The following is a 72089-nucleotide window of genomic DNA, read 5'->3' as shown; positions in this document are numbered from 1 at the left end:
TCCCAGACCTGCTGACTCAGAACCCTGAGGATGGTTCAGTTGATGGTGTGGCCTTAGATGGCAGCCTCACTGAACATCAGCAAAATGACTGTAGACAAGTTTTGCAGGCATATCGACATATGTTCTCCCTGACACCCAGTCAGACTAACTGGTGTACCCATGTGGTGGACACTGGTGATAGTCTCCCTGTAAAGAACAAAATTTACAGGCAACCTGACCATGTCAGAGATTTTATCAAGACTGAGGTGCAAAAGATGCTGGAATTAGGTGTCATTGAGCCTTCAGAGAGCCCCTGGGCTTGCCCAGTGGTTCTGGTCCCCAAACCTCACACCAAAGATGGGAAGAGAGAGATGAGGTTCTGTGTGGATTACAGAGGACTCAATGCTGTCACCAGGACAGATGCACACCCTATTCCAAGGGCAGATGAGCTCATAGACAAATTGGCTTCTGTCAAGTATTTGAGCACATTTGACTTGACAGCTGGCTACTGGCAAATCAGGTTAGCTGAGGAGTCTAAAGCCAAGACAGCATTTTCTACCCCAGGTGGGCATTATCAATTTGTGGTAATGCCCTTTGGTTTGAAAAATGCACCGGCCACCTTCCAAAGGTTGGTGAATCAAGTCCTTACTGGGTTGGATGACTTTTGCGCAGCATATCTGGATGATATTGCTGTCTTCAGCTCCACCTGGGAGGATCACCTGGTCCACCTGAAGGAAGTGCTAGAGGCTCTGCAAAAGGCAGGCCTCACTATCAAGGCAACCAAGTGCCAGATAGGGCAGAGTAAGGTTGTGTACTTGGGCCACCTTGTAGGTGGAGGCCAAGTTCAACCACTGGAGAGTAAGATCCAGACCATAAAGGACTGGTCCACTCCAACTACCCAGACTCAGGTCAGAGCTTTCTTGGGCCTGACTGGGTACTACAGGAAGTTTGTTAAGAACTATGGGTTCATTGTGACTCCTCTTAATGATCTGACATCCAAGAAGATGCCCAAAAAGGTTCAGTGGACAGAATACTGTCAAAAGGCATTTGATGACCTGAAGAAGGCCATGTGCTCTGCACCTATCCTGAAGAGTCCTGACTACTCAAGAGAGTTCATTGTCCAAACAGATGCTTCTGAGTTGGGAGTGGGAGCTGTGCTTTCACAACTTAATGTAGATGGTCAAGACCAGCCCATTGCTTTTATTAGCAGAAGGCTGACCCCCAGAGAGAAACGTTGGTCAGCCATTGAGAGGGAGGCCTTTGCTGTGGTGTGGGCCCTGAAGAAGTTGAGACCATACTTGTTTGGCACTCACTTCAAGATTCAGACCGACCATAAGCCCCTCTTATGGCTTAATAAGATGAAGGGTGAAAACCCCAAACTGCTCTGGTGGTCCATTTCCCTACAGGGGATGGACTTTACAGTGGAGCACCGCTCAGGGACTGACCATGGTAATTCAGATGGTCTCTCCAGGTACTTCCACTTAGAACATGAAGACACAACTGGTCAAGGTTAGTCTAATGTCCCTGCGTTTGGGGGGGTTGTGTAGGAGAGTAGGGTCTGCTATCCTATGGTCACCCCAAATTTTTGCTTTTTGCTTCACTGGTTTATGACTTAATGTGGCTGTGGGCCTGCTAATCAGACCCACAGCCTGCTGTTCTCTCTAAATTATTGCCAATGCACTTTAGGTGCATTACAAAATTGGAACTAGTTCACCTTATTGGCCCCTGTAACAGTGTACCCCAGGTACCCAGGGCATAGGTGCTTCCAAGGCCTACCAGGGGCTGCAGCACGTATTGTGCCACCCCTGGCCTGGCCTCCATATTTGACACAACTGGCTGATCACTCAGCTGGGGTAAGTCGGTGTAACCACCCCTTACTTAGGTGTAGTATGCCTATACCTAACCCAAAATGGACACATAAGTTCCTATCAGCCACTCCTATGGAAGGCCTCATCAATCCTGGAGGCAGAGTGCTTGGAAATATGTGAGATGGTGCTCTGGCATGAGCTGAGCCTGTCTGCAGCTTTCTGAACCATGTCCTTTAGCTGTTTCATGATACTGCCATACCATATACTCTTAAGTGCATTATGAACCTCGCGGTTAAATGCTATCTTTGGTTTGGCTTTATCAAAACATGTCGAGTAAGGTGTCATACGAATTGGAATACTACCCCCTCGCCAGTTCTGGTGACGGGGGTAGCATTCCACCCTTCTAGAGGGATACGACATATACCTAACCTGAACCCCGGTTAAAGTTAAACAGAGCCTCAGCATCACAAAATGGATGCTGACACCACAGACACAAGTCTGACCTCCTGCTGCTGGGAGTCCTTCCAGCGAGGGCAGCTTGGACAAAGGGTTTCCTGCCTTGGGAGGTGCTAGCACCACCCCAGACTGGATTTTGTGTATTGGGTAGGACAGGGCTGAATAGAATCAGACAAGCCTGGGGCACACAAGGTGTCCCTGTGCATATGCCAGTTCAAACCGGTGCTGGGGCTCTCCAGCCCCAGTCTTGGCGCGAAGCTTCACAAAGGAAAGGGGGTGTAACCGCCCCCCTTCCTGGTCCCACCCAGAGGAGGGACCTAGTAGGTGATTCGGCCCCCAGATTTGGAATAAGAGTAGGAGCTGTGTCCTAAGACTTCAGATCATCCTGAACTCGACTTGAAACTAAGAAGAAGAAGACTGGACTTCGACATTCTGCTGCACAGAAGACTGAAGAGAATCTCCCTTGTGGCCAAGGAGTGACCACCCTGTGAATACAGGCACCAACCAGCAACTCGACGTCTGCTTTGCTGCCGCCTCCCGCCGGACCCCGAGCCCAGAGCCTGACAAGACCCAGACTCCCAGACATCTCAGAGCCCGATCCACAGTCCCTGAAAAGAAGAGACCCGTGGAGGCACCGAGAGACGTGGGACCGGACATCTTGGAAGACCCCCAAAGAGCTGACTGCGCAGCACCCGAGGCACCCTCGATGCTGTGCTTTGGGGTTTGAGAAGCCCCGACACCGAGCAGCATTTGCACAGAAGATCAGCCCCCCAGCATCTCCATGATGTGCGTGGAGCCCTTTTGCACTTTGCCACTCGACGCACCATCCCAGTCACTTGCCACGCGGCTAGTGGCTATCTTGGCGACAAAAACTACAATTTGCAATGCTGGTCTGGTTGCTCCAGAATGGCCCTTGCTCCCCTGAAAAGGAGCATCCGCTCTGACCTTGCTGGTCCGAGTGTTAAGCTTTTTCCACTTCCTGCGTGGCTTGCATTAGCCAAGGCCTGTTTGCTCCAATCAAGTTGCTGTCACCGCCATCAGCTAGAGCCTTTGTGGGACAGCTCATGATTGACCCCGGGACGTCCTTGACCTCTTCGTGTCCACGTGGCTGCGGAGACAAGCTGCACCTCTTCACCTGTTTGCACCCGACATTGCCTGGTTCCATCCTTGTTCCACGGTAGTCACTGGCTAGTGAATTTGAACATTGTCCCCTCTGCTTTCAAGTCTTCACCTCTTCAGATCCACCCTTGGATCCACCGGAACTCTCCTCGTCGACCTGCCTGCAGCATCTTCAGCTCCAAGCACCATCGACCTGCGTGACGAAACCCGACACAACTTCGCACCTGTGCACCCGCTTCCTGTGGGTGAGGTAACTCAGCAACGCCGGTGTTCCCACACTGGTACACACCTCTAGTGCCTGTGTCTAAAGTTTTATCCTTGTAGGTCCATCGGAAGGTTCCTAAAACACTAACTTTGTAACTTTTACGCACTATTGACTTAACATTGGTGCATGCGTGCACTTTGAGCACTGCACACGAGTCCCGCGGGCCTTTCCCGACTTCATCACTGCTAGTCTCGAACAGCTCCAGCGATTCCCCAGGCCCTAGGCCTCTTTCCTTTCCCCATAGTGGTTCTTATACCACTATTTTAGTATATGGTTTAGGTGGCCCCTAGGGCTCATCCATATTGTGCAACTTTTGTATATTTAAACTGTGTTTTGTTTTAACGCATTTGCTTCTGTGCTCATAAAGAGTATATGGGATATTTGTAGAAGTAAATCTATATATATTTTCAATATATATCTGTGTGGTGTCCTTTCATTTGGTATTCAAGGGGATTGTGTATGGTAAAACAGCTTGCTTCACATGCCTTTACAGAGTTTAGCCTAAGACTGCTTTGTCCACGCTACTAGGATAGCTGGTCTATTAAGGTTGACTTACAACCAATCATCATAAGGGTTGCTTGGCATGGTACAAGGTGATCACTAGAACTAGTGAGCATCATATACCAGGCCAACTTCTCACAGTTGGCAGGTAAGAGAGTAAGGGCGACATATAGAATAGAAAGTGAAAAAGAGCTACTGTAGGGGAGGTCGAGGACATGTAGGAGGGGACAGGGGGTGGAGACCAAAATGAACATGAAATCCAAGAGTTGTGATCCAAGACAATATCTAAGAGAGTTAGAGTGGCGGGTGGGGGACGGGGAGTGGACAAAGGCGTAGAGCATTCAGCTTGTTCCACAGAGAATGCTGTGGCGAGCGAGAGATGGGGCCAGACTGACTATGTAGGGACTCTGTCAGAGTCAGGTGGGTACACAGCATCTTCAGAGAGGCATAAAGCCTGGAGCTTCGGGGGCAAAAGAGGTGCATGTTCCATTTTACAAAGGTAGGTGACCAGTGGCTGCCATATTTTGGTGAAGTGAGTGTCGCAAGATTGCAAGCGCGCGGTAAGTAATTCCATATGTGCCACAAACGAGTGAACCAAATGTTAATGGGAGGGGGCTCAGTTTTTTCCTAGTACAAGGCTATGAGCTGTTTAGCGGCACTGAGCATGTGGAGGGCGATATGCCAATCGCTACGGGTGAGTGCAGACAGATTGACAGGTTTGAGGCTGAGGAGAATTGTAACTGGAGTGTCAGGCAGGGGGAAGACAGGCACTACCTTGATATGACTAAGAACCTCTTTGCAGAATAGGGTCCAGAGCAGGCAGGCCTACCATATATGGATAAAATCTCCCGCGGAGCTCACGTACTTCTAACACAGAGGAGAGGAAGCAGGAAACATCTTGTGCAGTCGGAGGGGAGTGTAGTACCAGAACGTCATAATCTTATACGCAGTTTCCCGTTGAGGACGCTGCGGTACACCTTCAGGATGTCCCACCATAGGCAGTTCAATTGGGCGGGGGTGATGTCAGAGGGAGCTGTCTATTGCCATTGACGTCGGTTTGGATGGAGATTCACAAGTGGGGAATGTCGAAGAACCTGCTAATTCCGAGCCCCTTAGAATCATCAAAGGAGCGCACTAGGCATTCAAAAGGCGTGAATGCACAGGTGGCAGCCTGTGTTAGAGAAGACGTGAATACCCAGGGACGAAGTTGCACGTATTGGAGCCTTGCTCCTTCCGAGAGTCGGAACTCTTCCTTGCATTGCACAAAAGTTTTGAAGAAGTCGCCTAGAAACAGATCCTGGATCGTTCTGCATCCATCCTCCGACCAGGCAGAAAACACCTGGCGGTTAACAGCCGGTGGGAAACGCAAATTTCCAGCAATGGGATTGTGGGGGGATGGAAAGGTAGTGAGTCCCTTAGACACAGCCACTTTGTCCCAGATGTCCAGTACTGTCCAGGTGGGAAGGGCAATATAGGCACTATGGGAGCGTGAGGTCCGGGGGAGCCAGGGGAGGTTCCAGATGGTCTGTCCAGTTACCGCCCTGTCTATATGGAACCAAACCTTGTGCTCTCTCTCGCCGTCCACTCAGAGATGAAGTAAAGGTGGGAGGCCCAGTAGTATTCTAATAAGTTGGGACACGCAAGCCCGCCCCTATCCCTTGGGAGCATAAAAAGTTTGTTGGAGAAACGCGGCCTGCGTCCACCCCATTTGAAGTTAGTGATTTCTTGCAGAACAGTTTGAATCTGGTGCTCCGGGATGAGGGTGGGGAGACATTGACATAGGTATAACATTTTTGGGAGTGCTGACATTTTGATGGCGTTCAGGTGACCCAGCCAAGAAAGGGTGAGAGGCTTCCAAGAGCGTATGGCCTCTGCCCACCTGTATTCCCCACAGTTGACTTGGGACCACGAGGCAATTGATGGAGTCAGTTGGAGTCCCAGGTAGCGAATGGAGCTAGTAGCCCACTTGTAAGGAACGAGGAATTGAAGTGTGGGGATCTCCTCCCTTGGGATCATAAGGTTCAAGGCCCAGGACTTCTCGTGGTTAATTTTAAGGCCAGACGCCAGTTCAAAGGACCGCAACAAAGAGAGTAATGCCGGCAGAGAGGTGTGTGGGGGGTCATCAGCAAAAATAGCCACTTTGTGATGTTGTCCCCTGAGGGGGATGCCATGAACGTCAGGGGCTTGCAGAATCATCACAGCCAGAGGTTCCACCACGAGGGCAAACAACAGGGGGAAGAGGGAGCATCCCTGACGCGTGCCTCTATGAATAGATAAGGGGTTTGTGAGTTGACCATTAACCCACACTCGAGCATGTAGGGAAAGATAGGGAGCCATGATCCGGGTTATCATGAGTGGACCCAGCCTGATTTTGTGCAGCATTGCTTGAAGGAAGGTCCAGTCCACTCGGTTGAACGCTTTTTCCGCGTCGAGCGATAGTAAAATTGCAGGTATGTGCCAGTGGTGGGCCTTCCCTACAAGATGCGCAACAGGCCACACATTTCTCCCTGGCGTTGTCGGAAGAAGCCTACCTGATCAGGTTCGATGAGGCCGGGTAAAAGAGGGTTAAGTTGTTTAGCCAATATTTTAGTGTATATTTTAAGGTCCGAATTCAGAAGGGATATGGTGCGAAATGAAGAACAGAGTGTGGGGTCCTTGCCCGGTTTTGGGGCAGCTCCAGATGCACTTATTGCGTCTTTTTAATTCATTTACTGATACTGTGGGACCGTCCCTCTCCATGGGGCTAGCGGAGATTGCCCTCATCCCCACAGGGTAAAAGAGCGATGCCCGATCTTGACCCCTACCTTGATAAAGCAACCATCATGACCTCCAAATACCTTGGATTCCCCCTGTCTGATCCCAGGTCTGCAGAGAATAGCCACTCCAGGCATTTTTGTGGGGGCTGTAGCCCAAAATTGGATAGGGTAACACAGGTGAGCTATTCAGGGGACATCAGCCTTCAACAGGTGAGTCTCCTGTAGGAGGATTATGTCCGGGTTTTGCTGCAGGAGGTAGCGCCAAATCTGGTGTCATTTGTTAGGGGAGTTAAGTCTCTCAACATTAAGGGACAGGATCTTCAGGCAAGGGACAGTAGCCATGTGTGTGTCAGGGTCAGAAGCAATCCAGTACGCCAGTGTAGGGAGCGGTGTGGTGCAGTAGGTGAGAAGGGCAGAGGAGTGTCGCTCCCGTTAAAAGGGGGGACCATCGTGAGGGGTACCCCACCCACCATAGAGAGAGATAGAGAAGAAAGAGGGGGAAAGACAGAAAGAAGAGAATAAGAGGTCCAAAAAATAAAAACACAGCATTGGCCAACAGAGCCACAGTATCCTGTTCCAGTCCAGGGATAAGCACGACCAAAAGGCACAGGTCATCCCGGAGAAGTCACTCTCCCAGGAGCAGGGGGGGTTCTCCAAATGCAGAGCATATCCGCAGGGAAGGCAGTTCCACGACGTCAAACCCGAATGCGTGGAGCTGGGGAGTAGCAAGACACAAATTTGGGCACCAACCCATTAGTTCAGAATACCAGGTGTGGGCGGTGTGTCCGAGTGAGACAAGCATGAATGCATTTAAGTTTTGTCAGGGCATGGAGGGGTGAGAGCTAGTTGGTGAACGACTCTCTTCCATGGATCGGATGTTTTGGATGATATCCTGTTTAGCTTGTGAGGCAGACTGTTCCCCCGGATGTGAGGCTCTCCTGGAGCTGCATATTCTGGACCAGGATGGCTTTGCAGGCTCCAAGGGCATGGGAGGTCAGGCGCGTTGGGCTAGATCGCGGTGTGATAGAGAGGTGTAAAAGTTGTGGCGCTTCCTGGAATGACCGCACCCTCCGGCGTTTAGATTCCCAATGAAAGATAAGTGCGAAGGGGTGGCCCAATTGATACTGAGTGTTCAGGCTTCGCAGTTTGTCTGTGATCAGCATGCACTCAGGTGCCAGCATATAACCATTTAATGAGATGGCATCCCTCTCCCATGTGGTATAGTGTTTCAACTAATTCATGTAGCATTCTGTACATGTTGGAGTTCTTTTAAGCATGTTTGGTACACACCAAGGTACAGAACATTACAATAGTCCATCCTGGACATAATTACGGCTTGGACTACCATTTGTTTGGCAGACACTGGCAAAAAGCGGAAGATTTGTTTGAGAGTTGTTAGCGGTCCAAAACATTTTGCTGCAAGTGCGATGATTTGGCTTATCAAACTAAATGCCCAGATTCTAAGCATGCGCTTGGGGAGAGGTAGTGGACCAAGGTTAATGGGGTACCAGGCAGTAGACTAGATGTTGGGCTGTTTAACTAGGATTAGTACCTCAGTTTCTCATGCATTTAATTTGAGTCCATCCACGAAGCACAGGCAGAGAGAGGAGCTCATATGATTGGTAGTCTGTGAGGGAGGAATAATTAGCTCAGTGTCATCTGTATATGAGCTGATGGTAAACCCATAGTGTTCGATGACCTCAGTCAAAGAATAAACATATATATTAAAGAGAGTTGGACTCAGGAAGGAGCCCCATAGGCACTTCTTGCTACATGTTGAGCACCTTTGACTTGAAAGTTTTTTGGGATACGGTACGCTCTTGCAGGAAGGATACAAACCACATCAAGACCTTGTGACCAATACTGCAGTAAGACAACACACAAGAAAGGGCCTGAGGAGATTTAAAGTCCTGCGGCAGATGACTCCCTCCTCCTCCATCAAAATACAAAAACACTAGATAGGTCCCTTTGGTTGAAATGAGAAAGAGTGTTGGGATATCTCTTTTACAGGACGGTTTCCCTCACCGCCCCCTCACCCCCGAAAGTGGCATGCTTCATCAAAGGGCAACCTCCTGGCATTATGAACCTGGTCATAATGTGGGCTACAAGCCCCTCTCTGGGAGGGAGGAGCTGAGGGATGTTTTTCTGTGTCAGAAAAGAGGTATCCTAAAACCTATAGGAGAGCAAGGTGTGGTGAAGGGAATAAATAAAAAGTGTATGTGAACTAAAACTAATGCTACGAAATGGCAATTCAAAATTTAATGGGGCGTCTGGAGGTTAGAATTAAAAACAAAGGACTATGACTGGGGTTTATTCAACCAGTCATACAGTGGTGGTCAATCAATCAATCAATCATATCATTTGTAAAGCGCACTACTCACCCGTGAGGGTCTCAAGGCGCTGGCGTGGGGAATGCTGCTACTGCTCGAAAAGCCAGGTCTTGAGGAGTTTTATGAAGTTCAGAAGGTCAGCAGGTCTTGGTTCTGCCGTAGGGGGATGGGGAGGGTGTTCCAGGTCTTGGCGGCGAGGTGGGAGAACGATCTGCCGCCTGAGGTCGCTCTTTGGAAGCGGGGGATTGTAGCGAGGTCGGCAGAGCGGAGCTGGCGGGTGGGGGTGTAGAAGCTGGGTCGTCTGTTGAGGTACGTTGGTCCGGTGTTGTGGAGTGCCTTGTGTGCATGTGTGAGAAGCTTGAAGGTTATCCTCTTGTTGACCGGGAGCCAGTGCAGGTCTCTCAGGTGGGGTGTGATGTGGCTGCAGCGAGGGATGTCGAGGATCAGCCGTGCAGAGGCGTTTTGGATGCGTTGGAGCCGTCTCAGGAGGTTGGCTGAGGCTCCTGCGTAGAGTGCATTTCCATAGTCCAACCTGCTGCTGACAAGGGCCTGGGTGACTGTTCTTCTCGTTTCAGTGGGGATTCACTTGTAGATCCTACGGAGCATACGGAGGGTGTTGAAGCAGGAGGAGGAGACGGCGTCGACCTGTTTAGTCATGGAGAGGGTGGAGTCGAGGATGACCCCTAGGTTGCGTGCGTGGTCGGTGGGTGCTGGGGCGGTTCCCAGTGCGGTCGGCCACCAGGAGTCGTCCCAGGCCGAAGGGCTGGATCCGAGGATGAGGACCTCCGTCTTGTCCGACTTCAGCTTCAGTCGGCTGTTCCTTATCCATTCAGCAACGGCCTTCATTCCTTCATGAAGGTTGGTTTTGGTGGTGTGGGGGTCCTTGGTGAGGGAGAGTATCAGCTGGGTGTCATCGGCGTAGGAGAGGATGTTGAGGTCGTGCCGATGGGCGACATGGGCGAGTGGTGCCATGTAGATGTTAAACAGAGTTGGGCTGAGGGATGAGCCCTGGGGTACGCTGCAGATGATCTCGGTGGCTTCGGAGCGGAAGGGGGGAAGGTGGACGCTCTGTGCTCTGCCGGAGAGGAAAGAGGTGGTCCAGTCCAGGGCCTTCTCTTGGATCCCAGCGTTGTGGTGGCGTGTTCGTAGTGTGTGGTGACAGACCGTGTCGAAGGCGGCTGACAGGTCCAGGAGGATGAGGGCCACCGTTTCTCCGTTGTCCAGCAGGGAATTGATGTCATCGGTGGCAGCAATGAGGGCAGTCTCGGTGCTGTGGTTGCTGCGGAACCCGGACTGGGAAGGGTCCAGGATGTTGTTCTCCTCGAGGTAGCAGGTCAGTTGTTCATTGGCGGTCTTCTCGATGACCTTTGCCGGGAATGGGAGCAGGGAGATGGGCTGGAAGTTCTTGAGGTCCTTGGGGTCCGCCTTGGGTTTCTTCAGTAAGGCGTTGCTCTCGGCGTGCTTCCAGCTCTCCGGGAAGGTTGCTGTCTCAAAGGAGGAGTTGATGACTTTCCGGAGATGAGGTGCGATGGATGTGCTGGCTTTGTTGAAGATGTGGTGTGGGCATGGATCTGACGGAGATCCGGAGTGGATGGTGTTCATGATCTTGATGGTGTCATCGTCGTTGATGTTGGTCCAGTAGAGCAGGCGGTTGGTGCGGATGGTGGTCGTGGGGGTGGAGGTCTCAATGGTTGTCGGGGCGGTCGTGGCGTTGAAACTGTCGTGGATGTCTGTGATCTTGCAGTGGAAGAAGGTGGACAGCGAGTCGCACAGGTCTTGTGAGGGTGGGACGTCGTTGGTTTTGGAGCTGGGGTTGGAGAGTTCCTTCACGATGTTGAAGAGCTCTTTGCTGTTGTGCGCGTTGTTGTCTAGGCGGTCTTTGAAGGAGGCCCTTTTGGCAGATCTGATGAGGTGATGGTGTCTGCGGTTGGCATTCTTGTGGGTGGCGTGGCTGTCCGATGTTCGTTCACGGAGCCAGATCTTCTCCAACTTTCGGCAGGTTTGCTTGGAGGCCCGGAGGTCTTCAGTGAACCAGCTGGCTTTCTTGTTGGTATGATTGTTGAAGGGTTTCTTGATCGCGGCGAGTGTGTTTGCGCAGTCGTTGATCCACTGTCTGAGGTTGCGGGCGGCGGTGTTGGGGTCCGTATGGTTGGCGGGTGGGCTCTGGGCGAGGGTGGTGGTTAGCTGGTCTTAGGTGACTTTGCTCCAGCAGCGGTGAGGCATCTGTTGGGTGCGGTGGTGCGTGGTGGGTTTCTTGAAGGTGAAGTGGATGCAGCAGTGGTCGGTCCAGTGGAGTTCGGTGGTATGGTTGAAGGAGACGTGGGGGCTTGCGGAGAAGATGGGGTCAAGCGTGTGACCGGCAGAGTGGGTGGGTATTGAGACGAGTTGTCTGAGTCCGAGGTTGGCTAGGTTGTCGATCAGGGTGGTGGAGTTGGTGTCGTCATTGTTCTCGAGGTGGAAGTTCAGGTCCCCGAGGAGGATGTAGTCCGTGGAGGCGAGGGCGTGTGTGCGGACGAAGTCGGCGATGGAGTCGCTGAACTGTGGTCAGGGTCCGGGCGGTCTGTAGATGAGGGTTCCTCTGAGGATGGTGTTGGGGTCGGTGTGGATCTGGAAGTGCAGGTGTACGGCGGTACCGAGGGTGTCGTCGGTGTTGGTCGAGACTCTGAGAGTGTTCCTATGGACGATGGCGATTCCTCCTCCTGCTCTGTAGGTGCGGTCCTTGCGGGTGATTTTGTAGCCTTCCGGGACAGCTATGGCTATGTCGGGTGCCGAGGCGGGGTTCAGCCAGGTGTCCGTCAGGAAGGCAACGTCTGGGGAGGTTGAGTCGAGTAGGTCCCAGAGTTCAACGGCATGTTTTCGGGCAGAGCGGGTGTTGAGAAGGATGCATCTGAGGTGATTGGGTTCTTTCCTGGTGGCAGCATGGTGGGGCGGATGCTTGTGAAGCTGCAGTTCCGGCAGGTGAAAGCTCCATGGGTGCGCATTGGGGCGGCCAGGAAGCAGGTGTGTGATCGTCCAGTGTTAAGTGCATGGAGGTTTCTGGCATAGTAGCGGTGTCGGGTGTCGTGGCGTTCGTGGTGTCTAGGGGTCCTGGCGCTGGGTGCGGTCCAGGCACGGACGGGCACAGATGGGCCTGCCGTAGGTGCGCCAGCGGCACGCCCGCTGCGCGGCCGCGTAGCGGCTTCCATATGAGGGGATGTGGGAGGGAGGTGCAGCTGGGAGGCGGGAGCGGGGCGGGCGGGGCCTCAGGGGCACAGCGGTGGGGAAAATGGGCGGGGCCGCGGGAGACCTGGGCACAGGAAGGAAAAACAAGTTTAGGCAAGAAAACAAGTACAGGCACAGAGGAATAAAAACAAGTCTGGGCAAGAAAGCAAGTTAGGCACAGGGGAATAAGAACAAGTCTGGGCAAGAAAGCAAGTACAGGCACAGAGGAATAAAAACAAGTCTGGGCAAGAAAGCAAGTACAGGCACAGGGGAATAAAAACAAGTCTGGGCAAGAAAGCAAGTACAGGCACAGGGGAATAAAAACAAGTCTGGACAAGAAAGCAAGTTAGGCACAGGAGAAAAATACAAGATTAGGCAAATACAATGCAGGCAGAGCTGTGCAGCAGTGTGGGGAGCGACCTGCCTGCGAGCAGGGTCATAGGTCGCTGGGTCGACATGTTTCAGCCTTTTATGCCCTGTAGAGGTGTAGCAGCTTTCTTCAGGACTGACAAATAGAATAACAAGGTGGAGTAAATTCTCCCCACATACAAAGTAAGTAGTGATTATACAACACCAGTGGATGGAGTGATTTGTCACTTCGAAATTTAGGATCCACTAGTCAATATGTTACCCATAATTACAGGTAACCGAGTGGCACCTTGACGTCTGCGCAAAACTCGAGGTAGCAACCAGGTCCTATTGGATCCGGTGCAGCTGGTGCTCATTCGCGCCTCGGAATGCTGCAGTACCAAAGTCTTTCAATCAGAATGTTGTGAGGCACAGTGTCGAGTGTGACACAGAGGTCCAACATTAGTAGCGCTGTATTATCACCACCGTCCAAGATCCGGCAAATTGATTCAGCAACTATCCGCAAGGCTGACTCTGTATTATAGGAGGAGGTGGAAGCCTGACTGGGTCCTAAGAAGCAGGTCATTTGCCTCAATGAAATTGGAAAGCTGCTTATTGACCTACTTCTTGGCGATCTTAGAAAACAATGGAAGCAGCGAACTGGGACAATATATCTTAGGCTTGGTGGGGTACAGCAACGTTTTCTTTTTAGGAATGGGACCAACATGTCACGATTCCATCGCAGAGGGACCTGGTCAGAAACCATGGAGGTATTTAATAGCTCATATAAAAAAAGGATGAACAACCTCCAGGGCCCGATCCTGGATGGAGGGGGATTCTGGCTCAAGCAAGGAGCCAGACTTGACCGAAAAGTAGAGTAGGATCTGATCCTCAGATTTGATGGGCTTAAAATTCAATAGCTTAGGGCAGTCATCTGATGGATCAAACCACACACTCAGACAAGGAAAGACAATGGCTTTAGCAGGAAAGAAGGCATAAATGTTTGTCACATTTTCGGGAAAAAATTGAGCTAGGAATTAAAGACATCCTCTGATAGTGAGAGTGATTTGTCTATCTAAAACATTTCGTAAGAAGAGTTATGGACAGTTTAAAATGTATTGGTGTAATAACCACGCCAAGACTAATGAATACAGCAATGATAACATTTAAGAGCTGTCAAACAATGCACTCTGCAAGTTGGATCGTGGGCTCTACGACAGAGGTGCTTACGGCACTTGCAATTCTTTCTTTACAACATAATTCATTGTTAAACCAATTGACCGAAGGCTTTTGGCTATTAAAAACCTGATTCACCAGGGGAATGAGTTGGTCTAATGCTCCACTGATTGAGTTATCCAGCTGTGCATTTGCCTAATCGACTCATCTATCCAGAGTGGGTCAGTTGGTATCCTATGCATGGCTGAATCTTGCAGGGGTCACTTAAGCCCACTGATGTGCTCATGCAGTATGGGCAGGAACATGGCTGATGGGCAGCCTATCATAAGGTAGAAGAAAAGGAATGGCGAGATGATCAGACCAGGTCAGCAGAATGGCAGGGCAAAACACTAGGAGAGAATAATTAGAAAAAACGGGGCCAGGACATGCACTGTTCATGGTAAAATAGCCTGCCTCCCAAAAGGGAGTGTGGTATGGGCATGATGAACACCAAAACTGGGAGGACAGAGAATATCAACCTGGAGAATCTAATAATTTTCTCCTAAAAACCTAATTTTGTGCTGCTGGTGTATTGCTACTGCTGCCACCTTTTTCTATGTTGGACAAATGTTATGTATACAATTCCACAGGGAGTTGATTTCTCCACAAATTATGAAATATACTTCACAGGTCAAACAAACTATGTCAGCCAGTAAAGGGCACAAACGCTCCACCTATTAAACAATCTCTTTACAGCTGAAACTAAAGGCCCAAACCCTGATCCCAGTACTGCCAGAATGACACTTTAGAGACGTGTGCTGCCAAAGGGTAATAACAAATCAAAATCTCCATGTAACATCATCTTAAAACTTACTTGGAAATGCCTTTTCAAGCCGATGAATCTTTGCCACCATTTTAGAATGGAGTATCACACAAATTAGTCAGCATTATTTGCTTTTGATAATCAGCCAATAAAGAGAGAATTGGCGAAATTTCAAAAGTTTATTTTCTCTTTAAGAGATTAGTCAGTATTCTTGTTCTTTTTATTCAGAGGAGTCAAATGGATCCAATTACAGAAATTGTCAAAAAGAAGTTTGGTTAGAATACGCAAAGAAAATAACACCGTGTTCCATTCAGAATGTGGGGGCATATTAGCAAGAACCTCGTTAAAATTATCGCCGTTTTAGCGTCAGGAAACTGCCGCTAAAACGGCGATAATGGGCTTGCTAATATGCGTTATAGAATTCCAAAAGAAGCCCAGGTTAGATGTGCAGGACATCTAACCTGGGCTTCTATTGGAATTCTATAACGCATATTAGCAAGCCCATTATTGCTATTTTAGCAGCAGTTTCCTGCCTCTAAAACGGTGATAATTTTAACGAGGTTCTTGCTAATATGTCCCGTGGTCCCAATTCTAAACTAAATAACCTATCATATTAGGTGAGAACTCATGAAGAGTTCCCTCTTGAAAAGAGCAAGTCAATTCTGGAGCAAAGTCAGATAACTAAGAAGGGTATAATTCCCCAATAGGGTAGTTCTGGATACTCAGCCTGACAGCTACAGTTGCAACTGTTAAGACGGGTAGAAGGAAAGAACCACAGTAATAACTATGATTGTCATAGGGATAGAAAGTCTCCTCACTTAGAGCAAGGATAATTGAAGATAATCACCATAAGCAATCGCTTATTGTAATTCCAGCTAGCACCAGAAAGTGCTAAGGGGCATGGCAGGGCATAGGATGCTTTGACTCCCTAGCTAGGAACACATACTATATAGAAAAGCCACTAAACAGGTTGCAAAAACAGGCAAATATGTCCTCAACATCCAATGGAGGAAGATCTTCCAATGGTCCATCGTCTTCATCCTCGATTCCCACGGTAAATGTCCACGTCGATATAAAATCACTCAGATGTGGCTACAACGTGCTGTTCTATGAAATTTAAATCTGGTATGTCATAGTTAGATCATGAAATTAAAGGTGCGGCAAGAATATTCTTACATTAAATATGCTTGTTCATTATGAATAGGTGGCAGACGAAACAATCTAAATGCTTTGAAATCATGTGGTATGAGGGTAAGAGAAATACAATTTTCAGGAAATAGCACATTTAGCTCAGGTTCTACAATTAAGTTATAACATTAATTCATCTTTTGTGAAGGCATTTATATACTTAAAGGGACTGAGAAGAATAAAAGAATAGTGAGGCTTAGTAGTGCGAGAATTATAGAAATTATAGCGTTCTGCAAAAATAAGCAGCATTTTCTCTTTTTCACATTTTAAAAAGGCAAATTTTCCTATTTCATGATGCATTTTTATGTTAACGTTAAGGTACATTTCTATATTAATAAGTGGTAAATTTTTCGTAAATGCTTTCAACTTCCTCACCAGCGCTCCTCTCCTCTTAATTGTATAAGCAAATAAATCAAGTATCTGTGGTGAAATGTTTAGCAGCAGTCGTATTTTAACAGCCAAACATATACAAAGTATCCATTTTAAACCAAAGACACAAATTTACTGTAATTTAAGCACAAAATGTCAGAATCAAAATGCAAAACCACACAGATTCAACATAAACTTAACTCACAAGCTACAATGAAAGATAAAGTTTGTTGGGAACCACGTCTATTTGTAGTGTTGAGTGTCTCTCTTTTATGTTAATTCTTCCTGCTTGAGAATGCAAGAGTGTGGCAATTGTACTGTTTTTTTCTTTTTGAATGTGCTATATAAATAAAGAAGGAAAATAGATTTTGTAATAGAGCCTTATGTCTTGTAATAACATTTGCATTCATAATCTATGTTCTTAATAGAGCGAGAGACTTCGCAATAGATCTCTAGTTGTTCCATAAAAACTGTCACTGATTCATATCTCTTGGCTATTGCAGTTTTGTTTCCCTAGTGAAAGAATTCAAGTGCCAGAATGCAAAGGGGTAGAAATCGAAATGATTTAATGCAAGTGACCTAACATAACAACTTTAGGAATCTCAACTGTCATCAATTGAAACAATTCTGGAATGTTTTCATTTGAGGTGGCATTGCTCTACCATTTATTAACTAAACACACATGAACATTCCTCAGCAAAGGGAGTATATGTGAGATTGCCAGTGCCCAATAAAAAACATTAACATGAAATGCTCTAAATATTCTGTTAAAGACACCCAAGTGTAGATGATATGATGCAGATCCAAATCCAAAACCGCCGTGCAGCTTGTCTGTCTTTATGTGAGGTTTCTGGGAAGAGTCTCCCAGAGCTTGAGCTCAGTCGTTGACCACCTTATTACTATCTCAACCTATGTTTAAAACTAGGGTGGTCCAGCTGCACTGGGAAACTTCTGGAAGGATTTACTTTGTACATCACTGCAGTGTTCTTTCTCCCAGTCTCCTCTTCTCATAGTGACCAAACTTTATCTTCTCTCATTCTCACCCCGTTTTTACGCTGAACTAGACAGCCCTTGCACTAACAGGATGATCTGTTGACAGTACTTTGTGGGTTTGAACTCCTCCCTCTGCTTTTCATTTGTCTAATTGGTTGTCTTTTAGAATTCCTTGCATGCCAGTGGTTAATTTGCCTTCCTGTTTTCTCCTTTTTGCAAGTCATTCACTCCCCTTGAGTATCATCACAGTACTTGGAGGCTTCCTTTTTTCTATTTTAGTTTCTGTTCAGGAACTTTTTTTTTTTATTTGAACGTGTGGTTCTCTGGCTTAGCGCCACACCTGTGAGGTCGGATTACATGCCTCTTTGAATGTACACTCATTAGATCAGCAATACGGCAACTTGTAAACAGCTTTACATTTCGTGTGTTTTTCTTTGTTGTGTATTTTGTTTTTATCGGCAATATTGCAACTTGTAATCAACTTTAAATTTCATGTGTTTTTCTTTGTATGTTTTTTATCAGCAGTCTAGCAATTGGCAATTAAGATTTACGGTCCAAGTGTCAACAAGCACTTCCTACAAGTATGCATGTTTTGTTTCCCGTTCTCAGTGTGGCATGCGCTTCACAGCCACCACGCTTCCTCTGCTCTTTCCCTCTTGCTAATTGTGGCGCTTGCAACACAGTCTTGTTTTAGAAAAGTGAGTGTTCTTTAGTTTTATTCTCCTCGTATTTTCAAATTGTACTCTTACTAGGTTGCAAAAGAATCAAAACTCACTTTAATATACTGTCGGCTATAAAGCATTTTGGGTGGGGCTGAAACAGGACTGCTCCCATCCAATTTGAGTACAAATAGTACAATGGGCAGCCGTTTCTGCAGTCCACACCCGGCCAGGTACGGGTTAAGCGCAGGGCGGCAGGGCATGTGGTGTAACCCGACGTGCCTTCATTACCAGGCAGCAGGGTGAGAGTTCAGGTGACACACATCCTCGCGGTCTCTGACTCACTGCGTGCTTGGGTTGGGACCGCCTGCTTTGTGCTGTTATCAGGGCAGCCTCGATCAGTGTCCGGGGACAGACTCGTAAAGTGCCTGTGTCGCGGCTGCCAGCGACTTCATCACACAAACCTGCAGTTTGTTAATCTATCATGCAGTGTCAATGCACTTTGTACCTTATTTTAAGACATCAGTGTTATGCTGAAATTACATTGAAAAGAAGGTTTTGAAAATAAAAATCCTGAAGAATAAGTGCACAAATGCGCTCGCATTAAACACATGTTCCCCAAATATTGTAATGCCATCTTACACATAGGCTTCTGGTGTCAAGGGATTCCTTGAAGAAAGAAGTTCTTTCAGTGAGTCTCCAAGGTAGTCACACTCCATTAAGGTAACTCATCTGTCCACGAGTTGTATGTACTTACTCAATATTGATGGTTTATATTTGCACGATTGTTTTAAGTTTTTGAATAATTCAAAATTTGTACATTTGAACTCCTGCTGCCTGTTCTCCTTTTCCTCCTGAATCTTAAAAAGGCAATCGTCTTCTTCTGCATTTAGAAGTATTAGTTGTATTTGCACAAAATGAAGATTTTGCTTTTTCATCATGCCCTCACTCTATATATAATATCATTTAACAATTAAACTGAGTAGAGCTGCCTTTTTAGGTCGAGTCTAGTGGCAGGAAGCATGAGCTGCTCGCTCTGCGAGACTGCTATAGTAGAGCATGGGCAAGAAGCTGCTTCCACTCTCCGCCCATATTTTTCATTGGCTTGTGTCATTGTCTTTCGTAAATGCTGCCTTAGGAATGGTTACTAGGCTTGTAAGTCCCTCCTTAGTACGGCCTTGTCTTCATTTATAACCTCCCATGGCTACTAGCCCCTTTACTTCTGTTGTTGCATGGGACCTGTTATTTAGTTTGTAAGCATTATTTACTTTATTGAGTTTCTCTTACTGCAGGCCGAACATGCGCTGTTTCAGCTAAAACCGCTTGTGTTTTTTTAAGTAGCACAGCCGCCCCCCTAACACAGCGCTCGCTTTCAATCACTTTAACCCGGCATTATATTGTGTCTGTTCCAACCCCTAAGTAAAATGGATTTAGAAATTATTAGCAAATTAAGCCATGTGAATTGCAGGTAGCACATAATCCTGTACTAATGGGCTTAAGCTGACAACAGCACATCTGTGTTACATGTCATCTGCACTAAAGCCTGTTTTATTAACAACAGTACCACCCCCACTACCAATACCACCACCACCCCCAATACCACCACCCCCAATACCACCACCACCACCAATACCACCACCAATACCAACAATACTACCACCACCAATACCACCACCAATACTACTACCAACACCACCACCAATACCACAACCACTAATACCACTACTAAATACCACCTCTAATACCACCACCAACAAAACCATCACAGCCAATATCACCACCACCACCAATACCACCACCACCAATCCAATACCACCACCAATATCACCACCAATACCAATACCACCACCACCACCAATACCAATACCACCAATACTACCACCAATAACACCACCACCAATACCACCATCAATACCACCACCAATACCACCACCACCACAAATACCACCACCAACACCATCACCACCAATACCACCAACACCAATACTACCAATACCACCACACCTACCAATACCAATGCCACCACCACCAATACCACCACCACTAATACCAATACCACCAATACCAAAACCAATACCACCACCAATTCCACCAATGCCACCTCTACCAATACCAATACTGCTACCACCACCACCACCACCAATACCACCACCACCAGTACCAATACCATAACCAATACCAATACCACCACCAATACCACCACCACTACAAATACCACTACCAATACCATCACCAATACCACCACCACCATTACCAACACCACCACCAATACCACCACCAATACCCCCACCACCAATATCACCAATACCACCACCACTAAAACCAGCACCACCAATACCACCATCAATACCACCACCACTAATACCAATACCTCCACCAATACCAGTACCACCACCACCAATACCAGTACTGCCACCACCAATACCACCACCACCAATACTGCCACCAATACCACCAATACCATCATCCCCAATACCTCTATCACTACCGATACCACCAATACCACCACCACCAATACCACCGCCTCAGAGCCTCTCACTCACTAGTAATAGCAGTGGCACTGTACGAGGCCAGAGCTGCAGCCGAGACCAACCCTCCCTCCCTACCACCACCAATATCGCCACCACAAATACCACTACCAACACCACCTCCAATACCACCACCAATACCACCACCCCAATAACACCACCAATGCCACCACCACCAATACCACCACCATTACCAATACCAATACCACCAACGCTAATACCACCACCAATGCTACCACCACCATTACCACCACCACCACCAAACCAATACCACCACCACAATACCACCACCACCAATACCACCACCACTAATACCAATACTACCACAATACCAATACCACCATCACCAATACCAATACCACAACCAAAACCACAACCAACACTACCACCAGTACCACCACCAATACCATCACCACCAATACCACCACCACAAATACTACCAATACCACCACCAATACCAGCACCACCAATATAAATGTCAATACCACTACCAATACCATCACTAATACAACTACCACTACCGCCACCAATACTACCACCAATACCACCACCAACACTACCAATACCAAAACCAATACCGCCACCAATTCTACCAATACCACCCCCATCAATACCACTACCACTACCACCACCAATACCACCATCACCAATGCCATCACCAATAACAATACCACCACCACCAGTACCCCCACCAATACCAAAACCACCACCACCAATACCCCACCACCAAAACCACCACCACCAAAACCACCACCACCAATAGCACAACCACCAACAATAGCACAACCACCACCAATACCACCACCAACAAAACCACCACAACCAATATCACCACCACCACCAATACCACCGTCATCAAAACTAGCACCACCAATACCACCACCACCAATACCACCACAAATACCAGTACCACCACCCCAATACCAGTACTGCCACCACCAATACCAGCACCGCCACCACCACCACCACCAATACCACCACCACTAATACCAATACTACCACTAATACCACCAATATCACCACTGCCAATACCCCCACTGATACCACCAATACCACCACCACCACCAACACCAACACATCAGTGCCTCTCGCTCACTAGTAATAGCAGGGGCACTGTATGAGGCCTGAGCTGCAGCCGAGACCATCCCTCCCTCCCTCCATGACTGCCATAAAGCACAGCTTGCCCAGCACCAGGAGATGAAGCCAGGACCCTACTACAGAAGGAGTGATTTTTAATAGGCCAAAGATAGCAATGACAATTCACAATGCCACACGGAAAACTCAAATCACGCAGAGGGCAGGAAATAGCCCCCCACACTCTTCCTCCTGAGCCGCGACAGTGTAATCACAGAGCAAAAGGTGTTGGAGCGCTTTGTTAGTGTTTAAAGCTCGGATCATATGTAACTCTCTCTTCACACTTTGTGTCTGTGTAATTTACAACACCCACACATCTTCTTCACTGCTCTATTTATTACTAATTTGAAGATGTCACAGGCCGATCTCTTCCTCTGTAATTGACAATGCCTTTGATTTATGTTTTAAAACCCAAAACATAAATAAAAGCATTGTCTTTTCAATGCCAATAGCTCAAACTTGGGTGAATGCAAGACCTATTGCATTGCAAATACTTGTTTTGTGACTGTCAGCGATACTTACTAATCCCCGTTCATGGAGTAGTAAGTGTAGGTTGTCTCTTCTGTATGGACCTCTTGCATCCAGATGCTCTTTTCAGTGGGTGGGTCAATGTCATTGCGCAGGTCAAAGATTTGTATTTTGCGTAGGTAGCAAGTAAGTTACTGCTTGTGTTATAATCCTTGTGATATACATTTATGAATTTTGAACTGGAATCCAAGAGTTTTGTGCAAATTAAAATTTGTGAGTTTAGATCCTTCATGTTTTTCTCAATTTTTCACTATTAAGAAATGTTGCTACAAGTTATTAAACAGTTATTAGTGAGTGCCATGTAAATAGTTATTTATCATCTAGACAGTTACATCTGATGTTCTTACAGTGCAAACATAGCTTTTACACACAGAACAGAGAAATGTCAAAATGATGGCTCCAAATTCTAGTTTTCTCTAAACACAAGCAAAGTATCTTTGTTTTCTCAGTGTCATTGGAAGGAAGGTTCTATACTCCATAAGTTCCTTGGCTAGATGATACTTAAACAAGGTAGAGCTAATGGCCTTTTAATTGAGTAATTTGTGTTGGGTCAACTTAGGAAATGAAAATAAGAAGTCCTTCACCTACTATAGGTTTGTTGCTCTGAATGCAAAGCACACAACATGGAGGTGATGATGAATGTGTCCATACATTGCACTGAGGCACAGTCCTCATATTTCACTGGTGCTCCAGATCTGATTCAGAATTAGCTACCAGATCCTGAATATGGCTAGATCCCTCTACAATTGCACTGTTTCTCTTTCTTAAACACATTCTCCCTTTCTTGTCACCCTTTAATGTTCTCTCTAATCTCTGACTTACACCCACCTTCTGTCTCCTAATTTCAATCTTACTTCTCCACTCATATTGCTCTTGTTTATCCCAGCCTATCATTCCCTCTGCTCTGTCCTTCTTGCTTAACCTCCATATTCATCACTGCATTTTCTCTCCAGCTGTGGTTTTGAGGGAAGGAAGCACTGCAGAATGTTGCCGGTTTGGTGCTTACCAGAAGTATCCTCTGCAAGCTGGCGATTGGTGGCACAGGGAAAGAGTCATAGTACCCACCAATGCCGTCACTTTTTTTTCAAGGGGCCTCTTGCAGTTAAGAAAGTGTGACCCACAATTTTAGGCTGCTATCAATGTCCACAGGGGAAGCACCAAAGCCATAATGTGGAGCATCCATCTTAGGAGCAATGGTGTAGTAATGTTACCATGGGTCTATAAGCACTTGTGTGTAATGAGTCTGAGCATCCATGTTTGATAGTAAAAACCCATATGGGTACAAGTGGGCCTCTTCACACAGATGCGTCCTGTTACCACTGCTACTGTAGCATACTTATATTGTAATCGCCATCAGGGAAGGCTGTACCTAAGAGGCAAGGGCCAGGCTACAAATGTAGTTCATTGACTTTTGTCAGAGTTATAGGAAAATACCTAATTTTGAATTGTTACCCATATCTTTTGTTAGTTTCAGTACTGTGCACTTGCGTCCAGTGCCCACTGAATATGCTGTGACCCTTAAAACATGTGGAATTGGTACACATCTAAATGGATAATTGAACTGACCTATAAGGCCAAAGGCCATGGTACAAAATATACCCAGAATCTGTAAGATAAATGTCACTACTAAACTGCAACACCTTGTATTCCTCCCAATACAGTGACTGTAGCCTGTCAGTGCAGTTTTAAAACTTTGACCTGTCAAAATAACCCCTTTTAAGTGGCCTAAACTCTCCTTTTTAAAGATTAAATCATCCCTAACTAGGCTGTAATGCACCAAAGGCAAGGTGCTTGATATTTAGAAGCAGGACATGTAAAGGTTTGGCATTAAACATGCCCTTACAGTGACAGTGCCCCAAAAGCCATTTTCACTGTAGCAATGTTGCTGTTCCATGGGAAAGCAATGGAATATGATATTAAACCTAATAAAGTCCTCTCCGACTATGAACCCACAACAAAGTTAATTGTTGTACTTTTTAAAACATTTATGACAAACCCAATTCACTGGTATAGTCAGGTTTGCAACAAATATTTTTGGAAAACAAACATTTAGAAAGGTACTTTTCCCCTGCCTAATGCTCTATAAGACCCCTTAATGAGGCATGCATTTGCTCAATTAGCCGGGAAAAAGGCTAGGTGTGGATAGGTGTTCTATTCCTCTGGCAGAATGGTCCTATGGGCTGCACCAAGGACTTTGATTAACGTCAAAGAGGCATACCTTGTCAAAGGTAAATGTCAGCTGACACCTGGGCATGGGTCCCTTTTGTCCACCGAGACAGGCAGGCACCAGTCCCACTGGGAAAGGGGCAGCCCCCAGAACTGGTTTGAAGTGAACACCGGAGAGAGATTGCTCATTTCTTTGACCACACCTCTGGGGTGGGCAAAAGAGGGGAAGAAAGGTTCTGCAATTTTAGGTTTAAGTAAGATGAGCACTATGGGATTCTTTGCAGTGGGGTCCATTAGAACATTTGGAAAATGGGTTGGGGAATATCTAGGAACTTTTTCAATATTGGTTAGGGAGGAGCATTGAGTCATCCCCGACCCACAGGCCATTGCCAAGCATAAATGTGGCACCCCTGGGAGCTGTCTTCAGAAAATCTACTGGACCTGTGGAAGACAGATGAAGGACTGCATCTGCTATTGAGACCTGTGAGGAGACTTCAAAGGCTGGACGTGCTCCCACTTGTACCAAGGGCAAAGTAGAAGACTCCAAGGGTCAATTGGCTGATCTCCTTATAAGCTCAAGGGACACAACAAGCTGCTAGAAGTCTTTTTCCTGAAGATCCCTGCTGACCAGGGGGAAAGAATGTCATGTCTTTACCATACATCCATTACCACACAATGCCTTTACCATGAATTGCTTTTACCACAAGTTTTCACCACGCCTATGCCTTTACCATGCATGCTTCTACACCAAAATGGTAAGTGTCTATAAAGTAAGAAGGTAAGTATACATATATATATCGTGAACAAGAGGGAGTATCCTCGAAACGCATCGAGTGGAGCCTTAATAAAAGCTCGTATTTCTGCATAAGTTGGCCCGGACAATCCTTTCTTCAAACTGATCTTGGATAAAGTTTGGTATATATCTATATATATATATGCAAGCTCCCAAAGTCCTTTCGAAACAGGGTAATGAAATCTGCCAAGAAAGAAGAAAGCACTCTCACGAGGGGGAGGTTTCCATTATTTTATTGAAACCTTCGGGCACCATCAAGACGCGTTTCGCCACTTAGCCTTTATCCATTGCACCACGTCGCGCACTGCGGCCATTTTTAAATCTTACTTCTGCTGTCAACGTCATAAGTGTCATGAACATAGAAAAGGGACATATTCATAAGCACAGTCCCGCCATCTTTAAACATGTAAATATAATCAACATTGAGAACAGAAATCGAACGAATGTGTTATATAATGTTCATTCAATTACATCACTCTCTTTAACCACATCGATGCTCAGCATATTCCCCTCCTGTGCTGAGATTTGTTGATTCCCATTGTTTCATGACGAGCTGGGCTCGTCATGAGCGTGCGAGGAGGCTACCTCATGACGAGCCCAGCTCGTCATGAGTGTGGAAGGGGTTAAAGGATGAAAATAAATGATAATAGTTCATTAGTAATATAGCCCTGAATGGGCTTGTATTCTCATTTTGCAAATATACCACAATCTCGCCCATAGATGGGCACATCAAAACTTCAAATGACGATAAATGACAGCTCGTAAATCATTAAAAAAGATTAATTACATATATACATTTGATCAGAAACAACACATCAAAATCGTTTGAGCAATTCATTCTAACAGATATCAGATATTGTAGTGCAAGGAGACAGTATATATTAGCCCAAGTGTGCTGCTAATTCTTCATGTGTATTCAATGTTGATTATATTTACATGTTTAAAGATGGCGGGACTGTGCTGATGAATATGTCCCTTTTCTATGTTCATGACACTTATGACGTTGACAGCAGAAGTAAGAATTAAAAATGGCGCAGTGCGCGACGTGGTGCAATGGATAAAGGCTAAGTGCCAAAACGCGTCTTGCTGGTGCCCGAAGGTTTCAATAAAATACTGGAAACCTCCCCCTCGTGAGAGTACTTTCTTCTTTATTGGCGGATTTCATTACCGCGTTTCGAAAGGACTTTGGGAGCTTGCATTGTGTAGCGGGTACACCCCCGCATTGATAGCACCCACTCGTGAGTGCAACTGGCTGGTGGTTCTGGAGCGTCTGATGTATGTATATATATATATATATATATATATATATATATATATATATATATATATTACCTACTGGCGGTCGCCAGTAGGTATATATAGTTAGGATTTTTTCTCTATGGGTTTTTTGAAAATTCTATGTCTAATAACTTTGGCGTTTGTGGACGGAATTGGCTGAAATTTTCAGGAAAATGGCACATTTTGTTTCTGAGCAGCCCTTGAAAATTTGGGGGGGGTTCGTCCAGTGGGGGCCGAGAAAAAAGGGGGGTCCCAAAACGTGTTTTTAACATTGAGTTTTCCATAGGGCGGTTGGCCTCACTTTTAGCCCGAACGGCTGAATGGATTTGCACGAAACTTGGCAAAATTGTAGGGACTGGTAGCCCGATGTGCCTTTTGTAGGTCTCAATATATGTGCTCCAGTGGATTTTGAGAAATTAACGTTTAAAAAAAGATATATATCTGTAACAGCGGACCGGTTAGCGCTCTGGTTCGCGGACTTTTCGCGCAACGGAGCTTTGTGAAGCGAAGCTGATTGGTTCTCCGGCGTCTGTCAACATTCCAAACAGTCCGTAGCGGCCGCCATCTTGTCTCTCGGTAGGATCGAGAGACAAGAGGAGGTCAAAACAAAGGGGGAAATAACTATAAGGGGGCATAGTAGATCCTCGCTGACCCCCTAGGTTTGATGTGGAGGTTTTAAAAGGGCCCCGCGGGGCAAAAAAAAATAATAAAAATAATAATTGAACGGCTGAATGGATTTGCACGAAACTTGGCAAAATATTAGGGACTGGTAGCCCGATGTGCCTTTGCTAGGTCTCAATATATGTGCTCCAGTGGATTTTGAGAAATTAACGTTCAAAAAAAGATATATATCTGTAACAGCGCTCCGCTTCGCGTAACGGAGGTTTGCGAAGCTGATTGGTCATTCTGTCACTGGGCTATAGTTGGGCTACATCTGGCTGATATTTGGGCTACATTTGTTTTTTTGTGTGTCTGGCGGCCATCTTTGGGCTACATTGGGCTACATTGGGCTTCATTGGGCTACATTCGGCTAATTAGCAAATAGCTCATCGCAAACTAGGAATGGTAAAGAATCGCTATTTATTCCTTAAAGTTCGCTATTTAGGAAATGCAAATAACTTTGATGATACATATGGCGGTTCATCTCTAACAAGATAAGAAGCATAGGGATAGATTTATGATGACTGGCGCATCACCAGGGATGTGTTAGTCATTCTGTGCCGCTGTTCCGTCACCTATGGTGTGCTGCATTTACAATGCGGCGCATCATGGGGCAAAAACAGCACAGATGCGTGATGTATCTGTGCCGTAAAGGTGGCGCATTGCTGGAGTTGTATCGCAAGTGTGATGAAGCTCCAGCAAGGGTCGGGGGTGCCCCTGTCGCAGGGTTTCTGTTCTCACACAGAACTGTGGACAGAGGATTGGAACCTCGGCGAATTAGGGTGTCCCAAAACTCACGTTAGTAATCAAAAACTATTTAGCAAGCTAGGTACAGTGTCACATTGGATATAACAAACTCTCAATGTTTAGACAATCCAGAATATGAACTTATAGTACCTCAGGATACGTGGAACTCATGAACAGTCGGTCGTTATATATTTCTTAGAAACCAGAACATGGAGTTAAGAAGAACACATGTGTATTTGAAATGTTTATTTACTAATGCCGTCTTCTCAGGCGTAGTACCTTAGATAATAAAAGTACACATATTATCAGTAGCAAAATTACCAGCATAGTTACTAGTACATAAAAAGTGAATGGTGATAGTATGTTAACATGCTGTAAATGAATAAGAGTTAGCAACACTTATAAGCAGCCGCGGGCCGTGGAGGGAGTTACGGTGAGGCAGGGAGGCGGGGAGGGGGAGAAGCAGGGTGGAGAATACAAGTACACATATTATCAGTAGCAAAATTACCAGCATAGTTACTAGTACATAAAAAGCGAATGGTGACAGTATGTTAACATGCTGTAAATGAATAAGAGTTAGCAACACTTATAAGCAGCCGCGGGCCGTGGAGGGAGTTACGGTGGGGCAGGGAGGCGGGGAGGGGGAGGGGCAAGGTAGAGAGGGCTCCACCCTGCTTCTCCCCCTCCCCGCCTCCCTGCCCCATCGTAACTCCCTCCACGGCCCGCGGCTGCTTATATCTCACCCTCCCTAATACACATATTATATTATTTGCTAAGAAGGTCTCTTTGTGTTGGTTTAGGGCGTGTCCATACTTTAGTGTCTTAGATTTGAAGGAATCACATCAGCATACACCAGCTCTCTCTTCATGTGAACCGCATCAACTGTTGTGTATGTGTGTTCGGCAAAGCAATATAAAACCCGCCTCATGCCCAGAATTGGCAGAAGTTGCACTTATGTTATGAGTATGAAGTCGTGGAGATCAGACCTCATAACAATTCTGTATCGTGTTGTTCTTGAAACTTTAGCACTCGCTGTACAGATATAGTTTAACAAGTAAAGCAGATAGTAGACCAATAACATATTATTCTCATGTAAACCACGATGAACTACTAGGTGGAAAGCTAAAGCAACAACTAAGTGTCGTGTGCAGAAGTTGCAAAAAAGGAAAAATGGCGTTTAAACCGGTAATGAGCCCATGCTAACTTAACACGGTGTAAAGATATCCAGGACCTAGATGACACCTCCTCATGATCCGGAAACGAACTGAATAAGATAATAGAAGTGCCATCTCATGAGAGCAGATTGCAAGTTTATATGTGGACGGTCCGCAAGGTAAAGCATTAAAAACTAGGAAAATTCAATGCTAAAGAAAAATAAAACAGCCAAGTACTTTATCGAGTCTTAAGCCAATAGGCAAGGTAAATAATAAAAACTTGACAAATAAGTCAATGAATTGTCAATGAAATGCTAGTACTCAGCATATCAAACATGAAAAAGGTCTATGACATAACTGTGTATGCAAAATAAGCTGCAACAGCCTCCAATAGGAAGTCACCGTCTTCATCCGAAAACAGTTCAGCCATCCAATTTAAAAGCGGAAAAGAACATACGTGCTCTCCCAGCACCGGATCCTCTATCACCATCAGAGGACAGCTCGGTGGGTTTTCAAGAAAGCTGTGTTCCAAGAAAGACTGTGCTGCCGCCAGTAAATTCCAGGGACCAAGTAGTCCATGCATCAATGCCACAGCCATAATCCTTTCGCCAGGACAAATCAACTCGTGAGTAATGATAGGAGTCATCAGCTGATTAAAGTCGACGTCAGGAGAAACCGGTCCGCAGAGACACAAATCAATGGCCCAATCGAAATCACAGGTCAGGCAGTGAAATACAGGCTGGACACAGGTGAAGTAGGAGAACCGAAAAGATAATCCATATGCCGTGCTTAATATCGCCAACGGCATTGTGCCATAATATTCTAGCATGCGATTGCGGAACAGTGTCAGCAGCTGCAGGGTCGGAGGTTGCATAGGAGGGACATCCATATTTAAAAATGTAAAAAAGCACAAGAGCGTCCGCTGGTAATGCAAGTAAAAATGCAATCCACGAACCAGAGTGGAGAAAATGGAATGAAAGGGAGCAGGGATGACTCCAAAGATTTTCTCAAATGAAGTCACGAGACCACTGGTAACAACTTTAAAAAAGTGTGCCAGGGATTTTGTGGAGGATGCGTTAAAGATAGTCGGAAACATGTTGCTGAAATTGAAAGGCAAACCTGTGTACGGGTGTTCGCTATGTGAAGTACGAAAGTTTCACGGGCCGAACTCAAGGCCACCTCTCTCTGAGACAAAAGAGCTCTTATTCTTGTCATGCCGTTGAAACGTGTCCCAAGGTTGGTATTTGTGGCCAGATTGAAAACTCCCTATGTTCATGTGTGGGAGGAAATAGAACATTTCTGCAGGAAATAACCCGTTCACTTACTGTTACGATAAAAGGAATACTTTTAATTAACTCAGAACAATCTTCATTATTGAGCATCAAATAACTACCATTTTCCAACAACTTGAACGTGGGGATGATAGCAGGAACTGGCGTGCCTTGCAACACGCAAGCCATATTTGGTCGGTGTTTGTTGCATGAATCGTGTAACTGTATGTGCCTACACATTAGTGAATGATCTGGCGTCTCAGTGCATTCCTCTCCATTCAGATAAACTTCTTGATCATCTTTGAAACATCTGTATGTGTATGGAAGCGACCAGACCTCATGAACAAAAGCACTACCTAAAGGTTCATAAAGACCTATTGGTATATATTTCATACAATTTGAAAACTTATATAAAGCAAAAGGCAGCGTTATTAAACCGTGGATAAGGCATGTTGCCAAAAAACCCGCAATCCTCTGCTGATGATGTCACTGAGCATGTCATGATGATGTAATATGTGACATCATCAGTAGTGGATTATGGGTAATAGTATCTCTAGTTTACTCCCCTATAGCTGTCTTTCTTTTAACATAAGTGTGTGTTTCCTTCCCTTATACTTACTGTTTTTGGTTCGCTTCCAGTTCGCGTACCAGCGAGCGAACTAGGAAGCGAACTAAGAGAAATAGAGGTTGGCACAGTTCCAAATATTGTACCAATTTTTTAATAACGGGGAGGTAGTTCTGAAAAGAACTTTTTTTTTTATTTTTCTGAACATTTTTTTACTGTTTTTGAATTTTTCGGAACAGTTTTATATTTTTTTGGGTTTTTCTTGGAGGGGGCAATGAAAACGATTCATTGTAAAGGGCTCAACAGGAGCAACAAAACAAAAAAAAGAAGTATTTATTATTTTGGGCGTTTCGGACAAACTTGCATATGATAGTCAATAGCTCTGTTGATCAGAGTGATGCTTCTTTCTCCGTAGGAAATGAATCCATCGCAAAATACGCAGGTGTGTTTTACTTCACCAAATCTCATTTGTATATTTGGCACCATCTCCCTGCCCTCTGGTCCCGTTACTTCCGGTACAACAGATCTTCTGGCCATAATAGGGAGATTATCTAGGTCGTTCCGAAACTGTGCAGCACTGTAGTTGTTAGGATGCCACCTAGTCATATGGCGATGCATTGTGTAGTTTCCGAAACTGTATTTTTTGTCGGTCCCTCTGGACAGTCTATCTTGACATATAAGGCAAGTTACGTATCTTGCATTTACTTTTTTCTGACCTTTGGGAATTTAAAAAAATTGCCAAATGAAGTTTTCTTTCCGGTGAGACGTCTTGGGCTGCTCAGGCAAAAACTGCCTCTCTTTGTGCTCGTCCTCCTGTTCCTCTTCTTCTTCTTCTTGTTGAATTACAACTTGAGCAGGTGGTCCACTCTTCCTTGGATGTGGTGGAGGTGGTGGGGAAGCACCAGCTGAAGCTACTAAAGAAGCCATTGCTCAGTGATCACAAAGGGTCTTTCTCTCACAATGATGAAAGTCAGAGTGAGGAAAGAAGGAGGGATTTTCATCATTTGGGAAAAACAAGAGTTCTCAACCAATCAAAAGTGTTCATTTTAGATTATATGACCTAGTCTTACATCATTAGGAAACCAAAAGTGAAATGAACCAATGAAAAGTGTTATTACCAAGTCACATGACTTGCTGTGTTTACGTTAAGCGCTTTGCAGGGCCTCCCGGTTTGCTTCCAGAAACCTGCGCTTTGGCACTTGCTTCGCGTACCAGTTCGCTAACGTAGCACGTCATATGACGTATCAAGCGACAACGTGGAACGTCATGCGGACGGGAGGCGTCACGATGTTGTTTTCTAACGCGGCACTTGCGGTAAAGAAACGTTTACCGGCTCGCGGTCTATTTCGCGGCATCAAGGTCAGCTAACGGGAAGCTTCCCGATTCGCGAAGCGGGAACGAAGAAAAAAAAATATTTTAAAAAAAAATTATTCATAAACATATAAAATATATTTTTGGATTTAAAGAAGAATACATTTTACAGCTACAGATATTAGCTGTTAAAAAACCAATGAAATTCACAGAAAAAACCATAGGTTATAGACCATATATAGTTAGGAATTAGCATTTACAAAACCTTGAAAATTCACTGAAAAAACCATAGGTTATAGACCATATATAGTTAGGAAATAGCATTTAGAAAACCTTATTTTACTCACACAAAACCATTGAAATTCCATATATAGTTAGTTGCACTAACTATATATCGCGCACCTGCAATCCACTGCTGATGATGTCACATATTACATCATTCATGACATGGTCAGTGACATCACTGATGACATCACTGATGACATCTCAAATGACATCACTGATGACATCACTGATGACAACATCCAGTGACTGTATGCTTCTGTAAAGTTAAAATATGTCTTACATATTGAAGAATGAGTGGATGTATAAGTGTCTGGATGAAGGATTTAGTAGGTGCATGACTGACTGTATAAGTGAGTGATTAAATGTGTCTCACTGAGTGCATGGGTTAGTGACTAAACTGTTTTAAATTGTGCATCATTGTGTCTGTTGTTTTGTAATCTGATGCATGTGTTGATCATTAGCTATATGACTAACTATATGGGTTATTGATTAGTTGCCCAAGTATTTGTATGGGAGACTGAGTGTGTGTGTGGGTGTCTGGGAGGTGTATGACTCTGTGCATAGATGTGTGAGCAGTTGATTCACTAGATGTATGGGTTCAAAAGTGCATGTGGAAACATCTGTATGGGCGGTTGACTGTGTGCATGAGTGTATTGGTGAGTGAATGGATATCTCAGTGCTACATGTCAAAGTAAGTACATATGTAAAACACAGTACATGTGATAGTTGACATATATAAATAACTGTGCATAAGAGCCAGTGAATGTGTGAGTGGCTGTATGGATTATTGTGAACTTGTATCAGGGATTGTATAACAGAGTAAATATGTGTTATTATATGTTCCAATAAGTAAGGTGTGTATAACTATATAGTTGAGGAAATCGAGGTGTGATTGATTCTTTGCAAGACTGACTAGGTGTGTGAGTAACTCCATGGATGAGTGACAGTCTGTGAGTGTCTGTTTACACTGAGTGTATCTAAGGTTATATTAGAGTCTGAAGAGGTTCATTGTATCATCACATGAATGATGTCATCAGTGATGTGATCAGTAATGTCAAATGAGATGTCATCAGTGATGTCATCAGTGATGTCATTTGAGATGTCATCAGTGATGTCATCAGTGATGTCACTGACCATGTCATGAATGATGTAATATGTGACATCATCAGCAGTGGATTGCAGGTGCGCGATATATAGTTAGTGCAACTAACTATATATGGAATTTCAATGGTTTTGTGTGAGTAAAATAAGGTTTTCTAAATGCTATTTCCTAACTATATATGGTCTATAACCTATGGTTTTTTCAGTGAATTTTCAAGGTTTTGTAAATGCTAATTCCTAACTATATATGGTCTATAACCTATGGTTTTTTCTGTGAATATATATATATATATATATATATATATTTCTGCTCCCAAAGCACCAGATGCCGAGTCACTCTCAAGTCGGGTGCCGTCACGCGTTGGTGCATACGCGTAATATCTCTGCTCAAGATTTCCCCATTACAGGGAGAAAAATGACAGCACTCACGGGATGCTTGCAGTGCGCAGTGTTCTTTATTCCACTAACAACAAAAACAGACGCGTTTCGGTGATTCCCTTCCTCTGTGTCAACCCGTGCACATGCAACGGAGCGTCATTTGTAACTCCTAATCATGGAAACAAAAACAGGACTATTCGCGACCCTTGAAATCGTGGGCGCCATCTTGGAACGTTACTTTGTTCGTTATAAACACTTTAAACATAATATGTATATTATATTCCACAGAAATCATTGTGCTTAAGACCATTTCTACCAGCCATATTGGCCCATCAAATCTTGCCGTGGATCGGCAATGGCAACCTTATGCGGTTGCCGTGCAGTCCTTTACAAATAGCCTCCTATTTAGTATTAGAGTTCCATGATTCAAAAAATTATTATCCCATACATCAACGCCAACTAGATTGCTCCTATAACATTAATTTACATAAATAGTTCTTTCAAAGCAGCAGGGATAGAGCTAAACACACCTGGAAGATCAACCCCTCCACTGAAAAATCATACAAACGCTGCAAGAGTACAATTACCACAGTTCAGTTATCATCTTTACATTCAACTTCATCCGTATTACATGCCCAGATGTACTGACAGTTCCTCCCCCCCCCATTTAGGCCTTCCGGGCTCTTGGTCTGGAGATCTACTATGTACCTGGACTCTAACCTGCGCAGCTTTAGGAGTCTGTCCCCTCCTCTGGCATTCTCTGGTATATAATCCAGACAAAAATATTGTAGCAGATTCCTATCGCTCTTGTGCTTTATGTAGAAGTGGCGAGCCACTGGGTAGGTGAAATCCCTGTTTGCGATAGCACGCATGTGCTCCAAGATCCTCAGCTTTACACAATTAATGGTGCTACCCACATATCTCATCCCGCAGGGACACTTTAAGCAATAGACTGCGTAGGTAGTTTGGCAGGACATGAATTTATTAATCTTCTTGCCATTCTTAAGTCCCTTTACCTCATAGGACAGAGTGCGTTTGCTTGCTGAGCAAGCTTTGCACCTTCCACATGGAAAGAACCCTTTTGCATCACGAAGTGTGCCTTGTTTCTTCTTTATCACTGGATCTAAGTGACTATGGACTAGGTTATCCCTCAACGATCGTGCTCTTCTGAAAGTGATCAGAGGATTGGGTGGAACATCCTTTCCAATGATATGATCAGCTCTTAAGATGTTCCAATGCTTTTTTACCATGCCTCTGAACCAGTCTGCATCTTGTGAAAAGGTGGTTATTATGCGAAATCTACCATCATCGATCTTTCTGTCCTTCTTCTTAAAAAGATCAACTCTCGGGATGATAGATACTTTCCGAAGAGTGGTGGTGAGTAGTTTCTCATTGTAACCCCTTATTAGAAATCGATTGAAGCTCTCTTTTGCAGCCTCATCAAAATCTGATTTCATCGAGCAATTTCTTTTTAGTCGGAGGAATTCTCCATAGGGAATGCTATTTATCAATTTGGGAGAGTGGCTACTGGATGCGTGCAATGTACTGTTGCCCGCTGTGGGTTTTCTGTATAGGCAACACGTTATTTTTTCATCCTGGATCTTAACTTGGAGATCTAAATAGTTGGCTGACACCTTGCTAACCTGGCCCGTGAACCTCAGATTATTCTCATTGAGATTCAGATGTCGGATATAATCCTCTCCCTCCTGTACTGTACCGTTCCACACTAAGAACAAATCGTCGATATACCTGTACCACGAGATTACTTTCTCAGTCCATGATCTATTCTCTGTCGCCCAGGCTACCTGCTCCTCCCACCAGCCCACGAATAAATTCGCGTAGCTGGGGGCGAAGCAGGAGCCCATGGCCGTACCAGAGATTTGCCTGTACAGTTCTCCCTGAAAGGTAAAAATGTTATTATACAGACAGTATTGTGTTAGCTCCAACAGCATTAAGTTGTGGGCAGCAAATTTCAATTGTCTTTTCTTCAGGAAATGTTCTACTGCGAACAAGCCTTGAGTGTGGTCGATACAAGTATATAGGCTTGTTATGTCTAAGGTGATCAGACAGTAATCAGGTTGCCATTCCAATTGTTCCAAGTGTTCAATGAAATCTGTAGAATCTCTTATATAAGATTTCAAATTCAGAACTGCTTCAAATAAGAAATGATCCAGGTAGCGGGAAAGATTTTCAGTGAGACTGCCTATCGATGAGACAATGGGTCTCCCAGGGGGCTGCTTGAGGTCCTTATGTACCTTAGGAAGGTAATAAAACGTTGGTAGCACCGGACTAGCTGTTCTAAAAAACAGGATATCCTCCAGGTCAATCATCGATTTGTCGTGCCATTTATTTAACAATGCATGTAGATTGATAATGCTGTCGTTATATTGTGGTTTTGTTGTTATTTCATAGCAGCTCCGATCGGTTAATTGTCTCATGGCTTCCCTTGTATACTGTTCTCTTGTGAGGATTACGATATTACCTCCTTTGTCAGAAGGTTTGCAGATTATAGTTGTGTCATCCTCTAAATTCTTCAAGGCTTCTCTTTGCAGCCTCGGCAAATTATCCTGGCCTTTCCTCATTGGTTTATTTTCCCTGAATTTCATCAGATCCTTTATAATTAGGTCCGAGAAAGTGTCTATGGAATCCATGGGCATCTGTGGTACAAACTTAGAAGGTAATTTGAGGCCACTCGATGGAGCTTCTTGTGCCACCTCAACATCCCTCATTCTCTGAGTTGGTGTTACCACTGATGAGATTGTTTCCGAGGTATTGCCTTTTCGCAGGTCCTCTAGTATTTCCAAGGATGTCAAGTCATTGACATTTAACAGGTCCGTGTCTTTCCAATTTGATTTTATCGTTTTAGCTTCCTTGGATGTGGGTTTAATCTCATGAAATTTGTGCAGTTTCAACTTCCGAATGAACTTATATAAGTCGATTCTGGTTTGCGTGTACTCTAGACGTCGGTTGGGGCAAAAGGTCAGGCCTAGCTTTAAGACAGTTTCCTCAGTTGTTGTTAAAATCTTGTCCGACAGATTTATGATGGTAAGATGTTGGTCATCTCTCATTACCATCGTGCTCCCCTTTTGCTTCTTGTCACTCTTGGTGTGTAGGTTGTTTTTCCCCTTCCTCTTCCACCCGCCGCGCCGGGTTTGTCTTCTTGTTCTGGGGGCTTGTTCTTCCCCCCTCGCAGCCAGCTCCGGTGGATGACATTGAACTCCTGATGAAAAGGAGTTTTGGGGAGTCGTCTAGCAGGACCTGCCACATCCTCTCCACTCAGTTCCTCCTCCGTTATCTCAGATTCAGAGGTTTCTACTCTTGTTGCGGTGTCATTTTGTTTTGCTTTATTATTGAGACTGTTCATCTCTTTTCGCGTTTGATCGTACTTCTTAGCGAAGGTCAGAACCCTTCCCATCGCGTAATCCCTCTCGTCACGATCAAATTTCTCTTGTTTTCGTGATTTGATTTGATTTTCATATTTCTCCAGGCGTTTTTTCATTGCGGATCTGAGCTGTTCCTATTGCTCTGTGTCCATGTTCTGTTTCAATTCTTCTTCAAGGGCTTCGATTTCTTTGAGTGTTTTGTCTCTATCACTCCATGCGAACTGGACAAGAATCTCCAGCATGCCCTTGCATGAAAGGGCCGTGTGTTTGGCCCACGCCTCTAGTAAGAGAGGGTCCGGATTCTCGTACGCAGGGATGGTGTAAATTCTCAAGCCACGTGGCACCCTTTGTATCTCAATGTAACTCTGAAGGGAGGTGCCCTCCCACCATTTTCTGGTTTCACGTTCATACAGCCTCTCCAGCTTCGTGTATTGACCTGCCAGTGCGTTCCGCCCCTCCCCCGCCGCTGTGGTGGGTAGTGGCGTGATGTCGGGATTTTTTTTTTAAACATTCCTGCCGCTGCTTCTCTGCGGTCTGTGACGCTAAACATGTTGTTGTCGTAGAGTGTGGTGCTACGATCCCGTGCTCCACCTCTATTTAGTACTGCTAATACTGTTTGCTCCCTCGACAGCCTCCAACCACTGTTTCATATGGCGCGTGTAAATTACAAAGGGATTACCTCCTCGCTTTGGTACAGCCCTCGCGCCGTTAAGGTTTATCTCCGTATTCCTTCCGCGGTCTCGATGTTCAGCCGCAGGCACTTTTGGTTGGGGCGGTGCACTCGGTTAAAACATTTCTGCTCCCAAAGCACCAGATGCCGAGTCACACTCAAGTCGGGTGCCGTCACCCGTTGGTGCATACGCGTAATATCTCTGCTCAAGATTTCCCCATTACAGGGAGAAAAATGACAGCACTCACGGGATGCTTGCAGTGCGCAGTGTTCTTTATTCCACTAACAACAAAAACAGACGCGTTTCGGTGATTCCCTTCCTCTGTGTCAACCCGTGCACATGCAACGGAGCGTCATTTGTAACTCCTAATCATGGAAACAAAAACAGGACTATTCGCGACCCTTGAAATCGTGGGCGCCATCTTGGAACGTTACTTTGTTCATTATAAACACTTTAAACATAATATGTATATTATATTCCACAGAAATCATTGTGCTTAAGACCATTTCTACCAGCCATATTGGCCCATCAAATCTATATATATATATTACCTACTGGCGGTCGCCAGTAGGTAGTTATAGTTAGGACCTAGTTTCCATAGGAAATCCGCAACGTTCTATTGGGAATAACTTTTGCGCCGGTTGATGAATCTTCGCGAATTTCTTAAAGAAGATGGCCCGCTCTGCTCTGCTCCTTCCCTGAAAGGTTTGGGGGGATTTGTCAAGTGGGGGCTGAGAAAAAAGGGGGGGCCCAAAACGTGTTTTCCCCATGTTAATTTCCATTGGATGATTAGACACGGCTACAGCCCGAACTGCTGAACGGAATTACAAGAAATTTGGCAAAATGGTAGAGTCTGATTGGCAGATCACGCTTTTGCTTAAATGGTGTAAATCCCTCCAGTAGTTCCTGAGAAAATCAAAAGTAAAAAAATATATATATCTAGGAGCGCGCACCGTGCGCGTACGGGGCGCGTATCGTTTATGCGCGAGCGGAATTCTGATTTGCTGGTAGACGTCTGTCAACATTCCAATCGGTCGAAACCAGGAAGTGTTGGCCGCCATTTTGTGTCTCCGAGGCAGAAGAGAGCCAAAAACAAAAGTGGAGAACGTGAAAAGGGGGCAGGGTAGAGACTCCCTGCCCCCCTAGGCCTTCTCAGGGGGTCCCTGAAGGACCCCGAATGCCCCAAAAACATTTTTTTTAACAAATCGCGGGGTACGCCCCTGGTGCACGTACGTCGGCAAAAAAAAGACAAGAAAAATACAGTTAAATAACAAGTTTGAGTGTTTAGATGTTGGTTGGCTCTAAAAAGAGCCGTTGTGTTCATTGAGTGTTTTTGGTACCTACAAGTAGGTACCGATGCAGAGTCTAAAGTTCAAGAGGAAGACTCTGTTCCCCTCATCTGTGAAATGTACACCGTCTCCTCTATAAATGCCTTGCATGTTGTAACGCAAGTTGTTGTGGCATATAGAACCCATACCATAGTCTCTGAGGAAAGCAGAAACAGACTTATTCACGTTTCCTTGCTTTCTCAATCTGCGGACATTATTGTTTGGACCAGTTCCATTTTTGCCTTCGGCATATATTAGAATATACAAAGGCAGTTTGTGGAAAAAGTGACATCAATTGCCCAAAGGTGTCCTTTAAAAGCATTTCCAGACCTACCCCAGGCAAAGTGCCTAGGTCATTGCCACCACAGTGCACAATTATGAGATCAGGGTGTGGGAGATGCAAAAAGGATTTTAATTGGCATCAATTGGTGACATCTCAATCCTCTCTGGCCAATCCACATAATATCCACATTTGGTAAATCAAGGTTGAGAAAGCATCTATTTGCTGCATACCTTTCACTCCAGAAAATATAGCTGTGTCCCACAATCCACACTCTAAGCATCTTGAAGGGAGATCTGGTTGTACTCAGATGGGCTCTGGAAATGAAATGGCAGTTTGAAAAGTAGGAGTTCAGAAAAAAATGTGGATGAGATTCAGTGCACTTGAAAAAAAAGAAATGATTAGTGGTTTCTGAAAATTCAACATTGAAAACTAGGGTGCATGCTACTGTTTTTTAAAAGGAGTAATGCTAATGGTTGAGAAAAAGTCATTGAAAGGAACATTGCACAGGATAAGCTGGTATATTGAGAAGTCAAACACCCTTGCTGGTTTGGTTTGTAATATTGTGTGATGAACTTTTCACCTGTGTGTTCAGTTAGGTGTTCTATGGAGTGTTACCATGGTAACAGGCAGAGAGAGCAGTGGGGGAAGGTTGAACATTATGTGAGTTTGAAAGTGTTGAAATGTAGAACCACTTAAAATGTTAGTTTGGTTTTGAATTCCTGTGGGAAGAAATTTCATTGGTTATCTAAATGAATATATGTGGAAAATGAGAGGGAAGCAATGCCATTCTATGGTTCCAGTGACTGGTGCACAATTCAGAGATTCTGCTTAAGAAAATATGATGTGTGATTAACACTGTTCTAAATCTACGAAAGCATTTTTAAAGGTGAGTTGTTAATTTGTAAGGAGATCTATGTTGTGCACTTTAAGTTAATAAGAAAAATGTGTTCTAATGTGGAAGCAGGAGTTTATTTGTATAGAGTCTGATTCTGAATTTCTCTGCTTTGGGAAACACATTAACTCATGAAATGATTAGTACATGCTACAGAGAGAGTTTCTATGGCATTTCTACAACACACCCAGGATCTTTATTACACAGCATGGAGACTATCTAGAAATTAAGTAATCATTTTACGGAATTGCAAAGGATACTGTCATTTGTCTAAAATCACAGTATGAGTCAGTATTTATTTCAGAAAATTGTGGCAGAATAATTTGCTTAGTTGATGTGTTTAAAAATATGGGAATACAGGTACTCATGAAGTGAGTCAGGCTTTAGGACATGTAGTGCTAGAAAGTCCTATGCAGTATATGCGTCAGGCCTCTTAATTCCCAAATAGTCTCCATGCTGTGTAATAAAGATCCTGGGTGTGCTGTAGAAATGCCATAGCAACTCTCTCTGTAGCATGTAGTAATCATTTCAGTGAATTGCAAGGGATATTTTTATTTGTCTAGAATCACAATGTGAGTCAGTGTGTTTTTGGGAATATTGTGACAGAATCACTAGCTCGGTGCATGTGTTTGCAGACATGGGAATACATGTACTCATAGAGTGAGTTCTGCTTTAGGACATGCAGTGCTTTATATTCCTAGCCCCTGCATGATACCATACACTGCCCAAACATATCTACACTGCTCTAAACTCAGAAATATCAATCCCACCATGACCCCCTACACTGCCCTAACACCACTGCACTGTCCTAAACCCTAAAATACCATCTGTAGCAAATCCTGCTAAACTGCTTGAACACTACTGCACTTCTCTAAATCCTGAAACACCATCCTCTACAAATGCCCCTATAATGTTGAAACACCACTGCACTGCCCTAAACCCTGAAACAGCACTCCCTCCATGATCTCCTATACTGCCCAAACACTGCTGCTGTGCCTTAAACTTACTTATGGAGTGAACCACACTTTACGACATAGAGTGCTTCTAATTGCTATGTAGTATGCTAGTAGTGGCCTAAAATTGTAAAAAATAAAATGTTACATGTTTTTTTTTCTTCACAACAGATTTTAATTATCTACAGAAAGAAAAACCATCATGCCTTCAATGAGTGAAAAAAGAAAAACATATAAACAGGCTTACTTTTCCAAGAAAAAACAAGTACAAGATTTATCTATACAACAATGTGTGGAAAAAAAGAAGAAAGCTCCTGGTAAGACAACAAAGGATTTTATAAGGAAAATAACACAAACTAAAAAAAGTGTGGAGAATCTGGATTTTTTTTTTATCTGTAACAACAAAGAAAAACCAGACAAAAAATTATGGAAAACTATGTGGTAAAGGAATTGTGTATAGTAAAAGACGAAAAAATCAGTTTGTTGAAATTCGAAAGCGAATGTTTTATAACAGAGTTGTTTTAAATTTATTAAAAAATATAAAGAATTGTAAAAGAAAAACAGCTTTTTATAAGAAAAAGAAACATATTGAAAGTATTGTTGAGAAGGCTTTTGGATTAAAAAAAAAGTTGTTTATTTTAGTAATCAATAGAATTCGAACACTAGATAAGCCAATCAATGTTATGAAGGCCAAAAGTAAGTGGAAAAGACTAATTAATAGAACTCATTTTCGTAATGTTTTTTCTGGAGAATGGAAACATAGTTCAAGTTGTGAGCCGTTTTTTAATGAAGAAAGTTACCTTCAGAGTGATGATTTGTTGCATGCAGTTGACACCAGTGGTCGAGCTTATGAGGTTAAGAATGGTTGTCCGATTGAAAAAGAGAAAATTGTCCCTAGAAATGCAGAAGAGGTGTTAGCTGATGAAATTTTAGGGAGACGTCCTAAGGCTCCAGTGTACACTTGGAATTGTAGTAGTATTTGTAGTGTACGACAGGATTCAATTGATTTTTTGCGCAATTTCTTACGTAAGTATACTAAGAAAAGAGTTAAACAAAAGATTAAGATGTTGCAAGAATTAGACCCTTGCAGAGTGAGAGAAAAAACGGGTTTGCAAGGTCATTCTCTGGCTTGTCTTTCTAAAAAAGTTGTGAGACGTTTTTTAATGAAGAGAGTTACCCTCAGAGTAATGATTTGTTGCATGCAGTTGACACCAGTGGTCGAGCTTATGAGGTTAAGAATGGTTGTCCGATTGAAAAAGAGAAAATTGTCCCTAGAAATGCAGAAGAGGTGTTAGCTGATGAAATTTTAGGGAGACGTCCTGAGGCTAAAGTGTACACTTGGAATTGTAGTAGTATTTGTAGTGTACGACAGGATTCAATTGATTTTTTTTGCAATTTCTTATGTAAGTATACTAAGAAAAGAGTTAAACAAAAGATTAAGATGTTGCAAGAATTAGACCTTTGCAGAGTGAGAGAAAAAACGGGTTTGCAAGGTCATTCTCTGGCTTGTCTTTCTAAAAAAGTATGTCAGAGTGTTTTTCACCATTTCAGGATGCTAACAGTACATCACACTGAAATGAGGAAATTAGTGAGAAGGTTGTATTATGCAAAAAGTCCAGCACTAATGTTAAAAAAGTTAAACAGTGCTCTTTTGCATGGATCTGTGTCAGATGTAATCAACATTTGTGAAGAAATTGAGGTGAGTTACTTTGGTCCTGAAGAAGACAGTGCAGAAACTGATACATTAATAGAAGGAAATGTGTAAGAAAATGTACAGAATTTTAGTACAGAATATTTTCAGCAAGAAATTACAAGGTTTAAGGTCATTTCAGGTGAAAGGCCAAACTTTTCTTGTATTTGTTGTAGACAAATTCATTATAAAAATCAGACCAGGTTAGTTGATCTATATTTAAAAAGTGAAAAGGAGAATAATAATCAGTGGAAGGAATCTGCAACTTATTGGTTGGTAGAGAATTGTTTTGATTTGGGTTCTGATCAACGTATTTGTAAATATTGTTATAATAAATTAAATGAAAACAAAATGCCTGCTAGAGCTGTACATAATAATCTTGAGTTGGTAAATATTCCTTCTGAACTGATGGATTTAAATACTTATGAGTCTATTCTTATTCAATGTGTGCATCCATTTCAGGCTATTGTTTGTATGGAGCCTAAGACAGGGAAATTGCCTCCTTCAGATTTACAGAGAGGATTAAAGGGAAGAGTTGTATATTTGCCTCTAGATTCAAAGAAAAATATTGAAACAATGGGTGTAGAAAATGTAGAAGAGGAACCTCTAGTTATTCTAGTTAATGGCGTTCCTACGAAGAGTAAGAACACCTGGCAAGAATTAGTGGATGTTAGGAAAGTGAAAAAGGCAACGTTGTATTTGGTAAAAAATAATCAATACTATAAAAATGTATATGTAGGAGAAGAGGAAACAACAGTAGAAGAGGACAGTGATTTGTCAACTGGACAAATTGAAAAAGTGTATGCGTCCAGAACTGAAGAAATTTATGAACATTATAGTGTGCATCCACTTCATTCTAAAGAAGTGATGGGGAATACTATTGAGTTATTCCAAATGAAAAAAGCGAAAGGAAGTCCCATTAGTATATGGGAAGAAAGCTTGAAAGCTCGTTGTTTCCCTCAGTTATTTCCAACAGGCAAAGGTGGACGATATGATAACATAAACGACCCGTGCAGATTCCTGGATCTGAATACCGGACATCAAGATTATATGCAGAAGATCCAAGGTTTTGCCAATGTATTCCATATTTGTTTCATCTTCTGTTTGAGAGTGACTTGTCTGGACTTTCTTATGCAGTGAACCATATACTAAAAAGTGAAGTACATCTGCAAAATGTTTCGGCAAAGGACTTTATGGATAAAGTCCAACAGAAAGATACTGTTTTGGAATCTCAGCTAATTAATCTCATGGCATGTCAGCATGATACTAATGAGTATTGGTACCATCGTCATGGGGAATTGAAATGTATGCTAAGAAATGTAGGAACTACTACATGGTTCCTTACTCTAAGCTGTGCTGAGTATGCTTGGGAGGATTTACTTCAATTTCTTCGAGAGGCAAATGCAAACATAGAAAATATAGAATACAAGACACCTGGAGAACTGTGCTCTTTTGATCCAGTTAATGTATGCAGGTATTTCAATCATAGATTTGAAGCTATGATGTCTTTTATCACAAACAAAAAAAATCCTCCTCTTGGAGAGGTTCTGAATTTCTTTTGGAGAAAGGAGTATCAAGCAAGAGGTGCTCCTCACATACATATGCTGCTATGGATCATAGATGCCCCCAAATTTGGAACAGATTCAGATGACACAGTGATGAGTTTTATTGAACAATATTCTACATGTGCTGTACCAAAAAGTACAGAACAAAAGAATTTAAGACATCAAGTCTTACGGTTTCAAACCCATCGTTGTGGAAAATACTGTAGTCGAAAGTACAAATCTAAGGATAAGTTCTACACAAAATGTCGTTTTGGACTTCCACGTCCAGTAATATCAAAAGGAAGAGTGAACAATTTTATGTCATCTTTGCGACATACTGTCACAAGAAAATCACCGAAAAATACCTACAACTTAAGAAGAAATGAAGAGTCAAAATACATAAATGACTATAACCCAGTCATTTTGTCCATGTGGAATGCTAACATGGATATTCAATATGTTGCAGACAACTCCATTGCTGTGGCTCGATATGGAACTAAAGGAAATGTGGGAAGACATTTCTCAGGAAAAGTGCCTAAGTAAAAAATTTTACAGCTACAGTTTGAAGATGTTGCCTCATCGAGAAATCGGAGCATATGAATGTTCAGATCGCTTATCATCTGCAAGTCTATACTCCAAATCTAGAACAATTATTTGGGTGAGTTTAGGTCTTGCAAGAACACGAAACCGAGTTTTGAAATCTGTACAAGAAATTGAGTATTTAGCAGAGAGAGAACCAAACAGTACAGATATTTTGAAGACAAATATATTGGATACAAGCAAGGGACTCACGTCTGAGCATACCCTGCCAACTTATGGTGAACAAAGCGGTACAAAAGGGGGTGGTGATGGACGTAGCATCTGAACCAATCAAACACTCACACCCAGTCAACAGATCTGGGTTGAATCCATCACCGTTCTTTAGCCCACTATGCCACTCCAGTTCAGACATGGCCATGTGCAAATCAGTCTGACCCTGTGCCTCATGGGAACAGTCCAGCCCGAACTGCCAAGCCATGCCTTCCCTGGACCGGATTCAAGCTTCCTAGGACCGGTTTCTGGCATTACAGCCGTCTTCAGCCAGGCTTGCTTGAATCCAGTGGCAAAGTGAGCAAGGGACACACGTCTGAGCATACCCTGCCAACTTATGGCAAACAAAGCAGTACAAAAGGGAAAATAATTGGCCTGGGAAAATTACTGCTGTTAAGAAAGGGTAGTCTGGTCTTGAAAAGTACTTTGTGAGTGAGGGTGATCGGGTTAAAAAAATTCTTGTAGTTGACGTAGAGGTAGTGTAAGTGTATCAGATAGTGGGTGATGTGGCTATCACAGGAGATGTTGATCATCAGTGAGGCAGAGGTGTTTTAGATTTGTTGTAGTTGTTGTAGATGTTGGTGACATTTTTTATTCCCTTGTAGAGGTTTCTTTTAATGGTATACAGCTCCTTGCTAAGATAAAGGATGAGCAGAGTGTCATCGGCATACCAGATGATGTTGAGATTCTGATAGCATGCTAGTTGTTTAAGGTTCTATGTACATGATAAATAGCATCGGGTGGAGGTATAACCATTGTTAGATGGTACAAAAGATGTTGGTGCTTTTGATTCAGAAGTTTGGGAAACAGACGCTTAGGAGTACTATTAAGTAACTTCCAAACTAAGGATTTAACACATACTATTTGGCCATGAGGAAAAGTATCTGAAACAAAAAATGACTATTTCGGGTAAATGTTGTTAGCATATGTTTGTACATAACTTTATTTAGAGTGTATAAAAAAGAAGTAATAATGTGTTGTTAATTTGTCATTGTTGGAGATGTCCCATATTTACGTAATTCCTTAATCGCGTACCCCTACAATTGGGGTGCCGTCCCCCGGTCACTTGCCTATATCCCTTTATGATAGGTTTTAAGCCGTTTATCCATATATTTCACCATACCATTTTGTTGCTTTTGAATATGTAAACTTTTATTTCATTCGTTTACTTTTGCATTTTTTCTTTTCATTTCGTAATATATATCCTTATTTACAATACTTTCAATGCATTTCGGCTTTTATCAAAAGCCTTCATCAGGGAATTATTTTTTGACTGCGTGTAACAGCGTGTTCCCCTCTGTTTGTGTCTCGGTGAGACACAAACAGAGGGGAACGTAGGGGAATATATTACGAAAAGAAAAGAAAACATGCAAAAGTAAACGAATGAAATAAAAGTTTACAGATTCAAAAGCAACAAAATTGTATGGTGAAATATATGGATAAACGGCTTAAACCCTATCATAAAGGGATATAGGCAACTGACCGGGGGATGGCACCCCAATTGTAGGGGTACGCGAATAAGGACTTTTGAAAGTGTATGACGTAATACACACTCCGGAGCACGCCACAGCTTTCATACTTAAGTAAAGCACACAAGCTGTGCCAGTGGAATAAATGATATTAATCTACCATATTTAAGTAAGAAATTGCTGTTAGAAAAAAACATTTAAGATATGTTTTTTTCTAATTTTTACATTATTAATGAAAATGTTGAATGGGTTTTTTAAAGACAATCTTATTGATTGTCTTTTTTTTTGCCTGCTGTTATATGATGAGTACTATTGAACTCACTGTGTTCAGTGAAATTCAATATATTCTGAGAACAGCAAAATAAGATACATAACATATTGTACAAATTATTTTGTATTGTGAAATATATATACTATATTTATAAAAAATGTATTATTAACTTGTCATTACTTATAAGGTAAGTATGACAAACAAAAAAAATACTTTTTCATCACTCTCTTACTTCTCTTTCCCTCTTTCCCTTTCTTCAATCTCTCCCTTACTCCCCTTCCTTTACTCATCTTACTCCCCTTCCCTCACTCTCCTTACTCCCCTTCATTAACATTGTAACTCCTTCTCTCACCATCAGTACCCTTCCCTCACCCTCACTCACCTTCTCCTGCTCCCTCTTTCCCCTCTCTGTCCCTCACTTCTCTCTCCTTTCTTCCTCCATCACTACCCTTGTCTTGCTCTATCCCTCACTCTCTTCTCACTTCCCCCTCACTCTTTCCTTCACACCATCCCTCACTCACCTTCACTCACTCCCCTTCTCTCACTCCCTCACTCCCTTTCGCTCACTCCCCTTCCTTTATTCCCTCCCTCACTCCCCTTTCCTCCATCCGTCTCTAAGTCTCTTCCTCTGTCTCAGTCACTATAACTGCCTCACTCCCTCAAAGTCCCTCATTCTCCCTCTCTTTCTCTCTCTCACTGCCTCCCTCTCTCTCTACCACTCTTCATTTTCTTCCCTCTCTCTTTCCATAAATCCTACTCTCTCACTCACTCCTTTTTCCTCTCTCTTAATATGCTTCTTTTTCCCTCACTCCCCTTCCCTCACCCTCATATCCCTTCCCTCACAGTCAGTGCACTTCACTCAATCTCACTCCTCATCCCCCACTTTATGTTCTCCTCTCTGTGCCTCACTCCCATTCCCTCACTCCCCCTCACTCTCTTTCCCTCACTCCATCTGCCAATCCCCTTCCCTCACTCCCCTTTCCTCACTCCCTTTTGCTTACTCCCCTTCCTTTACTCCCTCAATCCCCTTTACTCCATTTCTCTCTCCCTCTCTCCCTCTGTCTCACTCAGTCTAATCGCCTCACTCCCTCTCAGTCACTTGCTCTCCCTCTATTTCTCTCTCACTCTCTCCCTCACCCTTCCTCTCTTTCCCTTTCTGTTTCCTTCACTCCTACTTTATCCCTCAGTCCCCTTTCCTCTCTCTTAATCGCCTTCCTTGTCTCTCATTCCCCTTTCGTCACCCTCATACCCCTTCTCTCACTGTTACTGCCTTTCACTCACCCTCACTACTTTTCCCTCACTCCCCTTCCCACACTCCACTTCCTTCACTCCTCTCTCCTCACTCCCTCACTCCATCTCACTTACTCCCCTTCGTTCACTCCCTCCCTCACTTTTTTCCTCCTTGTTTCTCTCCCTGTCCCCCTCTGTCTCACTCACTCTAACTGCCACACTCCCTCTCAGTCCCTTGCTCTCCCTCTCTCGCGCTCTCTCCCTCTCTCTCCCTTACCCTTAATCTCCTTTCCTCTTTCTTTCTACCACTCCTCCTCTCTCCCTCACTCACTTTCCCTCTCTCTTAATTTTCTTCCTTCTCCCTCATTCCCCTTCCCTCACCCTCATACCCCTTCCCTAACTGTCACTGCCGTTCACTCAATGTCATTCCCCTTCCCCACTCCACTTCCTCTTGTCTGTATATCATACCCCTTCCCTTTCCCGCTCCCTTTCCCTCACTCCCCCTCGCTCTCCTTCCCTCACTCCATTCCTTACTCCCCTTCCCTCACTCCCCTTCCCTAACTCCCTCCACCCCCTCACTCCCCTTCTCTCTCCCTCACTCCCATTCTCTCACTTTCCCTTACCCCTTTTTTCTCATCCTCATACCCCTTCCCTCACCGTCACTCCACTTCCCTTACCTTCACTCCCCTTACCCTGCTCTACTTCCCCCTCTCCGTCCCTTACTCCCCTTCCCTGTCTCCGTCCCCTGCTCCCCTTCTCTCACTCCCCCTCCCTCACTCTCCTTTCCTTACTGCCCTTCCCTTACTCTTTCACTCCCCTTACCTCACTCCCCTACCCTTAGTCCCCTTCTTTCAGTCACTCTTTGACTCCCCTTTCCTCACTCACCATACTCCCCTTTCCTCACTCATTCCCTCAGTCCCTTCCTCCCCTTCACTCAGTCATTTCAGTCATTCATTTATACACTACACCTTCATTCAAAAATGTATGACACAGTATATAAGAAATATAGCTCTTCTTGGAGAAGTGAAGTTAGTTCTTAGAATAACTTTTTTTTGTTTTAATTTTTTTTGTGTGTTTTTTGAACAATTTTATATTTTATTGGGATTTTCTGTAACAAAAAATAAACAGGTAACCAAAAACTGCTCAACAGGAACAGGAACAAAAATAATAAAAGACATAAATTAATAGCGGAAGCATCTGTGCTGCCTCTTCTTTTGCACGATTAAATCAATACTTTGCTCTCCATAGCATAAAGGTTCGTTGCAATAGTTGCAAAGTATCTTTAAGTCTGCAAAATCAGGCCGGATAACTGGACCAGCTGAAGATGGAGATGCACCCGGTGCTGAAGAAGAGGTGCTGGGGACAGCAGCTGGAGGATTGTCCCTGAGGTGTTGTGTGGATGCCCGAGCGTAATTGTTCGGATGTAGTTTTTGCAGATGACGAGTCATACTCGCTATGCTAAAGGAGTAATGTTTTGAGGCATCACCTCTTGAAAGGGTGGTGTCACATATCTTACATGTCACCTTGGAGGCATTTACCTTCTTTTGGCCTTCCGGATAACTGAAAAACTTCCACACAAAAGACTCTTTAGTTTTCTTTTGTGGAGGCTGTTCTGGCAGAAACTCCACATCAGAGTCTGAAGAAGATTGCTGTGGCTGCTGCTGTTCTGCCATTTTCCAATACTGTAAAGCACAAAGAAATCTCAGTAGATGCTTCTCCCAGGAAAGTGAAACAGATTGTGAGGGAAGTGGGTGGGGTTTTTGAAGATTTAGAAAAGAAACTACTATAAACCAATCAAAAGTGTTGTTTTCAAGTCACATGACTTTACGTGTGCGCAGGGTGCGCTCACGGAGCTCGCATGGAGCGCGACTGGGGCGCGCACGAGTCGCATATGAATGACGTTTTACCCGATTTTCGTAAATGCTTTTAAAGCTAATATACGGTTCTTAAAAGTCAAAAATACTATTTTTATAGTTATGTCACAAAATGTCTTGGGTTATTATTTACATTACATTTACAGAAAAGACTTTTTGGAATGAACAAATTTTCGCGGAGTGCGTGCAGTGTGCGCGCGTGCGTGCGAACAATGTGCGCGCATGTGTGCGAGCACCGTGCGCGCACCTTTAAAAACACAAAAAAAAGGCCAGAATTATTAAAAAATCAAAAATTAGTAAATAATAATACATAAATCAAAATTAAAATGTAAGTATTGTAAAAAATATAGAACATTTGTATAATAACAAATAAATATAATTGATACATTTTAAAATTAGCATTTAAAAAAACTTTGACATTTACTTAAAAAACCGTAGGTTTCACACACGTTATACTTAGTAATTAGCATTTGAAAAACCTTTGAAATTCACTGAAAAAACCATAGGTTTCACACCAGTTATAGTTAGCTGAAATTCCCCTGTTACAGTTAGTTGTACTCGCTATAACTCGCGCGCCCGCAATCCACTGCTGATGATGTCACATATTACATCATTCATGAAATGGTCAGTGACATCACTGATGACATCACTGATGACATCTCAAATGACATCAATGATGACATCACTGATGACATCATCCATGTGACAATGAAATACACCTCATCACACACTAGTATATTATTTCATCACTCACTGTAAAATAGAAAGTGCCATATTTGAAACCATTGACACACCAATAGAAATGTCTAAACACCCACTCACTGATTCATAGATCTATACACACATCTAATCACTTACCTATAGATTCAGTGTTATATGCAGTGAATAATTAACACAACACTATCAAATATACTTATACACCTATTTCAACATTACACACCAGCACACATTGTATTCACGTATAAAGACATCTTACTGACTCATGCAAACAATGGATCATACTTACATTTACTCACCTACACACTTATACAAACACCACTTCATCTATTCATATAGATAGTAACTCACACTTAGTGTGTTATAAAATCACTATTAGAAATATACAGTTATCCATACAGTGACTCATACAATCACTAAGTCTTAGGCTCACTTAATTAGATATAACTGTCACATGCACAGCTTTTTTTTCAAGTTTAATGGAGATGTACCATTGAGAGAAATATTTCATCACCACCACACCCATAAACATATACACTCACTGAAACAACTGTTATAACATGTAGCCCTAACCTCATATACCTACTGAATGAACTATTCACACATTTTTGGGCAATCACATACCCCCCACCAAAGCATATAGACATTCATTTACCCATACAAATACTCAGTTAAGAAACCATTAACAAATATAGTCTTTTACATAGCAATAAAGACAAAACAATAAAGACATTCACACAGTTTAGTAACTACACATTATATATAATGAGACCCTACAAATTAGTCAAGGAAACAATCAATGACACTGTTACTATATCCACCATCCAGACATTTATATTTATAAATCTACTCATTCTTCAATGCAAATTAGTGTGTTTATAATGCATATTTAAATATCAAACCAAACCACATTCACATTCAGTGATGTCATCAGTGATGTCACTGACCATTTCATGAATGATGTAATGATGTGACATCATCAGCAGTGGATTGCGGGCGCGCGAGTTATAGTGAGTACAACTAACTATAACGGGGGAATTTCAATGGTTTTGTATGAGTAAAATTTCCAGCTAACTATAACTGGTGTGAAACCTATGTTTTTTTTAGTGAATTTCAAAGGTTTTTTTAAATGCTAATTCCTAACTATAACTGATGTGAAACCTATGTTTTTTTAAGTGAATATATATATATATATATATATATATATATATATATATATATATATTACCTACTGGCGGTCGCCAGTAGGTATATATAGTTAGGATCGATTTCCATAGGGAAATCGCAACATTCTATTTGGAATAACTTTGGCGCCAGTTGAGGAATCAGCCTGAATTTTTTAGCAACTTTGCCTCGCGGCGCTCCGCTCCTTCCCTGAAAGTTTGGGGGGATTCGTCAAGCGGGGGTCGAGATAAAAGGGGGGTCCCAAAACGTGTTTTCCCCATGTTAATTTCCATAGGGCGGTCTGTCGCACTTTTAGCTCGAACGGCTGAATGGATTTTCACCAAACTTGCCAAAATTGTAGGGACTGGTAGCCCGATGTGCCTTTGCTATGACTCAAGATATGTGCTCCAGAGGATTTAGAGTAATTTAGGTTCAAAAAAATGTATATATCTGTAAGCCCGCCCCGGTGCGCGTACCGGGGAGCGCTCCGGGCGCGCCACGCGACCTGCGCACGGGAAGCTGATTGGCTTTCGGGTGTCTGTAAACATTCGAAACAGTCTGCAGCGGCCGCCATCTTGTGTCTCGGTAGGATTGAGACACAAGAGGTGGTAAAAACAAAAGGGAAAATAATGAAAAGGGGGCAGGGTAGACCCCCCCTGACCCCCTAGGTTTGATGTGGGGGCCATAAAAGGGTTCCTCGGATAAAAAAAAAAAATTACTTTTTTTTTCGATTTTCGCGGGGGGAGCGCCTGGTACGCGCACCGGGGAGCGTACCGGGGAGCGTACTTTGGTGAAAAATAGTGAAAATAATAATGTAAAATAATAATTTTGAGTGATTACAGGTAGGGTAGCTCTGAAAAGAGCTTTTGGGTTGTGTGGCTGTTTTAGGTACCTACAAGTACGTCCCACACACACCCACACGCACACAACCCTTCCCAAATTACAGTTATCCCAGCATTCTAAATATTCGGATTGACTGTACCCTACAGACCGGTAGCACTAACCAACTAAAACTATCCAGTCCTAGCAGGTAACAGCCACCGTCTTTATTTTCAGTATACATAGACTGAAGACTCCACTAGAATCTTTTGGTAGTTGAGCCACCCCTTAAATCCATCTAATCTGTTCCTTACCCATTCTTTTTCCACCCACATGTCTATCCCTAATTCTTGTTTTCTATTCTCTTGTTCTGTCATCACATGCTCCAATCTAGGATGTTTCATACATTTTATTCTTTTAAAAAAGTATGAGTTTATGATTATGTAAAATATGTATAGTCTCGAATCAGAAGGTTCAGCCCACTACAGAGTGGAGATGTGTCCTATGACTTCAAGAGCGGTTCATCATGTATTCTGATCATATTTTAAGACAATGTTGTAAGCAATACTGTATTCTATTGAAACAATCAATAATGCACTCGATTATGTTAAAACATGGTTCTAAAGCTTGTTCGTTTATTTTTAGATAATTATTTAGAGATGATTTTTGTCCTGATGAAGACACGTTCGTGTCGAAACGCGTAGAGAAGAAATCGTCTGGGTTTCCCCACATTTCATTGGGTCACCAACTAAACTGCTGTTCTACTTTTATTCCTATGTTATGAATGTCTGAAAATGTTTTAATTTCAAGTATGTTTTATGAATATGTATTAAATCCGCACGTCATCAATTTTTTATCAATATATTAAATTTAATATCTTTATAATTTTCTAGTGCCTAGATTGTTTTATTTGCACTCATTGCCTTTCTCTAGTTTTGCCTGGGCATGTTTATTTACATAAATTGTTTTTCCCTGACCCAGGATCTCTGATCCATCTACAGGGGGTCCCTGCTACTTACAAATACACAACCCTACACCCCCACAGTCACACACTCCCCACACACACCTTACACACGCACACCTCCACCCACACCCAAACACCCCACAGCCCTACACCGACACCTTATAAATCAACACTCACAACCACACATCCCACACACCCAGACAGACACACACACCTCACCCCCCCAACACACACACATGCACACACAGATACCTCACAGACACATCTCACACATCCCACACACCTCCCCCCACAAACACACGCACACCTCACAGACACATCCACACATCCCACACATACACACACATCCTATACACATACTCCCCACACCCACACACACCCCAAACACACCTCACACACCCACAGTTCCACCTACACCGAAACACCCCACACACCCACACCCACACACACACTTTACACACCCACATCCCCACTCACACACCCAAACACCCCACAGCCCTACACCGACACCTTATACATCAACACTCAAAACCACACATCCCACACACCCAGACACACACACACACCTCACCCCCCCAACACACACACACGCACACACAGATACCTCACAGACACACCTCACACATCCCACACACCTCCCCCCCACACACACGCACACCTCACAGACACATCCACACATCCCACACATACACACACATCCTATACACATACTCCCCACACACATCCCAAACACACCTCACACACCCACACTTCCACCTACACCGAAACACCCCACACACCCACACCCACACACACACCTTACACACCCACACCCCCACCCACACCCACATACCCCACACAGATATACACCTCATCCCCCCAGACACACACACACACACATACACACCTCACAGACACACCGCGCACATCCCCCACACACACCTCCCCCACCCCCACACATGGGGAAAACTCAGTGAAACACTAAAATAATAATTTAAAGTGCTTAGAGGTAGGGTATCTCTGATTAGAGTTGTTGTGTTGTGTGGGTGATTTAAGTACCAACATGTAGGTACCAATGCAGAGTCTTAAATTCAATGTACACCGTTTACTATGTAGATAATTTGCATGTTGTTATAGAAGTTATTGTGGTATATGGAATGCATACCATAGTCTGTCAGGAAAACATAAAGAACATGGAGGCAGGAGATGAAAAAGAGATGTCAAATACACTTTGGAGATAATATAGTGGGAGAAAGGATGTATCTATGAGCAAATTTACTATGTAAAACAAAAAAGTTGCACACTATACTATTAGTCTTACATTATATTATATTCATTTTGGTACTATTTCATTGATTACATATAAAAAAGAATAATGTCTGGAACAATTTTTAATTATTAAATATCAATTTATTGCTCTGAGTTTTCAAAATGTAATAAGACTTCCAACATTATGTCGTCGGGAATGTCCTCATTTGGATTACATGATTCCATTTCTTCCACATATTTCAGAAACTCTTCATCAAGAGACTGATCCAAAAAATCTGAATCGTTATTCTCTTCCTCTGGGTTGTCCTGAAGATCAAGTTCGAATGAAATATTACATTTATTTTGATCTCATTCCATTATGTTGCTGTAAATTGCATAAAAAACAAATATATCAGTAAAGATAGGGCACTGTTGGGTTTAAGTTCAGACAGGTAGTTTTGATTTTTTAACAGTGAAGTTATCTTTGGGCAGTGTATGGTATCAGGCTGGAAGTAGAAATATAAAAAAGTGTATGTGATGAAACCTAAGTAAATTCATAATTATACAAGACAAGCCTAAATCCATCCATAACTATAACAGAGAAGTCTATCTAAATCTATAACTATTACAGAGGGATAGTATATAACTATCAGAAAAAGTTTTCCATATTAACTTAAAGTGCACAATATACTTCAGTTTTTAAAATAACAACTTACCTTTAAAAAGAAGTTGAAGTTATTAGTGAAAATCCTTTTGAAATGTACACCAGGAAGTAGTAGTCAAAATGGCTGTGTTTCCCTCTCTTTCTTTATATATATTCAGGTACATAACCAATCAAATGTCAGGTAAAAAAAGTAGAAAATGAAAGTAACATTTTAATTGGTTGTCAATTCTAACACTTCAGATGTGTTTTTGTGAAGTAATTTACCTCAGGGTATTTAGAGAGGTCTACAGGCTAAATGGCTCAATGGAATTCCATCGAATTTGGGAAAATGGTAGGGATTGGTATGTAGTATGAGCTATTCTATATTTGGTGAAAGTGTCTCCAGTGGTTTTTATGTAAATGAACTTTTAACATTTTTGTGAGCGCTTCCCGGTGCGCGCCCCGGTACATGTACCGGCAGCGCTACGGGAGTCCTCCATTTTGTGTTTCGGTAGATTTGAGAGTGAAAATGGAGGACAAACAACGTTGGGAATGGGTATAAGGGGGCATCGTAGGCACTCCTTGACCCTCTAGGTTTTCTGAGGGGGTCTTAGGAGGCCAAAATAGGCAAACAAGAAAAAAACGTTTTTACTTTTCGCAGGGGGAGCGCCCGGGGAGCGTACTATAGTGAAAAATAGTGAAAAAAGTTAGAAAAAGATAATCATTTGGAGTGATCAGAGATAGGGTAGCCCTGAAAAGGGCTTTTGGGTTCTGTGGCTGATTTAGGTACCTACAAGTAGGTACCAATGCACAGTCTTAAATTCAGGAGGAATATTATATTCCCTTCATCTGAGAAGTGCACACCATCTTCTCTGTCAATATCTTGCAAGTTGTAACACAAGTTGTTGTTGTATATTGAACCCATTCCATAGTCTCTCATGTAAGCAGAAACAGATTTATTCACATGTTTCCATGCTTTTTCAAATTGTGGACAAAATTGGTTGGACCACTTCCATTTCTGCCTTTGGCATATATTGGAATATACCAAGGCAGTTTGTGGAAAAAGTGCCATCAATTGATCAAAGGTGTCCTTTAAAAGCATTTCCAGACCTACACCAGTCAAAGTGCCCAAGTCATTTCCTCCACAGTGCACAATTAACAGGTCAGGGTGTGGCAAATGCAAAAAGGTTTTCACCAATGGAATCAATTGGTGACATTTTAATCCTCTCTGGCCAATCCATTTGATGTTCACGTTTGATAAATCAAGGTTGTGAAAATTTCTGGTACTAGCATACCTTTGAGCCCAGTGGATATAGCTATGTCCAATAATCCAGACAGAATACATGGTGAGAGGAGATTCTGATGCAGTCAGATGAAGTGTGGAAAAGAAATGGCAGTTGGAACAATAGGAGGTTGCAAAAAAAAAACCTGTGGAGTTTCAGTGCTCTTGAATCACAAGCAATGATTGGTAGAATGAGATAGGTGAAAACTGAAAGTTAGGGTGCATGGTTGTGTTCTGTGTAAGAAGTAATTTGAATGGTTAAAAAAAGTCATTTAAAGAAACATGGCACCAGATAAGCTGGTGTATTTGCAGGTCAAACATCCTTGCAGAGGTGATTTGCAACATTGTAGAATAAACTTTTAACCCTGGCAGCTCAGTGAGGAGGGAGTTGCTATGGTAACAGGTAGAAAAGGCTGAGGGGGGGAAGGGTGTTGGTTTGAAAATACAGAGGGAAGAGTTTTGATTGGTTACCATGAGCAATATGTGTGTAGAATTAGAGGTTTTCTGTGCCTTTATGGTTTGCAGTGCCTGGAGAACATACCTTTTGCTCTGCTAAAGAAATATTGGTATGTGTATCTGACACTGTTCTGAATCTCCTAAAGCATTTGTAAAGGTGAGTTATGATTCATTTAATATACATAGAGACTTGTATACTCTATGGAGAAGATTTGGAAGCAAATTGTGTTTTTTTAATGTTGCTTTGTGTCATGCTTTTTGATAATGCTTGGTAAAAAGTTTTTACTGCATAGAGGAATTGTATTTTGTAAAATTGTGAAGTTTTAGTAGTGATATGGAATGCTTTTATTTGGGACCTGTGCTGTGTTTTTTAAATGTGAAGTCAAAAACGATTTTGTGAAAAATGAATGGTTTTTACATTTTTTAAAAGGAATAAAGAATGTGTGCATGTTTAATAGAAATACATTTGACTCTTTACAATGATGTTACCTGTGTTAACTCAGTGTGGAAGCATATTGAGTTTGTTTGCATAGAGGAATTGTATTTTGTAAAATTGTGAAGCTCCATGAGAAAGCGTTTGCCTCACTCTTATTCCTGTTGTGAGGCATGTGCAAGATTTTGCCTCAGTCTTATCCCTGCTGTGAGGCAGATGGTTGTAAATATGATCTGTGCTGTGTTTCCTAAATGTGATGTCAAAAACGATTTTGGGGAAAATAAATGGATTTTACATTTTTGAGTATAATGTGGCGCAAAGGTTTAAAAAATGACGCATACATGCGTCACTTTTTAAATATGGGAAAAAAAGGTACATGTTTGGGCTTTCCTGGGGAGCCTAGGTGGTGAGGATTGTATCTAAGTGTGCAGTGGACTAGGCTTCATGAAGCATATTCCTGTCTGCATTCTTAGACATAGGTGTCAATTTGACTCTTTACAATGATGTTAGCTGTGTTTTAAAACAGTGTAGGAAGCATATTGAGCTTGTTTGCATAGAGGAATTGTATTTTGTAAAATTGTGAAGCTCCATGAGAAAGCGTTTGCCTCACTCTTATTCCTGTTGTGAGGCAGGTGCAAGATTTTGCCTCAGTCTTATCCCTGCTGTGAGGCAGATGATTGTAAATAGGATCTGTGCTGTGTTTCCTAAATGTAATGTCAAAAACGATTTTGGGGAACTTTTTGAGTATAATGTGGCGCAGAGGTTTAAAAAGTGACGCATCTACCTACATGCGTCAATTTTTAAATATGGGGCAAAAAAGGTACTTGTTTGGGCTTTCCTGGGGAGCATAGGTGTTGAGGCTTGTGTCTAAGAATGCAGTGGACTAGGCTTCATGAAGCCTATCTCTGCTGCATTCTTAGACACAGGTGTTTTGAGGCAAAATCTTGCACTTGTCTCACAACAGGAATAAGACTGAGGCAAACGCTTTCTCATGGAGCTTCACAATTTTACAAAATACAATTCCTCTATGTAAACAAACTCAATATGCTTCCTACACTGAGTTAAAACACAGGTAACATCATTGTAAAGAGTCAAATTGACACCTGTCTCTAAGAATGCAGACAGGGATATGTTTTAAGAAGCCTAGTCCACTGCACTCTTAGATACAAGCCTCACCACCTAGGCTCCCCAGGAAAGCCCAAACATGTACCTTTTTCCCCCATATTTTAAAAGTGACACATGTAGGTAGATGTGTCATTTTTTAAACCTTTGCGCCATATTATACTCAAAAATGTAAAAACCATTTATTTTCCCCAAAATTGTTTTTGACATCACATTTAGGAAACACAGCACAGATCATATTTACAATCATCTGCCTCACAACAGGGATAAGACTGAAGCAAAATCTTGCACCTGCCTCACAACAGGAATAAGACTGAGGCAAACGCTTTCACATGGAGCTTCACAATTTTACAAAATACAATTCCTCTAAGCAAACAAACTCAATATGCTTCCTACACTGATTTAAAACACAGCTAACATCACTGTAAAGAGTCAAATTGACACCTGCGTCTAAGAATGCAGACAGGTATATGCTTCATGAAGCCTAGTCCACTGCACTCTTAGACACAAGCTTCACCACCTACGCTCCCCAGGAAAACCCAAACAAGTACCTTTTTGCTCCATATTTAAAAATTGATGCATGTAGGTAGATGCATCATTTTTTAAACCTCTGCGCCACATTATAATCAAAAATGTAAAAACCAATCATTTTCTCCAAAATCGTTTTTGACATCACATTTAGGAAACACAGCACAGATCCTATTTACAATCATCTGCCTCACAGCAGGGATAAGACTGAGGCAAAATCTTGCACCTGCCTCACAACAGGAATAAGACTGAGGCAAACGCTTTCTCATGGAGCTTCACAATTTTATAAAATACAATTCTATATAACTATATAACTCAATATTTTCTCGGGAAGCATAGGTGGTGAAGCCTGTGTATAAGAGTGCAGTGGACTTAGACATAGGTCTGATCTTCTTTGTACTTGTGGACAGAGCTGTCTTCCACTATACTTTTCAATACAGGCCTCACCTTTTGTGCACCACTGGAGAATCCTCACCTGATCTGTAACCCTGTATAGATCGTTTGCTTTTTGTCATTGCTTTGTTGTTTGGTAATAGTGGTCTATAATGTGCTACTGTTTTTCTTTAACACAGATTGAAATCGTTATTTGAAGAAAAAGCAAAGATGCCCACAAAGGAAAGGACAAAGAAACAACGTAACCGGGAAAAATCAAAAACAGCAACAGAATTACAGCACTCTTCCACAACAGATACTCCAAAAAACAGGAACAAAGCTCCTGGTAAGACAACTAAGTCTTTTTTACGTAACATATGTACATCCAAAAAAAATGATGGACACCATGTAGAAAAAGAAAATGAGAGAGTAAAATTGAAAAGGAAGGAGATAACTTCAAAGAATCCTAAAACTGGAGCAGGAGAGAATAATATGTATAGGAATAGAAGGCAGAATCAGTTTAGAGACATTCGTAGACGAATGTTTCGCAATAGAGTGGTCTTAAATTTGTTAAAAAACATTAGGAAAGGTAAACAGAGAGCTGCTTTTTATAAGAAAAAGAAAAGTGTAGAGAAGATTGTTGATCAGGCTTTTGAAGTTAAGAAAAAAATTATTTATTTTAATAATCCATAGAATTAGGACACTTAACAAGACAATTGATGTTTTCAAATTAAACAGTAGATGGAAAAGAGTAATTAATCGGACTAATTTTTGTAAAGTTTTTTCTGGAGAATGGATGCACAGTTCAAGTTGTGAGCCATTTTTTAATGAGGAGAGTTACTTCCAGGAGAATGATTTAGTGCATGCAGTTGACACCAGTGGTCGAGCGTATGAAGTGAAAGACGGTTGTCCGATTGAAAAAGAGAAACTTGTGCCTAGAGAACCAGAAGAGGTGTTATCTGATGGAATTTTAGGGAGACGTACTAAGGGTCCAGTGTACACTTGGAAGTGTAGTAGTATTTGTAGTGTGCGACAGGAATCAATTGATTTGTTTTGTAATTTCTTACGTACATATAGTAAAAAAAGTATAAAGCAGAAAGTGAAGTTGTTGCAAGACGTAGATCCTTGCAGAGTGAGAGGAATCACAGGTTTGCAAGGCCATTCACTGGCTTGTCTTTCTAGAAAAGTCTGTCAGTGTTTTTCATCATTTTAGGATGTTAGCAGTGCATCATACCAAAATGAGGAAATTAGTGAGAATGTTGTATTATGCAAAAAGTCCAGCACTTAAGCTTAAACAATTAAACAGTGCTCTTTTGCATGGAACAGAATTAGATGTGAAGAAGATTTGTGAAGAAATTGAGATTTGTTATTTTCGTGAACAAGAGGACAGTGTAGAAATTGAGACAGCAATTCAAGGTAATGTGGAAGACAATGTACAGATTTTGAATACAGAAAAGTTTGAGCAGGAAATTACCAGGTTTAAGGTGAAATCAAGTGAAAGGCCCAATTTTACTTGTGTGTGTTGTCGACGAAGTCATTATAAGATTCAGACTAGGTTAGTTGATTTATATGCAAAAAGTGAAAAGATGGATAATTATGAGTGGAAAGATTTAGCAACTTATTTGTGGGTGGAGAATTCTTTTGATTTGAGTTCTGATCAGCGTATTTGTAAATATTGTTATGACAAATTAAATCAAAACAGAATGCCTGCTAGAGCTGTTCATAATAATCTGGAGTTGATAGACATTCCCCGTGAATTGATGGATTTAAATACATATGAGTCTATTTTGATTCAATGTGTCCATCCTTTTCAGGCAATTGTTCGCATGGAGCCTAACATAGGGAAATTGCCTCCTACAGATTTGCAGAGAGGATTAAAGGGAAGAGTTGTTTATTTGCCCCTAGATTTGAAAAAAATATATTGATACAATTGGTATAGAAAAAGTAGAAGAGGAACCTTTAGTTATTTTAGTTAATGGGGTTCCAACAAAGACTAAAAAAATCTGGCAAGATTTAGTGGATGTTAGAAAAGTCAAAAAGGCAACGTTGTATTTAGTCAAAAACAATGAGTACTACAAGGATGTATGTGTTGCAGCAGAGGAAACAGCTGCAGATGAAGACAGTGATTGTTCAGGCGGCCAAATTGAAAAAGTTGATGTGTCTAGAAGTGAAGAAATATATGAACATTATACTGTTCAACCTTTGCATTCCAAAGAAGTAATGGGGAATGCAATTGAATTGTTTCAAATGAAAACAGCAAAAGGAAGTTCCATTAGTGTATGGGAAGAAAGTTTGGAAGCTCGTTGTTTTCCACAGCTATTTCCAACAGGTCGAGGTGGACGATATGACGATCAACCACTTCAAATTCCTGCATCTGAATATCGAACTGTAAGATTATATGCTGAAGATGCAAGGTTTCGTCAATGCATTCCCTATTTGTTTCATCTACTGTATGAAAGTGACTTGTCTGGGCTTTCTTATGCAGTAAACCATATTCTGAAAAGTGGAGCACATCTACAAAATGTTTCGGCGAGGGACTTTATGGAGAAAGTGAATCTGCAAGATAATATTTTAGAATCTCATCTAATCAATCTCATGGCATGTCAGCGTGGTACAAATGAGTATTGGTACCGTCGCCATGGGGAATTGAAATGTATGCTAAGAAACTTAGGAACTCCTACATGGTTCCTCACTCTTAGCTGTGCCGAGTATGCATGGGAGGACTTACTTCAATTTCTCCGAGAGGCCAATGCTAATGTACAAAATATAGAACTCAAAACACCTGGAGAACTGTGTTCTTTGGATCCAGTGAATGTATGCAGATATTTCAATCATAGATTTGAAGCTATGATGTCTTTTATTACCAACAAAAAAAATCCTCCCCTTGGAGAGGTTTTGGATTTCTTTTGGAGAAAGGAGTATCAAGCGAGAGGTGCTCCTCACATACATATGTTGTTATGGATTAAAGATGCACCCAAATTTGGAACAGATTCAGATGAGACAGTCATGAGTTTCATTGAAGAGTATTCAACATGTGCTGTTCCAAAAACTACGGAAGAAAACAGTTTAAGGCAACAAGTTTTACGCTTTCAATCCCATCGTTGTGGAAAGTACTGTCGTCGAAAATTCAGAAACAAGGACAAGTTCTACACAAAATGTCGTTCCGCTTTTCCACGACCAGTGATTTCTAAAGGAAGAGTAAATAATTTAATGTCTTCTCTGCGACATACTGTGACGAGGAAATCACCAAAAAATACATACAATTTAAAAAGAGACGAAGAGTCCAAGTACATCAACGACTACAATCCAGTGATTTTGTCCATGTGGAATGCTAACATGGATATTCAATTCGTTGCTGACAACTCTATTGCTGTAGCTCGATATGTGACTTCTTACATCACAAAAAAAGAAAAGACAGAACTGAAGGAAATGTGGGAGGACATTTCACATGAAAAGAGTCTTAGCAAGAAATTGTACAGTTACAGTCTGAAGATGTTGTCGCATCGAGAAATTGGAGCATATGAATGTTCTGATCGATTTTTGTCAGCAAGTCTCTATGCCAAATCTAGAACCATCATTTGGGTGAGTCTAGGTCTTGCTGCAACACGAAATCGAGTTTTGAAATCTGTACAAGAGATAGAGTATTTGGCGGAGAAAGAACCAGAAAGTACAGATATTTTGAAGACAAACATGTTGGATACATACTATCCAAATAGAAGTCATCACCTTGAGAACGCTTGTCTCTATGAAGTTCTGCAAAGATATATTTATAAGAGGAACATCAGAGAAGATATCAATAATGAAATATATGGAGTCATTGGATGTGAAGGATGTCTAGTGAAACAGAAAAAAGGTCATTTGATTAATCATCGCAAATTGAGTTGTGATAATCCAGATAAAAGAGAATTTCATTATTTGGCTCTTTTGCAACTGTTTAAACCATGGCGTGAAGAAGAGGAACTTCTTGGAGATTTTCTCTGTTATGAAGACTCCTTTAATGCAACGAAGGATACCATAGAATGTCCTGTTTTTCCAAATTATCTGCAAATGTTGAATGAAGAAATAGAGCAAGAAGCCACAATTGCTGCAGAGATTGCGAGAGACAGTTCTCAAGGTAGTCAGCGTTCTGCTTCATTGAGTCAGGATCCACTAGGAGGACCAATTATCCAAAATGAAGCTGCTACTGCCATGGATGAGGTGGAAAGAGCTATGGAACAAGCTCAAGATGATGAAGTTAACTTAGAAGATTTGGTCAAACAACTAAACCTTGAGCAGAAACAGATATATGACGAAGTCACAGAACAGATTGAACATGGATTCAGTCATGAGAAAAAAGAGTGCTCATGTACATCATTTAAGCCTGTCCAACTGTACGTGAGTGGAGAAGCGGGAACTGGAAAAAGTTTTCTGATTAAAGCCATTGCAACTTATCTGCAGAAAAGGACTGAATCACCGCTGTCTTGTGTTGTTACCGCTCCAACTGGGCTGGCAGCACATAACATTAAAGGGATTACTTTACATCGTTTACTGATGCTGCCAGTGGAGCATGATAACAAATTGGAGTATCACAAGCTATCTGGAGATGCGTGTTCCGAAGTTTCGAGAGTCCTGAAGAAAATGAAATTTCTTATCATTGATGAAGTAAGCATGGTGTCAAATATAATGCTTGCTTTTGTGCATTTTAGAATGCAAGAAATTCTTAGAACAGACTATGATGTCTTATTTGGAGGAAAACAAATTATTGTTTTTGGAGATCTTCTGCAGTTGACTCCAGTGAAAGAACAACCTGTGTTCAAAATACTCACTCATGAAGATACCAGGAAGTGCTTGGGGAGCATTGGAAACGTTAATATATGGTTAAACTTTAAATATGCAGAACTGCTTCAAAATATGCGGCAGGCAAAGGATGAAGATTATAAAAATATTCTACAAGATGTAAGGATCGGAAAAGTAAGTCAGCAAGGGAAAGAAGCTTTACATGCACGATTAATTTCAAATTTGTACCCAAATGAAAACATTCTTCCAGATAACATTTTTAAGAAAGTTAACGAGAAGAAATCTGGCATATGTTTGTTGCCAACTCTGAAAGAATGTTCCATGTTCAACAACAAAATGTTACAGTTAGAAAATGAAGAGATAGTGAAACTGGAAGCTATTGATAAAATAGAGCATATGGGAGCAACAATTATTTTGGCTGAAAATTTGAAATCAAAATTGGATTCATTAGAGAAGACTATATCTAAAACTGCTGGTTTTGAAAAGACTCTGAATGTGTGTTTGAATTGTTGTGTCATTTTAAGAAGGAATTTAAATGTTGAAAGAGGTCTGGTAAATGGAGCAATGGGTTATGTTGTTGGTTTTTTGAATTACAAAAATAGAGATGGAATTGAAATTTTAAAAATTAAATTTGATGACATTGATGAAATAGAACAAATTTGTCGTTGTTCAGCTAGATTTTTGCTTGTGAAAGACTTATATGTTCGCCGAAAACAGTTTCCTATTTGTTTGGCATATGCGGTGACAATTCATAAGTCTCAAGGTTTAAGTGTAGATAGCGCTTTGGTGAACATTGGAAGTTCTGTGTTTAAAGAGGGTATGGCATATGTGGCATTATCATGAGTCAGAACTTTATCAGGATTGTACTTGATTGAGTGTGATGAAACAAAGATTTGTGCAGATCTAGATTGTGTAAAAGAATACAATAGGTTAAGAAGAGAGTATGCTCCACATTTGCCTCAATATCTTCTGATTGAAAAATGTGTGGTAGGCTGAAAAAGAAGAAATGAGAGTAATTGCAGTGAGGTTTCAGCAAAAAGGCATAAAGTAGATAAAAGTGTAATTGTAAAGAGAAACAAAAAGGATTCTGTTGAAGATGTTGTTGGATTTCAGTTTGAAAACAGTTCTGGTGTCAACTGCTATGCTAATGTAGTAGTTAATGTTGTTTTTTTTCTTCAAAATTTACAAAGACAGATTGCTGAAAATCGGGAACAAACATTGTGCTGTTTATTGAATTCTGTGTTAGACAAATGTAGTAGTGATAGAGCAAAAATAGAAAGTGTTTCAGAAATTAGAAATCTTCTAGATATATGTTCAGGTCAAAATCAATTTTCACAGAATATTCAGCAGGATTGTCAGGAATTTTTAATATATATGTTTGATGTATTACAAGATGAAGGAGTATATATAAAAATCTATTTGGCCTTTCTTATCAATGACAACATGACTGTGATAACTGTGCTTCATCAAGTACTACTAGAATAGACTCTGAAAGATTTATATATTTAACTTTACCAGACTGCAAATCAGTGTCTTTCAATAATCTGGTTAAAGCAGCGGATCACAATATGGTGTGTACCCAATGTAAGTCCGCAATGCTGTCCACATTATTTCTACAAAATTATGGTCACTATGTTATTTTAATGTTCCAACAATGTAGACCTGATGGAACTAAATTGACAACTTCTATTAAAAATTTCGTGGCTTCTCAGTTATCGATATCAGGAAGAACCTTTGCAACTGTAGCTATTATTTTTCATGACGGTCGTTCTACAACATCAGGGCATTACACATGCTATTTAAAAACTTCTAAAGGTTGGACCCAATGTAACGACACTCATTTGACTTTCAAACAACGTTTGCCTTTTGGCTTTATAAATTCATACCTAGTGTTTACAGCCAAAATTTAGGTAAAGGTAATTGGCCTATGAAGACGGGAGGAGTACTCATATATACTCATACATCTGACACTATTTGGCCAAATGGAAAGGTGCAAGAATGAGTAAAGAGTCATCACTGAAAAAAAGGAGTATATCACAATTTTGAAAATATTTCAGATGTTCTTGGAACTTTTCTTGTAGAAAGTTGATGAAATGGATTTCTAAGTGAACAGCAAAGTACTATGCAACGAGAAAAGGACCTCCATGATATACTATTTGGCCTCAAGGAAAATTAAGTCAATCAAAGATTAGCGTACATTTGTCATTTGTCAGTATATAAGGTTTTTTTAAAACACAATCTTTTAGACTGTGTTTTTCCCGCTGTCATATGATGAGTAATTTGAACTCACTGCTTTAAGTGAAATTCAATATATTCTGAGAACAGCAAAAATAAACTATGTAACATGTTGTAGAAGTTATTCTATACTTTGGATTGTGTAAATTAAATTGTATTCCCATTCTCTGACATCTACTCTCCCTCGCTTATCTTTGTTTGCTCCTTACTTTTGACCTCTTCTCTCTATTTTTCGTTCACTACTTCTCTGTGCTCAGTGCCTCACTCTACTTGTGTTATTTTCACTTGTGTTTATCTACCTTCTATTACTTCTTTTACAACAACTTCACTGCTCCTCTCTCATCGTTCTTCATCCCATTTCTTTTACTCTGGTTCCGTTACTATCCATCATTTCCTTTCTTTCAATGTCCTTCTCTTTACTTTCATCACTAAATTATTTTCTCTCAGTACCACTGTTTTAGTCGTCTTCTCCTCTCTTTCCTTTTTTTTGCTCACTTACTTTTTTTCTTTTCTCACTCATTGTACTCCACATCACTCAGGGCCCGATTCACAGAACTAACTTAAGACAAAATCCTAAACTTACTACTTTTGGTATTCACAGAAGTTAGGATTTTGTCTTAAGACAGACTTAAGATAGACTTAAGACAGACTTAAGTTAGGATTCTGTCTTAAGCCTGTCTTAAGTCTGTCTTAAGTCTATCTTAAGACAAAATCCTAACTTCTGTGAATACCAAAAGTAGTAAGTTTAGGATTTTGTCTTAAGTTAGTTCTGTGAATCAGCCCCTCAGCTTTTCTCTTAGTGTGTCTACCTTATAACTTCCTCAGTCCATTTCCTTCAATTGTTGTATATTATTCTGTCTCCCTTCATCCTTTCACTCTATGACTGTTCTTCACTTACTGTCAGTTATCTTCTATTCCTCATTCTTCTAAATGCATCCTTAATTAGACTGTTTTCTGTCTCAGTCATTATCTTTTTACTTACTTCTGTTTCCTGATTTAGTTGTGCTAACTCACATTGTTTTAGTATCTTTCTTACCTTCAGTTCATTTCTCTGTTCTTCTCTCTTTTTTTCTTAGTGAATCTATATGCCTTACTCTTTGTAATTTGCTCTCCTTCTATTTCTTTTTCCCTCTTTTTGTCCTTCTTCCTTAGTTTATTTCCCTTTCTGTGTTCTTCACTCTAACTTTATTTCTAAATAGAGTGTTATGATGTTTTTAGCTCTTCATTTGTATCTTTTAATTTAAAATACATATTTTACTAATTATAACTTATTTTTTCTTCTCTCTTTCACAGATACCAACTGTAGTAAAAAAATTAAAGTTACATTTATTATATGGTAAGTATGACTAAAAAAATGTAGTTTGTTATCACCCTTTGCTTTAAGGTCACTAACATTTTCTCAATCTACCTCACTCCTGTGTTTTTACTCTGCTTCTCTCACTTATTCTTATTCTCCATGTTTACTCCCCTTTCCCTATTTACCCTCTCATATTCAACTTCTTTTGATCCCTATTCTTTACTTCACTCACCCTCTGTTCCCTTCCTTTGCTTCTTCACTCATTCTCTTTTTCTTAATTATTTACCTTACTCCTACACATATACCTCATCCCCCTCCCAACACATACACACACCTGTAACATACACCCCACACACACACCACACACACACCTCATACACACAAAAAAACCTCCCACACACACTCCTCAAAAACACACACACATTCCATACACACACATACATCGAACACATATACACCCCACACTCATACACTTCTAACACATATTTCACACACCCTCATCTCTACCCACACCAAAACACTCCACACAACCACACCCACAGACACACCTTACACACCCACACTCCGACCTACACCCACTGACTCCCTTTAAGTCACACACACTGCATTACTTATCTTTTTTTGCTGTTTTACTCAAGCCCATTCAGGTACTGTTTCCTTTACTCTCTTTGTCCTCTCTCTTTGTCACTCACCATGTGTTATCCTAATTCAATATTTCTCCCTCTTTCACCCCTCTTTACTTATACTATGGGTAGCGCACCGGGGAGCGTAACAAGGGGAAAACCAAGAGAAACAGTAAAATAATATTTTAGAGTGCTTTGAGGTAGGGTAGCTGTTGTGTTGTGTGGGTGATTTACTTACTGCACTCCTTCCACTCCTTTTCTCAGTCCCTCTGTTCTCACAGTTCCTCACTCCCGTTCACTCAGTCCGTCTCTCTTACTGTAATTGTCTCTGTTTCTTCACTCTTTCACTACTTGTTCATTATGCTTTCTCCCTGAAGTTCAAGCACACTACGTTATTTACATTTCTTTGCTGCTTCAATTATTCCATTTCTGTTACTTCTTCTTTTCTTCTTTCAGTTTTTTCTCTCTGTCAATCCACATGTTTTAACTTTAGTCGATTTTATCCATCTTATTTCGTTCCTCTTTAGTTATGCACACTACTTTTTTCTCTCTCTCCCTCACCAGTGTTATTTAAATCTGGTTCCGTTATTACCTTTTATTTGTACATCATTTTTTCTCTTTCCTTTTACTCTTTACAGCCACTCACATTCTTCATGTGCCTCTGCTTTAGTATTCTTCTTCTCTCTTTCTTTGTTTCACAGCCTTATATTTTTTCATTTTCTCTCTTACACTTTCTTATACCTTTTACACTGTTTTACTATGTATTACACAGTACCTCTGTGTTGCTCTCTCTTGCTGTCTGTCTCTTAACATGACTCTCTCTTTCTCTTTCTCTTATGCTCTCCTTCTCTTGTTTTTTTTTTCGTTTTTTTTTATTGCGCTAACTGGGCGCTCTCCGGTGCGCGCACCGGGAAGCGTACCCATGAGAAAAATGAAGTCAAGAGTGCTAAAAAATTTAGTAATTTTTTAAAAATGGGAGGTAGTTCTGAAAAGAACTTTTTTTTCATGTTTTTGTTGTTTTATATATTTTTTTATTTTTCTGATTTTTTTTGTATTTTTTGAACAATTTTATGTTTTTTTTGTTTTTTTGGGGGGGGAACAACGAAAAACAGGCATTAGAAAGGGCTCAACAGGAGCAAAAAAAAAAATTACTTCTTGGGGCGTTTTGAGCACTTGTGGTTTTCAAATGCTCTATTAATTAAAATGATACTCATATTCCCATATGAAATTAGTTCACCACAATAAATGCACACTAGCTTCATGTGCACAAAATTCTGTTGAATATTTGGGACCGTCTCCCTCGCTTCTGGTCCCGATAGAGTTTGCTGTGACGATGTACTGGCCACAGGAGTTTGTGGGTTATCCTGGAGGTGACGCAGCTCAGCAGCGCTGTAATTGATTGGATGCCACCTCTGCATGTGGCGGTGCATAGTATAGTTTCCAAAACTATACTTTTTGTTTGAACCTCTAGACAAAACATCTTTGCAAATGAGGCATGTCACGTATCGGGCATTGACCTTTTTTTGGTCTGGAGGGTAAGAAAAAAATTGCCATATAAAATTGGCTATGTGGTGGGATTTCCGGGGCTCTTCACGCAAGAACTGCCTCGGCTCTACATCCTCTTCCTCTTCTTCTTCCTCTTCCTCTGAGTTTGGAAGGAACTGTGCAGGTGGTCCTTCTTTCCTAGGTGGTTGTGGTGGTGGTGGGGGTCCACCAGCTGCAGCTACTACAGATGTCATTATTTTAACAAGCAGAAACAGGTCTTCCTCTCACAAAGATGAAAGTCAGAGTGAGGAAAAAAGGAGGGGTTTTCATCATTTGGGAAAAAAAATAGTTCTAATCCAATGAAAAGTGTTATTGACAGGTCACATGACCTGTCACGCTTACGTTACGCGTCCCGCTCCACGCCCGGAGCGCCTCCGGTGTGCTGCGCTTCGCGCCTTGTTCGCGCACCGGAGCACTTCCGAGTGCGCTAACGCGGCGCGTCATAAGACGCATTACGTGGCAACGCGATACGTCGCACTTACGCGACGCGTCACGATGTTCTCGAACGCAGCAGTTGTGCAAACGGAACGTTTCCTGGTGCGCGGATCGGGTCGCGGCATAAAATTGAGCTAACGGGAAGCTACCCGGTGTGCGGACCGGTAGCAAAACTAAAAAAAAAAAAAAAAATTATATACATAAAAAAATTATATTAAATACATATAAAATATATTTTTCCTTTAAAAGAAGAATACATTTAACAGCTTTTAATATTTGCTATTAAAAAAACATTGAAATTCACTGAAAAAACCATAGGTTATAGACCATATATAGTTAGGAATTAGCATTTACAAAACCTTGAAAATTCACTGAAAAAAACATAGGTTATAGACCATATATAGTTAGGAATTAGCATTTATAAAACCTTATTTTACTCACACAAAACCATTGAAATTCGCATATATAGTTAGTTGCACTAACTATATATTTCGCGCACCCGCAATCCACTGCTGATGACGTCACATATTACATCATTCATGACATGGTCAGTGACATCACTGATGACATCACTGATGACATCTCAAATGACATCACTGATGACATCACTGATAACAACATCCAGTGACTGTATGTTTCTGTAAAGTTTAAATATGTCTTACATATTGAAGAATGAGTGGATGTATAAGTGTCTGGATGAAGGATTTAGTAGGTACATGACTGACTGTATGAGTGAGTGATTACATGTTTCTCACTGAGTGCATGGGTTAGTGACTAAACTGTCTTAATTTGTGCATCATTATGTCTGTTGTCCTTTAAACTGCTGCATGTGTTGATCAGTAGCTATATGAGTAACTATATGGGTTATTGATTGGTTGCCCAATATTTGTATGGGAGACTGAGTGTGTGTGTGGGTGGTTGGGAGGTGTATGACTCTGTGCATAGATGTGTGAGCAGTTGATTCACTAGATGTATGGGTTCAAAAGTGCATGTGGAAACAGCTGTATGGGCGGTTGACTGTGTGCATGAGTGTATTGGTGAGTGAATGGATATCTCAGTGCTACATGTCAAAGTAAGAACATATGTAAAACACAGTATATGTGAGAGTTGACATATATAAATAACTGTGCATAAGAGCCAGTGAATGTGTGAGTGGCTGTATGGATCATTCTGAAATTGTATCAGGGATTGTATAAGAGAGTAA

Source organism: Lissotriton helveticus, chromosome 1_2 (genome assembly GCF_964261635.1).
Source record: "Lissotriton helveticus chromosome 1_2, aLisHel1.1, whole genome shotgun sequence".
Taxonomy (NCBI): domain Eukaryota; kingdom Metazoa; phylum Chordata; class Amphibia; order Caudata; family Salamandridae; genus Lissotriton; species Lissotriton helveticus.
This window is presented reverse-complemented; position numbering follows the sequence as displayed.